Source organism: Medicago sativa, chromosome 4, assembly GCF_051527215.1.
Source record: "Medicago sativa cultivar Bolivia chromosome 4, Bolivia_mono, whole genome shotgun sequence".
Classification (NCBI taxonomy): domain Eukaryota; kingdom Viridiplantae; phylum Streptophyta; class Magnoliopsida; order Fabales; family Fabaceae; genus Medicago; species Medicago sativa.
In genome coordinates, this window is record NC_140752.1 from 50237131 (window position 1) to 50309219 (window position 72089).

At 32.2% G+C, this 72089-nt stretch overlaps 3 protein-coding genes, 1 long non-coding RNA gene and 1 pseudogene across 5 annotated transcripts; 2 read left to right on the forward strand and 3 right to left on the reverse strand.

Moving 5' to 3' along the window:
- The first annotated feature begins 1666 nt into the window (after nt 1-1666).
- LOC146929609 (uncharacterized) lies at nt 1667-3245 on the forward strand. The gene is made up of 4 exons (XM_085708242.1): nt 1667-2443; nt 2554-2702; nt 2814-3057; nt 3135-3245. The coding sequence occupies exons 1-4, from the start codon at nt 2269-2271 to the stop codon at nt 3227-3229; spliced, it is 663 nt and encodes a 220-aa protein (XP_085564368.1). The 5' UTR covers nt 1667-2268; the 3' UTR covers nt 3230-3245.
- A 16690-nt stretch (nt 3246-19935) lies between these two features.
- Nucleotides 19936-22980, reverse strand: LOC146929610 (G-type lectin S-receptor-like serine/threonine-protein kinase At2g19130 pseudogene; annotated as a pseudogene). The gene has a single exon (XR_015006091.1). The product of XR_015006091.1 is annotated as a G-type lectin S-receptor-like serine/threonine-protein kinase At2g19130 pseudogene (transcript).
- Nucleotides 22981-24876: 1896 nt separating this feature from the next.
- LOC146929611 (uncharacterized) lies at nt 24877-27843 on the reverse strand. Its single transcript, XM_085701436.1, has 4 exons — nt 27474-27843; nt 27053-27267; nt 26401-26508; nt 24877-26154 (listed from the first exon to the last, which is right to left on the reverse strand). The coding sequence occupies exons 1-4, from the start codon at nt 27763-27765 to the stop codon at nt 25114-25116; spliced, it is 1656 nt and encodes a 551-aa protein (XP_085557562.1). The 5' UTR covers nt 27766-27843; the 3' UTR covers nt 24877-25113.
- Nucleotides 27844-51153: 23310 nt separating this feature from the next.
- LOC146929612 (uncharacterized) lies at nt 51154-53049 on the reverse strand. Its single transcript, XR_015006092.1, has 2 exons — nt 52722-53049; nt 51154-52625 (listed from the first exon to the last, which is right to left on the reverse strand). It is a non-coding gene; the product is annotated as an uncharacterized LOC146929612 (long non-coding RNA).
- Nucleotides 53050-56696: 3647 nt separating this feature from the next.
- LOC146929613 (G-type lectin S-receptor-like serine/threonine-protein kinase At4g03230) lies at nt 56697-60756 on the forward strand. Its single transcript, XM_085701437.1, has 8 exons — nt 56697-58031; nt 58147-58614; nt 58727-58888; nt 58992-59200; nt 59282-59489; nt 59584-59821; nt 60027-60177; nt 60256-60756. The coding sequence occupies exons 1-8, from the start codon at nt 56723-56725 to the stop codon at nt 60538-60540; spliced, it is 3030 nt and encodes a 1009-aa protein (XP_085557563.1). The 5' UTR covers nt 56697-56722; the 3' UTR covers nt 60541-60756.
- The last annotated feature ends 11333 nt before the right edge of the window (nt 60757-72089 follow it).

A 72089-nucleotide genomic window follows, 5' to 3' on the forward strand; every position in this document is an offset into this window, starting at 1 on the left:
TTTTTTAAGGAGGTTCCATTTAATTTTATTATCTTTTTATCACTTATATATTTAATTTCAATATCGTTTAATCATCACAACCTTACAAATATTTTTATTCACGTTGTCATTTAATGATACCAAATATTTTTATTTCCTTTCTTCAACCTCACAAATATACACACACACATTAATGTTTAGTGTAATATTTTATGTCCGTCTGTCTGTTTTTTTTGTTACGCTAATGCATATAATTTTTTTTAGTGTTGCTTGGTTGAGTGCTACCTCACCCATTTTTTTTAACTATTTTACAATTTTTATATTTTTAAAAACTTTTAACCATTTTCCAATTTTTTTATTTTTAACTCTTTTCCAATTTTTTCTCCCAAATTCAGTTGCTTCTACACTGCCGTTGTGAGAGATTAAGATACCATTTGACCCGGGTTTTTTTTTCAACTTCTCTACATTTTTAAGGAGAAGTTAGGCCAAATACAATATCAATTAAGTACTTACTAAAAAAGGTACTTTTTTTAATGCATAAAATTGAATGAAAGAGCTTTGGCCAAAAGTTGGGGAATGCTACTTCAAAAAACTACTTCTCGGCGATTTATTTCACAAGCATCTCTTTTTAATTCACATTGGGAACCTTTTCTTTTATTTTTTAATATTATATTACAATATGTGTGTTTCTTCCATTTAATTTTTTTTTTGAACCGTTCCATTTAATTTTTTTTAAGGAGGTTCCATTTAATTTTATTACCTTTTTATCACTTATATATTTAATTTCAATATAGTTTAATCATCACAACCTCACAAATATTTTTATTCACGCTGTCGTTTAATGATACCAAATATTTTTATTTTCTTTTTTCAACCTCGCAAATATACACACACATTAGTGTTTAGAGTAATATTTTATGTGTGTCTGTTTTTTTTTGTTACGCTAATGCGTATAATTTTTTTTGGTGTTGCATAATACGTATGGTTACTTTTATAAAATTTTGATTTTAATTAAAAGTAAAATTGTAGATGTCTTTTCTTCAAAAAATGTCTAGATGCCTAAAAAAAATTATACTTATATATATATATATATATATATATATATATATATATTTGCACCTTTATATTGTAATTAACAAACTATGCATATCTTTTTCTTATTCAAAAAAACTAAACATATATGTTTCCATGACACCAACAATGTAACAAATATAATATCATACAATATAAATTCTTATCTTTTTGAAAGACACCAAAAATATGGTATTCTTATAACGAAATTAGTTATAGAGTATAATTGAAATTGAAAAAACCAACTATTTTGATATTATTTATGTTATAATTTCAGACTCCTATTCAAATATTTAACAAGTGTCCTCGTGAGCTTGGCTCAGTTGATAGGGACAATGCATAATATATACAAGGTCTGGGGTTCAAACTCCGGCCACCACAAAAAAAAAAAATTTAACACGTCATTTATATGATGATACAGATTTGTATTCATGTTACACAAAATAAACGTTATTGCGTAAATATAGTATTTGTAAAAAAAATATCTTTTATTTTTTAACATTTTTAGCCTTCACAAAATATTTTAAACATTTTTTATTTATTATGTTAATTCATAATAAATTCAAAGTTTTGTCCTCGTAAGTTTAGCTCAGATGATAGGAACAATTCATAAATATATGCCAAGTCTGGGGTTCGAACCCCGGACACCATAAATAAAAAAATTCAAAGTTTTTCCAATATTTTGCCAAACAACATTTAACTTAAAAATAGCTTTAAAACTAAAAAAACAAAGAAAACAAACAACTTTAGCTTCTTTCTTAAAGGCCTTTATTTTAACTTTGTTTTGGAGTAACTTTTAAACCGTAAAAAACCTTGGCCAAACGGTATCTAAGTTCAGTTGGGAACACTGTTTCACTTTCTTCTTCATAAGAGGTCATTTTCTTCCTTTTTTCATGGTTCTGAGACCATGCATGACTTGAGTTGACTGATTTTTATGGCTTGAGGGGTTCATTTTTCGACATTGTTTTAATTTTTGCTTCATCATAGGTGGTTTTCTTCCCTTTTTCACGATTCTGCATTTTAAGAGTTTTTTTTTTGTTTTTTTTCAATTGTTAGTGAATTATGTACCAGAAATTATTATGTTGCATGATTGTAGAAAAATCTTCCTTTGTTATGTGGAGTATAATAGAGGTCATGATGATTGAATTTTAGCTCATGGTAAGGTTTTGAAACAATTGTTATTTTAGGTTCTGGTACTGTAGTTGATTTTTTTTATGCATGTGGGTTATTTTAGTTTTTGTGAGAAATCCTAAAGCTGTAACAGTTTTTATATTTGGTTTATTCTTTCCTATATCATTGAGCCGTACGAAAGTTGATTGGTGTAAATTTGTTTTGGTCATATCAGTGAGGTCCAGAAAGTTGATGATACCGAAATTTGTGCATTTAAGATCAGGTTGATTTGATGATACAAAATTGATCACATAGAAATATGTTAGATTCTTTTGATATCAGAATGAACAAAGGAAATAAAATGAAATGATGTATTATTGTATTTCTATATAGGACTTTCAATGTCAAGGGATTATGACTACATTAAGGATCTCAAAAATGATTTGGACATTTGGAAAATAGGATTTGGAGTGCTGGATTCTTGGATTGTGACTGGTAGTAATGAGAATCAACATATGAAGCTCATTATTTGTGATGCAAAGGTTAGATGAGTTAGTTAGGATTTGTTGTAATTTCTTTTATGATTTATCAATGTTACTTATTAGTGTACATTTTGATTTATTTATATTTTTTGGTTTCTTTCTCGGATTTAGGGTGGTCGAGTTCATGTAATAACTCGATATAGAGAATTGGAGCATTGGAAGGCTTTGATCGAGGAAAACAAGACTTATAGTTTGTATAATTGTCATATGTTTGATAATGACATTGCATTTAATCCCTTTAAGATTGTTTTTGGTTCTGGTACAAAGGTGCAGAAGTATGACAAGTTAACTAAATTTCGCTTTAAGTCATTTAAGGAAATTCAAGATGGAAAATTCAAAACTGCCGTTTTATATGGTATAGTTACGTGCTTTAATTTATTTCTGTGTTTTCTCCGATTATAATGTTCTTATAGATGTAATTTTTTTTTTAAGGAATCATCGGACTTCTTCATGAGATTGTCAAGACAACGCCAATTGGGACTGGAAAGAAACTGTGTACAAACATTGTGTTGAAAGATAAAAGGTAATATTTTCTAATTTTTCAGCATCAGATGATAGGATTTTATATAAGTTTGATAATGATCTGAAAGATGTCTTTCCTTATGTAGTGGGAATATAATTGATGTAACGGGAAAAATACTCCGTAGCTTTATCATTTACCATCTATTTACCTTGAGTTCTTTGCTACCATTTTGTAGTCAATGGCAACCCAAATATATGTAACAATTGGTCAGGTTCGAGGCTGCTCATCAACCTACATTATCCGGTTGTTGAGAAGTTTAAGACTTATTAAATTTGCATTATGATTTCACAATACAGTGTTAGAGTAACTTATTATTTCACAATCTGATTTGATTGTTTTTTGACCATGTTTCTTGAATTATTGTCGTGACCTTAACACTTCTCAAGCTCAGAGTCAAAGCTTCAGTCAGAACTTAAGTCAGAGTTCGGCTTCTTCTCAACGTACTTCGTACAACGATTTTTCCGATCTGTCTCAGGTTAGGCCAATTGCTGAATTTATAAACTTAGTCAAGGTCTGCTTTTTTTTTTATGTACAAACATGCTTTGCGTTTTTTTACGCACAAATTAAAAATACGTATTGCATTATTCTTTATTTCATGTGCATAATTTGTGTTAGGATACATTCTGCATCACTATTTGGAAAACAACTAAATTCAATCCTAACCAGTTTGGATGGTATTATGAGAGTTGCACCAAATGTTTGAAGACATCAATGTCAAATGGTGCTAGCTATAGATGCACATGCGGGAGTGATGCTTAATTTCCATTTGTTTCAACAATGTTAATTGGTCAACGGGGTACATATAATGCACATGCATGCATTTATCTAGACTTTATATGAAGATAATAGGAAGATAAATTAGAAGTCATGGTACATTTTCTTTAGCTTAAAATCAGTTATGCTACCTTTATTTTATAAATTATATGTAACTATATTCGCATACATCTTATTCATGTTAATATGCATTAGACTAATATTGCAGTTATTTCTCTGTTTAGCATTTCCCAAATGAGGTGTCAAGAACAATTCTGAAAGGAAAACATAAAACAATCACTCTCATTGATGACCAGACACAGAGAAAGTATAAATGTCGCCTCATTACCGCCAAAAGAGCAAGCTATGAAAAATACTTGGGTGGGCAATGGTTCAATTTCTGCAGTGAACGTGTGATGGAAGAAGGTGATAAGCTCATCTTTGATCTCGAAAAGTCACTGAAGAACTTGCACGTTCGAGTTGTTCCAAAGTAGATCTATGCTGCTGAACTATTTGAACTTCTACTATTTTGACGTATCGCTTTGAACTGTAATCGTAAACTATCTTGACTTTGGGATGCCATTTGTTCTTTTCATTTTGTCTGATGTAAATATTGGCAAAAAATCCCTTTTTGGTTAGTCTATGACACTTGCAGTCTCTTTTATAAACCTAACTATTATGTAACGTTAATCTGCACATTGTTGGTTCCTTCATTGGTTCCAATTAGTATCATGTTAATTATAATGTTGTTTTCCTAACCTCTTGAACAAAATAGAACATGCTCTTTTCCTACAGCAAATCTTTATAATGCTTTGGTAAATGTTTTAGAAATGTACATATATATAACATCTAATTAACACTGTAATTTGTTTTGTACGTAGCACTTTCCAAATGAGATATCAACGACATTTCTAAAAGGAACACGGAAAACAATCACACTCATCGACAAACAAGCTCAAAAAAGGTATAAGTGTCGGCAAAGAGAGCAAGTTACGAAAAATACTTAGGCGGCCAATGGTTCAACTTTTGCTGAGAACATATATTAGAGGTAGGTGATAAGCTAATTTTTGACCTAGAGAAGCCACCTAAAAATATGCACGTTCAAGTCGTTCCCAAATAAAGATTTGGTGTTCATGATCCGCACTTTCAACATATCATCTTAACTCTAATCCTATACTAGATTATCTTCACTCACTGATGCTACTTCTTTGCTTGATTTCATCTGTTTTAAATATGGGTATCAATCCTTTTTTTGGTAACTCTATAACAACAACACACTTTTTTTATAATTTTGGATATTATGTAATCATAATTCACACATCATTGTTTCCTCTATTGGTTCCAATTGTTTTCATCCTAAATATTATGTCAATTCCTAATCTCATAAACTGATTATATGCTCTCTTAATCAGCCCATACATATTTTATGATGAATCACAATGTTCCGCCGTTTTAACATCTCTTCTTTCAAAGAATTTTTTTTATCGAATACATTATTGAAGTCGTGCGAAGCACGGGTTTGTAACTAGTTCTAATGAAATTCAAGCCGCCTTTTTGTTATTCTCTTTCTCTCTAAATCTCAATATCATTAACCATTTCAAGTGTGTTCACAAGTTTAAATTATTACTCTCTATTTTGAAATGGGTCTTGATTAAGATATTAGCATACAAATTAAAAAATACAATAAAGTTGTCAAAATACATAGCACTTTTGCGAAACTAATCTTATTAACTTTCCAACAAATATGTGAGTACATAAGAATTTGAAGTTTGACATTTAAATTATGAATATATACAAGGATAAGGAGATTCTTTTCATTATTCTTTCTGGTTAAGATACCGGTGGTATCCTCTTTTTGGGAAAGATTAATGTTGTCTCTTATGTTGCAGGTGGCTTTATAAAGATCTAAAAAGAATAATTTAACATATTTGTCTTATGAATATCATTGTTTTCATGTCTTTATTAATTGTTTTTGCTTTTCTCTTATGATTTTGCTTTTAAAAAGTCCCGATAATTTTTTAGAAAAAAAGTTGCTTTCAATAAGCTTAAGCGGAAATGAAGACACTTGTCCTGTTTCCCAAGTCTGTGAACAAAAATTGCCGAGCTTGGTAACGCAAGTTTATGATCTAAGTAGAGGCATTAAGATGTTGGAAGGTGTCTGACGTGTGCCAAAAAAAAAGTCTGTGAACAAAAAGACTAACTGCGTTTGTAGAGAAAAATAAAAATACACAAAGTGGTCGTGCATATAGTACTTCAACTTAAAGTTCCATTGAGCAATTATAGAAGCAACAAGCCATCCGATTTTATTTTATTTTCTTATATCTTTTGTGAAACTGAATCATGCCGTCCATTCCAAACAACCTTTAATTAAGTTACATTCAGGATTTATTTTGTAGAGAGAATTGAGAAGGGACAAGTGAATTGTGAAAGAGAGGGAAAGTGTTAAATTTTGTGTGTATGCAGCAACTCTATACTTCTGTACTCTATTATTTGACTTCAATCATATATATACAACAGTATGATGGGCTTTCTATATCATACGTAGGTCGAATACTATCTAAGAAACTCATATGATTAGTTACTTGCATAACACGTCACTAATGCAATACTAACTAACAAACAACCTTGTTTTTAATTTAATTTTTATTTAAAGTATCTACATTATAATACCTATATCAATATCAATAGTATCATCATCATTGTCCACGTGAGCTTAACTCAGTTGGTTGGGACAATGTATAAAATATGTAAGGTCAGGGGTTCAAACCCCGGCCACTACCAAAAAAAATAGTATCATCATCAACAAATAGTATCAATATCAATAGTATAATAAAAGTAAGGTTTTTTATGTCACGTGTCACTACCACATTCATTTTCAATATATATTTTTTTTAAAATCAATTTTTTATTTGGCATAAATATCTCAACAAATTTTTGATCTTATCCTTCTGTAAACCTCCGATAATAACCTTCAATCCCAAGAAAACTTCTGATCTCAAAAATAGACTTCGGCGATTCCCACTGTAACACTACATCAACCTTCGACAGATCCACCGCAATACCACCCTTCGAAATCACATGACCAAGAAAACTCACTTCCCGCAACCAAAACTCACACTTTGACAGCTTAGCAAACAACTTCTTCTCCTTCAAGACACACAACACAATCCTCAGATGCTCAGCATGCTCCTCCTCTGACATTGAATACACCAAAATATCGTCTATAAATACTACCACAAAACGGTCCAGAAAAGGATGGAATATCTTATTCATATATTTTATGAAGACACCTGGCGCATTATTCACACAGAATGGTATCATAGAATACTCATAGTGTCTATACCTTGTTCGGAACGTGGATTTGGATATATCTTCCATATTCACGCTAATCTGGTGATATCCCGATCTTAAATCAATCTTACTAAACACTTCCGCACCAACCAACTGATCCATCAAATCATCAATCCTCGGAAGTGGATACCGATTCTAAATCGTCACTTTGTTCAACTGCCGATAATCCACGCACAACCTCATGGTGTCATCCTTTTCTTAACTAACAACACTGGAGCACCCCACGGTGAAACACTTGGCCTGATAAACTGTTTCTCGAGCAATTCTTCCAACTGCTTCTTCAATATCACCATCATTTACATGTAATAATTCAACAACATAATCCAATACATCCAATCATCAACATTTAGCATGTATAAATTCAACACAACAAACATCGACTCACCCTTACTTCATTATACTTTAATCATATATACATGATTACAAGACATTCCTAAAGTTATCATACTATTAGGACACAATCCGATAATTGTGAATACCCATGGCATAAACCAACAACAACAACATCTCACAACAACAACAACAACATCACTTTACACCAATTTGAGAAAAAATCAACAAAGTTTCATATAACCACAATTCAAACATGCAAATTGAAAACCAACAACATTTTTAGCATTAAATTCACATATATAAACTTAGTATCAAAATAGGTACACGAAATTCATCTTTTGAAATTCACAAAAACACAATTTTACAAAATAAGCACTTATTGTATTAAGTTGAAAAAGTGATTAAAACATAAGTTGTGAATGTACACTATCCCCCTTACCTCAATTGAGCACAATCTTTAACATAGGCTTCACTTTTGCTCAACCCTCTTGAATCTCTACCCTTTTTCTTTTTCTCCCAAGTTTCTTCTCTCTAACCCCTGTTCTTGCTCTTTCTCTCTCTACCTCTCTCAAAAGTTTGTGAAATGTGTAAATGACCTAATTCCTCTAAAGACTAGAGTTTATATATGCTCTACATAAATGGGCTCAAGTGTCAATTGTCTTAATGGGATAAAAGTTCACATTAACTGATTCACAAGTTTCTACTCAATAAACGGATAAAAATAATGAATAGTTACCGGCTCTTAATTATTTACACCTCTTTACTAGTAACTTAGTAAAAATAATTTCTGCCACTAAAAACTACAAATAATCCTCACAGTGAAATTACTAATTTACCCTTGCTCACAAAATGACCAAAATACCCTTCTAACGCCAAAATCCCCTAATCCCTACCAAAATACACACAGAGGCAATTAATCACATACAAGCACATATAAACACACATAATAAACAAATAGAATAAATCTAGCAAAAATTGGGCTGCTACAGTTCCCTACCTATTTAGGAAACTCCCAACGGCCTCATAACTTGTATAGTCTACTTAAGATAAATAAACGCGACATTTGTACTACTTATTATCCAACAACGAATATACAGAGGGGATTTGAAGAATCCTAACCGCTACTTACTTTTCAGCAACCAAAAACAGGTAAACTCGTTCGGTTGCAAACAGATAAAAATTGCAACTTAACGTTTATATCGTTAAACTTACAAAAATAAGTAACGAGAATTGTTTGGAAGAAAGAGCAATCCATGTGGATATGATACTCTACTTATCACTTTATTACTTGATGAAAACGACTGGTACACTTGCCATTTTGCAATTACGCTAATCCGATAGACATCAGCATGGATGTATTGAAAAATGTCGATGTTGATTGTTGATGACTTGTTGTGAAACATATGTATTGATTGAGTCATATTTTCATGCATTCATAATGTTGGTGTCGGATTGTATATCCATATTGGCAACGGCCTGATATTTATATTCATATTGGTGACTACGAATACTTTGTATTCATATTGGCGACAACTATGATACAATAGTATCTAAGGTGACGACCTTGAGGTGACTGAAACCACATGCATATAGAGTCGTGTCTAGGCGCATTGCATAACTTGACAGGTGTCATAATTGCTTATGTGGTCGGTGAATATTCGCATGGTTGATTTGTATACTTGTTGAATTGTATACTTGGTGAAATTTGGTGAACTTGTTAATATGTGAAAGTGTGTAGCATATATCTGTATTCATATACTTGTTAAATATTAATGATGTTGAGTTGCCTAATCATTTGAAATTAATTATGTCATTTACTTTCATTTGATGATGTTTAATTGTTTTTTTGAAGAGACTAAAATGAAATATATTACCACCGCATAGGCCTTCCCAGCACAAGATGAGCCAAGGAAGAAAACCTAAAAGTTAATACAATGAATATACAATAATTACAAAACAAGAGCCTTCACCACAAAGCACCTTAAGAACAACTAACAAAAATTAGCCTATGCCTAATAAAGTAAACGGACTAAGCCACCAGCCATGATAGTTAAAAGGAAGAGATGGAAACTTCACCTTCAACCACTTGAAAGTTAGTAACTTAATCCTGTCTACCACCTACATAATTGGGCTATCTATTGAGTTAAAAATTTTGTTGTTCCTTTCCTTCCAAATTTCCCAAACAAGCGCATACCAAATAACCTGTAAAATAGATTGCCTCGACTTTATGAATTAATCCTCAGTGGTCGTTTGGTTGACCACCTACCTTATTCGTATGGATGGGTAGACGGCATGCATGACTAGTTGCTTTGCTTTGCTTTGGTGAGTTGCTTGAGGATAGCTTGGATGCTACCTCGTTATCGCTTTTGGTGTCTTTGACTTTAGGGCTCTAATTAGGGGTCGGTCTTTATTGTTTTCTTTATTATGTTTGTTGGAGATTTTTGAGACTAAGTATTGGTGATGACTTGAGTTGTATGATTACATGGCTACTTGGTGACTTTTTTTTATTATGGATGACAGTTGAGAGAATTTTATTAAATGTTGATGTGCTTACGTTGTATTCCGATGCGATGTTTTAAGAAAATTATAATGCATGTTTGGTGAATTATTAGCGACGTAACATCTAAATTCTTTATATGATTGTATCATTAGCGTAATTTATTGCTTTAAGAGTTTAGGGTGTTACATTGGACCCCAATCAAACTCCTCATAACGAATGATAATCGGTAAATGATCTGAGACGTCTCTATGAAGACCACAAAGGTGACCAATTTCCCACTCGGCTTTCCAATTATGAGAAACCAACATATGATCCAAGAGACTCATACATTTTCCATTAAGTAAAACCAAAGTAATCCTTGATGAATATTTGGCAAGTGTACCAAAAACTATCGAAGTAATAAAATTAATAAGTATCCACAAATACTGTTTCAATTTCTACTCGGCAAAGGTGTTAAAATTAAGGATGTGTTAAAATGGGGGGTTACACATGGAAAATAGTTGGTATAACAATCATAAAATAAATAGCGAAAATGTAAATAAGTGGTGAAGAATTCAGGAGAAAAATGATAAGATCTTTTGAATCATATGTTCCTCACTGATTACTAATTGCACCTATTCTCTAAAATTGTTCATTTAGTCTTACAATGAGTTAACAAATTAGTTTTGGTCAATCTCTTGAGCCAAAACACTTTCCTAAAATTAAAATCCCTTAATCTCTTAAGCGAGTCCGTAATCGTTGGAGATAATTTCCTTGTCCGTTAATTCTTATATCATAAATCAACAATTATTTATCTCTAGCTTCTTTCAAAAAAAAAATTATTTATCTCTAGCTTAATGTGTTAAGTTAATCAAATTTCCTATGTTTGATTTAACAGATATGGCTAGTAGTCAATTAAATTCCAAGATCAATTCATATAATTAAGTTAAGGCTAGTAGTTATACACAATCATCTAAAAAGCATTAGAATCAAGTAAAACTGAATAAAACTAGGATTCCAGTTATATTGAATATAGTTTATACAATTTACATAGATCAAACAGCTTAAAACAAAATCATCTCAAACCTAATCACAAGGAAATTAGCTACATATGATCAAAGAAATAAACAACATAATAAAGAAATTAAACTAATAGAGTTCCGTCTTATCAGCATTGCTCCTTAATTTCCTTTCGATTGGTGTTGTTCTCGTTTTTCTGTTCCCATGTGCCAGTACTGTTCCTCTCTCCAAACCGTGATGCATTCTTCTCCAAAACATGATATATCCTTCTCCAAACCGTGATATATTTTCTTCCTGTGCGTGATCCCTTTTGAATATATGCTTCCCTGAACTTCTTGATGGTTGCTTTTCTGACATCCAGTATGTCCTAGAAACACAAGTAAACGACTAAAAAACCCCAGCGGTAGTTAACTACCGCTGGGAGGATTTTAGTATTTTACTTGTGTTTTTCGAAAGTTTTTGTTGTTAAAAAAACAATTTTCGAACTTCTTTGCATGTCTCTTAGTCAACCCATTGGATCAAAGGCACACTTGTATTTTGTTAATTCTTTTATTCACACCACCAAATGACCACTTAATCAAATGACTACTAATCATGATAATAATGCACTATTTGACTCAATAAGCTAAAACCAATAATTTATTCAAAATCACTCTAAAAATAGTGTATGACCGACTGTCATCAATCCTCCTTCCAAAAAGAGGTAAGCCGGTTAAAAGCCCTAGCATTTGAATAAAAAGATTAAAAAGTCGCAACTTCACTACACCACTCAACCTTGACAAGACCGCCCCATACACCTTTCTTTCACCAATCTAATTGCATTAAAATCATCAACACAACACAGCAAGTCTTTCGAAAGTCTACATTTTTCCATCAAAATATACAGCATTGTTGCTTTTTTCAATTAAAATACATGGTTCACAACCATTAAGGACAATGCACCTCACTCTTTTCACTCCCCCCTCGAGGAAAACGCCAAGGAAACCTTGACCTTGGAACGAAGAAATGAAATTGCCCTTATTTTTATCCCACATTGTAAACAAACAACCACTTATACAAACCGAAGAAACAAAAGCCCACTCCACTTCTGAACCTTCCCCAAAGCTTAACACAAAAATTAGCATCACCAACTTTAGTTTTGTTTCTTGTAAAGCCAAAACCTCACCCTCTCCCTCCTAACAACCTCCAACACCTTCCGCCTCTTCACTCTACTCCCAAACCCTCTTATATTAAAAGAACACACTATCATCTATCCACATCAACATCCCCCATTGCGACATTCTCTGCCGCTTCTTGTTCCTCCAAATCTATGAGTCTATCAATCATCACAATTATCTCATCATCATTACTTGTTACACCCAAATTTGCACCGATGTTAAAAAGATGCTCCGCCTCAATACGATAATTCTCATCTTCGTCTAAAGAAAAAGATCCTCTTTTATGATAAAACCGCTCCCCAACAGTTTTCGGTCTTCCAACAATGGTCGCTACTAAAAAAATAAAAATTAGTGAGGGAAATTTAGGGAGGAAAAACATGATATTCCGTCACTAAATTCCAAGACCAAGAAATTTATGAGGGATTTGCAAGGAATTTTATTTTTTTTCCGTCACTAATTTCCCTCCTTAATTTTGCTTTTCCTAGTAGTGGGTTTTTATCCAACAATGTTATACCCCTGGTCCATGGTTTCATGGCTCAAAATGAATGTTTGAAACTTCCGGATAGGTCCCACATATTGGTTTGGTAAAACCAAACTTCTTTTGTGATATATGGGGAAAACGTGAAACACTTGTTTTTACTAAACGAAAAAGTAAAAACACATGGACAATCAAAATTAAAACGGGGGCCTTGCAATCACTTAAATAATATGTATTTTATGAAAAGGATACAGAGGAAATCTTGTATGCCTAGTGGAATATCCTTTTCTTTTTAGCATAACCACTTGATGAAGTTACTACTTCTAGTGGAGGCTCCAATACCTTAACTTGCTTAGTATTAATGTTAAAAACAACTGGTTTTTTTTTTTAGAAAAAAAGTCGTTGTTCTTTTTTTATATAGATTCCTCCACTAAAGGTAATCTCATTTGAGACGACACTAAATATGAATTTTTCCGATCGATATCTGAACATTTATTGGTTATATTATACGAGTTTAGCAACTTCTGCTAGACATATATCGTGTTAGAAGAAAAGATATTTGTATGCTAGAACATGTTTGTTACAGCTTATTTTGTAAAAACAAATATAATAATTGTTGAAGTATTCATACATTTGTTACACGTTCTAAATAAACATTATCTAAAAACTACTTCAAATAATTTTCTATAACAAAAAAAATAGGAACCTTTTGTCTCACATTAGTTCTTCTGTTTGGTTGTATCTCTTTATTGGTTTGGTTCTTCTCTATGAAGGTTCACCTTTTTAATTATTGATTGTTTCCTCTTTGGTTGTACGTCTCTATGTGGCTTATCCTCTCGATGATGTTTACTTACTTTGGTTAGTCCTCTTAGTCGGTTATGCTATAAGCAGGGCCGGACCTTGGGGTGTGCAAAAAGCTCAATGGAACCGAGCCTCCCCAAGGTATGGGCCTAAAAAAAAAAATTATAGCCTAGTAGTACTACTAAGTACTACCCCATTTAAAAAAATCCTTATTCTCTTTCTCTCTTAGTGTTCCATCACTATCACTCCATCGGACTTTCCTTTTCTTCTTCCCTGATTTGATTTCCTTTTCCTTTTCTGTTGTCTTGTTTTAGGCCTATTAGAATTGAGTCATCTTACTTTTGGTGTTAGGTGGATGTTTTTCTGGGAGGGTGGTTTGAGGTTCCCCATGTATACGGTAGTGATTTTCACCTTTGGATGTATCGCATATATATGACATCTTGTATTTATCTTTTAAAAATCGCATATATATGACATCTTGTATTTATCTTTTAAAAATTTTAAATAAAACATTTTTCTTTAAAAAAAATACGTTTTTATTATATGACGGGCCTCTTTTCAGTTACAGAACCGAGTCTCCGGATTCGTAGGAACGGCCCTCGTTATAAGTTAGTTAGGTTTATTTTCAGAGTTAACTTTGAAACAAATTTAAAGCTTGGTATACATTAGCTTGAGGGGTAGGGTTATGAGTTTATATTATTGAGTATTTATTTTTGTTTGACAAACTCATAAGTTTGAGGGGGATGTGTAAGATAATAAAATTATTGACTTTAAGTTATAGGGATTTTTATGTTTGTAGTCTTGTTCACTAGAAAATGTTATATATTCTCTTGTAATTTTTTTGAAAAATTATGTTGCTATCATTCTAATGAAATTCAAGCCGCCTTTTTGTTATTCTCTTTCTCTCTAAATCTCAATATCATTAACCATTTCAAGTGTCTTCACAAGTTTAAATTATTACTCTCTATTTTGAAATGGGTTAAGATATTAGCATACAAATTAAAAAATACAATAAAGTTGTCAAAATGCATAGCACTTTTGCGAAACTAATCTTATTAACTTTCCAACAAATATGTGAGTACATAAGAATTTGAAGTTTGACATTTAAATTATGAATATATACAAGAATAAGGAGATTCTTTTCATTATTCTTTCTGGTTAAGATACCGGTGGTATCCTCTTTTTGGGAAAGATTAATGTTGTCTCTTATGTTGCAGGTGGCTTTATAAAGATCTTAAAAGAATAATTTAACATATTTGTCTTATGAATATCATTGTTTTCATGTCTTTATTAATTGCTTTTGCTTTTCTCTTATGATTTGCTTTTAAAAAGTCCCGATAATTTTTTGGAAAAAAAGTTGCTTTCAATAAGCTTAAGCGGAAATGAAGACACTTGTCCTATTTCCCAAGTCTGTGAACAAAAATTGCCGAGCTTGGTAACGCAAGTTTATGATCTAAGTAGGGGCATTAAGATGTTGAAAGGTGTCTGACATGTGCCAAAAAAAAAAATCTGTGAACAAAAAGACTAACTGCGTATGTAGAAAAAAATAAAAATACACAAAGTGGGCGTGCATATAGTTCCATTGAGCAATTATAGAAGCAACAAAGCCATCCGATTTTATTTTATTTTCTTATATCTTTCGTGAAACTGAATCGTGTCGTCCATTCCAAACAACCTTTAATTGAGTTACATTTAGGATTTATCTTGTTAGGGTTTTTAGAGAGAATTGAGAAGGGATAAGTGAATTGTGAAAGAAAGGGAAAGTCTTAAAATTTTTGTGAATGCAGCAACTCTACTGTACATTATTCCTTGACTTCAATCAGATATATACAACATTATGATGGGCTTTCTATATCGAACATAGGTCGAATACTATCTAACAAACTCATATGATTAGTTACTTGCATAGCACGTCACTAATGCAATACTAACTAAGAACCTTGTTTTTATTTAAAGTATCTGATCTGTCCGATGAGGATGGATGAGTGGCAACAGTGGCGGAAAATGTTCCAGTGTGACGGTGAAGGTTTCCGGTACGGTGGTGAGGAATCCTTGCGGTGGAATGAAAAGTATATGCAGGCACGTTAGGACTCTGACGCTCAAGTCAGTAATGAAACTTAGAAAGAGTGTATAGTAAGTGTTGTGAAAAGTGAATCATACCTTGAGGGTGAAGTAAGTTCATCCTTATATAGGCGCGCGTTGAACATAATCATTTCTAGGTTATGCGGCGTGTGATTAAGGACTGTTAGAGGACATGTGTAGGGTGATCCTCGCACGGGGTGCGCTTCTGTGTGGCACGGTGCACTTGAGCTGGCGTGTTCCCTCAGACGCGGAGACTTAAGACGATGTAAGTTATGTCACGTGTTGACGTGTGATTGGTCTTCTGACAAGTCCAGGACAGTATCTACATTATAATACCTATATATTATATTAATGTGCTAGCACATCTTCTAAACCTCCAAATTTGAATTACAGTTCAATACTCCATCTTAATTCAAATTCTCTGGACTTAATACATTGAGTAACTTCCTCGTCTCTCTGAACTTCTTAATCTTCAATGGCTTAGTTAGTATATTTGTTTCTTGATAACCTGTCTTGTAGTAAGTGAGAATGATCTTGCTCTTGTTTACTTGATCACAAAGAAAGTGATATTTGTTCTCTATGTGCTTGCTCATCCCACGAGCTATGGGATTCCTTGCAAGGTTGATAGCAGATTTGTTGTCCACCAAAAGCTCAATTTGTTCTTCTACACTTATCTTCGTTTCAAGTAGCAATGATTGTAACCACAATCCTTGACATGCTGGATTGCAAGTTGATATGTATTCAACTTCACAAGTTAACAATACTACAACTGTTTTTTTTTTTACTTTAGAAGATTGGAGAATTGAAAATTTTGAACATGTATCTCATTGTGCTCCTTCTTTCAACTCTATCTTCACATCAGTCTGAGTCATAATAGCCTATTAGCTTCTTTCCTTCGGCCATTGGCTTAAGATATAGCACACCATAATCACTTGTTCATCTAAGATACCTAATGATCATTTTTACTGCTTCCATATGTGACAACTTTGGTTTTTGAATGAATCTGCTCACTACTCCTACACTGTGACATATATCAGGTCTTGAATTGCAAGAATATATGAGACTTCCAACCATTAGCTTGTAAAGAGTGTAGTTCACTTCTTTACCTTCATTATTGTCCTGAGCCAGACCTCATGACTCAACGGTCCAATAGTGACCCAACAAACGCCCCACAACGGCGCACCTATTCAAGACCTGCAAACGGGCACAACGCCTTTTGAAGGTACTCGCACAATACAATGTAGACTCGTCACATCACGAAACGAGGATCGATTATTATCAAAAGATAAAAAAAATTGCAAGGTCCGTGCTTTATTATACAAAACTATATGTCATTTTAGAAAAAATATTTCTGTTTTTTTTTTATATAGATTTATTTGTGTTTTATCATATATCATTTTAGAATACAAATGCAATATTAATTAATTTTTTCCTATCATACTCTATATCATTTATTATTATCTCTTCTTTTATTCTTTTAATCGATTTTTCTCATGTTATTGGTAAGGGATAATTTTGTAATTGGTTAAATATGTTTTTGACCCCTTAAAATATTTCAACTTTTCGGTTTAGTCCTTCTAAAAATTTTCTCTGACTTTTAGTTCACAAATGTTTTCCATCACCACTTTTGGTCTCTGTTTTTAAGACAACTCACATGTATCATTCAAAATTTTGATTTTTTTTCTTCACAATCATGTTAAATATGAAGGTGAGAAAAACACAAGAAGGGGTGGTTGAATTGTGTTAGCTTTTTCTTCTCTTAAAACTGAGTTCACTGATCAGAATCTGATAGAATTCAGAGTCTGATGCAATGTTCAGAATCTAAATGCAACGGTTAAGTAGAGAGAGAGAGAGAGAGAGAGAGAGAGAGAGAGAGAGAGAGAGAGAGAGAGAGAGAGAGAGAGAGAGAGAGAGCAATTATATAGGTTCCTTCCACAATCCGGAAGTAGTCATGTCTCCCTTGCACTTCCAAGGAGAGTTCACTAAAATCAATATCTGATTACAATTGCTTAAGCACAAAAGCAAGAGACTTCAGACTAACTCAAGCACAAAAGCAAGAGGTTTCCTATGCTCAAGCACAACTGCAACAGACTTCATATGCTCAAGCACAAAAGCAAGAGACTTCTAATCAAAACCTCTAAGTCAAAGAAACTTGAGTTTGTCTTCATAAGTTCTACAAATCAAGCACAAAAGCAAGAGACTTCTAATCAAAACCTCTAAGTCAAAGAAACTTGAGTTTCCTTAAAGGTTGTCCTCCACACTTTTCTTGAAGCTTCCGACAAAGAAACTTGAGTTTGTCTTCATAAGTTCTACAAATGAAGTCAAAACCTCTAAGTCCTGACTGTGCACATTCGCTTATGTGGCACGCTGAGTCATCTTTTTCTGACGACGTGGCTTCTAACTGTATAATTAATTTGGCTTTTAATTTTTTTATTGGTACACGTGGCATTTGTACCTTTTTTTAAAAAAAAATAACATTCAATTATATTAATTTAGAAATAAAAAAATTTGAATATTATTTTTAAAAAATTTATAAAAATAAGAAAAAAATTCATATTTTTTTCTAAAATAAGAAGTTTTATTTTATATAAAAAATGAAAAATTCTGGAACTTAATATACTTCAAAAAAAATTTAATTTAATTAGAAAATTAGAAAAAAAATTGAAAATAAAAAAATTTAAGATTTTTCATTTGAAATTAAAAAGTTTTTTTTATTTTTTATACAAAAAATAAAAAATTTGGAAAACATTAAATAATATTTTTTGAAAATAAAAATAAATAAAGTTTAGATAATATTTTTCAAGAATTGAAAATTCTGAAAATTGAAAACATTTTACCTGAATTTTTTTAAAATAAAAAATTGAAAATATTTTTCCAGAATTTAGATAATATTTTTTGAGAACTTAAAAAAAAATAGATAATCATTTACTAGAATTCAGATTTTTTTTCGAAAATTTTATTCCAGAATTTTTATAAAATACTTTTCAAAATTAAAAAAAATAAGAAAACAATCATATTTTTTTTACGAAATCATTAAGATTTAAAAAAATAAAAAAAATCTGGAAATTAATTTTCAAAATCAAAAAAATAGATAATATTATGATTTTGAACTTTTATATAATTTTAATTTAATTCGAATTTTTGTTATAATTTTTTATAAAATTTTGAAATATGTTAAGTTCTGGAATATTTTAAAAAAATTTCTTAATTAAAAAGAGTCAATTTTTTTTGATTTTTTAATTTTAGAAAATTAATTTTTTTATTTTTTATTTCTAAATTAATATAATTGAATTATATTGATTTTAAAAAAAAACACAAATGCCATGTGTACTCATAAATAAAATGAAAACCAAAATTAATTATACCGTCAACGCGCCACATAATCAGAAAAAGTTGACTTAGCGTCCCACATCAGCAAATATGCACAATCAAATAGCTTAGGGAGTATTTTGAAACAAATTTTTTTTACAAGGACGAAATCAAAAAAAAAAAACAATTACAGAGGACAAACTCAAAAATGACTTATATTACAGGAGTGAAACGATGTTAACTTTTTTTAATATGCGTACAAATGTCAAATCGAGTTATAATAAAACAAGGATGGAGCATACAAGTAGAATAAACCTGTTAAATTGTGTGGCTCATGTCCACTTCTACTGAATACCATGGTCATGCCTTCATTGGCTCTACCTGTAATTCGGCTTTCAAAAAAAATTCCCTTATTTTTAACCGCAACCCACCTTCTATTTTTAAAAGCTTTGAAGATATTCTTTAATATCCTTTGCTTTTCCCTCCACATCTTTGATAAGAACATCTCAAACCACATTAACCCACAGAACTTAGCACGAATTTCTCCCTTTACCATTTTCCTAATTAGTTGAAACCTTCCTTTATTGGACTCACTTCAATTTGGTTGAACTCAATACATAAAGTTAAAAACTGAAACTATCACTTTACCACTAAAACTTTTTTCCAAATGTATTTGGCCCCCTCAAATACTTCTGTCAAGCTCCACCCCCGACCACGTAAACTCTAAAATTGGTCATTTGTTGCGCTTTTAGCTACCAACTACTCATTGATAGAAGTTAACAATAGAAAATTTAATTATATGATGTTATATTAACAACCAACGATTGTCGAGATCAACAGCAGAACGAGTCTATAACGTGGTAAATCAGTGTTCAAATTTCTATTAAAGAAAACACTCAGAATTAGTGTTCAACACCTTCTCAAACAGGAAGAGAAAAAAATGTGGATTCAACATAAAAAAGTTTATATATTAACAAATTATTGCTTAATGCACCTAACATAGGTGTTTTGTCTGATACAATAATGCAGTGAAGTGAAGCACTAGCACGCAAATACAAGGCAATCTTGGCAATAGTTACCCTAAAGAAACCATAAAAATTACAATTAAATACCTCAAAATAAAAACTATGGCACAACTTATTGTAACACAAGCAATTGAGAGAAACCACTAAAACATGTCCGGCAAATTTTGTCTCAAGGACTAGGTGCTAGTAGACGAGACGTTGTTTTTCGCTTGAGAGGAGGCTGTTGAGACATTGCTCTTCACCTGTGAGCTATGAGTGGAGCTTGAATCAGTGAAGAAAACAATGTCCTCGTGGTCATCAACAAAAGCTTGAAGGGATCTAGGAATTGGAGGCAAAGAAACATCGAGAACACCTTCAAGTATTTGAACTACTTGACCCATGGATGGCCTATGAGTTTCATCGTCTTGAACACACCAAGAAGCAATTTTGATGACTTTAGTGATCTCTTCAGCATCAGCATCTCCCTCCAACCTAGAGTCTAATAGGCTAATCACATTCCCACCTTGGTGTACTAGGTTTGCAGCCACGGTAGGAAAGAATCTAACATGACCATCTTCAGAAGGATCGGAGTTTCTTCTACCTGACACTAGCTCGAAAAGCATCATTCCATAGCTGTAAACATCTGCTTTAGCCGTAATGGCCACTCCTGAAATCCACTCTGGAGCTAGATAACCTCTTGTTCCTCTCATGGTAGTGAGGACCCGGCTGAAGTCCCTTCCGACAAGCTTTGCAAGGCCGAAGTCTGCAACTTTTGGACAAAAATCAGAATCTATGAGAATGTTTTCTGGCTTCACGTCGCAGTGAATGATACAGTCTCTACACTTTTCATGAAGATATGTCAATCCCCTAGCTATTCCAAGAGCAATTTGGTATCTTACTTTCCAGTCCAATACCTTGGAGTTCTGAAACAGATGTGCATCCAAAGACCCATTTGGCATGTAATCATAAACCAGAAGCCTTTTGTCACCTTCGGAACAGAAACCACGAAGCCTAACAAGGTTGACATGTTGGACAGTCCCAATAGTACTAACTTCTGTTCGAAACTGCTTCTCGCCTTGGCTAATGCTCTCGAGTTTCTTCACTGCTATGACACTTGAATCAGGTAATGTTCCTTTGAAGACAGAACCAAAACCTCCTCCTCCGAGTCTATCTGAGAAATTCTTTGTGGCATTTTGCAAATCTCTGTATGCAAATGCTATCAATGAGCCCTCCACAGAAGTTCTTGCTCCAGCTAGTCTCTTTCGCCTAATCACAACAATTAGAACAAGAGCAAGGAGAACCGCTATACCACCAACAGCACCAGCAACAATACCAATAGTTGTTCCTTTATTGCTTTTAGAATCATGAAACTCGGATGCTGCAAGTTTGAGAAACAATGTTTGTCCATTACTATCATCCTGAGAAAGCTGTTGCAGATTCAAGAGTTCTCCGCTCCAAATGAAACAACCACTATTGTTATAAGCATATGCAGTGCAAGAACAGTTGTTCAGACATTTTGACTCACATTCCTCACTTACACCAGCTTCCACAACAGGTTGCGCTTGCGCATGTTCCGGCAAAGCCACACTGAGTTCGGTTAAGAACCTATCCTTGTCACCAGTAGAAGGATTTGAAGATACCTCACATTGAAACTTGTTTGTTTTCACACACCCATGTGAGTAATCTCCAAGATCCCAATCAGATTGTGACTTTGGTTCATAACCATACAAACAATTGCAGTATGGCTTTGAGTTCTGATTACAACTACCAAATGCACCACAGAAAGCATAAACCTCACACTGTCCTCTTGGTTGTGACCAAAACAAATTCCACTGCTGAGTACTTTCCAGCCAGGTAAGTTGCTTGATCTGCCCCGAGATATCCATCACGAAACGAGATATAGTAGATTTTTGTTTCACAGAATATGTGAAGTAGCTCTCATTCACATTCGTCACGAAACTGAAATCATAGGCAAAGTTTGACCTCATTTCAGGAACCAAACTGAATATTTGTCCATTCCAAGGACCACTTGTCCAATACTGTTTAGTTTTATTCCAAAGAATCAAATATGAATTGGTTCCATCAGGGTCTAGTTCAAGAGAGAATAAACCGGTTGCTGGATCTTCACTGTTCTTCCATGCAGTAAGATATTGAGGCTTCTTTGTTATATGATCAAGTTTAATTTTTCCACCAGGAAGCCATGTATCTGTTGGAAAATCAAAACTCTGCCAAAGAGCATCTGATACCGACGCATTAGGCCTATTACTTAATATAAGATTACCACCATCTAAAAGAACAGCAACTACAGAATTTGAACTAGGAGAACTCAAATTTGTTGACCAAACTAGATTTTGAGACTGATCCAAGAGAACTAAATTACCATCAGATATAGTAAACTTGGAAGAGTTTTTATCAGAAACTGGATCATCTCTATTTGCTACCCAAACATATGTCTTTTGTGATATCTTTTTGTACCACATGCCTATGTAGTATTTAGAGGAATTACCTGTATTGAAGAAACCCAATTCAAAGTTTCCATCATTGGAGACAAGAGTTTGATCACCAGAAAGAGATTGGTTTGATGAGATGCTGGTCAAAGCAGAAAGTGAAGGGTAGGTGTGTAAATAGAATAAGATGATGAGAAGACAAAGGGAGAATAGTGGTTTTTTCTTCATGTTGTTAATGTTGTTAATGGTTTGGTTTCAAGATTCAATTGTTAGAGAAGGTAGATATTAGTATGTGATTGATGGGTGAGGAGTGAGAAAAGAAGGGATTGGAGAATGAGTCTAACAAGGACTTGGTCATGTTAGAGTAAAGAAAATAGTATCTTCCATTTTGTTCTTATTGTTGAAGTCAACATAGACGGTTGAAACTTGAAAATGACTGTTGGGATGTAACTGGATTTGGCCGTAATGTATAGGGCATTTATGTTGTTTCTTTTTTGTTAATAGATGTGACCAAGTCATGCCCCATGGTTCACTCACGCTTGCTTTTGGTATTAGGACTTCATTGGTGGGAAATTTATAAGAATTTCTCTCGACCTCTCTGAGTTTAGACCGAGATCCAGAGAGGGCGAGAGAAGTTCTCTTTGAGTCTCAGTTGTGGACGGTAGAATTGACCCGAGTTATTTTGACCTTTAAACCGGATATCAAATTTTTTTTAAAAATCGACACAATCAATAATATCCCACACTCCCATTTCATACGAATGACTGCATTGCAGTTTGACCTTAAATGGTAATTTTTTATGAAAGTTTGTGTAATTAGTGCATTGGAAATTGAAAATATTGACATTTAAAAAAAAATTACTTAATTCGGTATGCTTAAAGAGTGCTCCATGAACACTCGTTAAGAAGACCCTTCTTTATTTTTTCTTTATTTTATGCTCTCCCTCCTCAGTCATAGTAATTGCCCTTTTATTTTTGACACAAGTCATATTAAATGCTTGGTCTCAGCTTTTTTATGGTTTTATTACGAGTTGATATTTTGGACTTCTTTGACAAGTATGCATCCACACCATGATAATCGTATGCATAACGCATCACAGAAGTCAACACCTAAGAGACGGAAAATAAGACAAAAATCAAAGTGATATCATCATAAAATATTTAATCCTTTAAATTGGTTCACATGTGGGCTTTACCCCTCAAATATTTTAAAACCAGCCAGCTTATTTTCGAGAATATTAAATAAATGATTCCAGGAGTGATTTTTGTTACGTATAAAACATTGGAGTTTATTATAGTATTTTTGGTGATATTAGATATGAAATGATTTCAAAAGCTTACATCTATAGTGAAAATTTAATACTATTCAAGAATTTGATAAGATATATATAAGATCAGGATTAGAAGTGGAAAAATATTTTGAATTGTGTTCACATAAAAATAAAAAGAGAAATGATATTTTGACAACCACTTTTTGACAACTTTTGGACAACTTTCTATCTCATACTCACATGATGTTGTTATCCTCTCTCTTCCTTTTTCTCTCTCCATTGTTTTTGACCAATAAGAAGTGAGAAAAACAAGGTTGTCAACAAAGTTGTCATCAAATGGATGTCAAAATATCATTACTCAAATAAAAATTTGATGTTTAAATGAGCAAACTTAAAATAGAATAATATTTAAAGAATAATGCTAGTAGCTTAACATTTATAACATTTTTATCCAATTTGTAAAAAAAAAATATAAAATATTTTTTTATCACTTTCTCTCCTATTGATTAAATAAAATTCATGAGACCCAACCACCAATTATGTATTACTCCATAAAGTCTTGACAAAATAGTCTTTGGAAATGATATGTTAAGAGAGTGGGAAGGCAGAACATATTCTAAAAAATATGATTATTTTAATTTGTAAAATTTTCAGTTGAAAAGGAAAACTTTAGAGCACTAAGCATAAGAAATAAGATGGAAAAACTTAATTGCAACAGAAAATAAACGAGTAAATAGTTTTCTTTCAAAAAAAAATGGTATTGCCAATGATCAAACATTATTTATTATAGAAACACTAAAGATTATACTGAAATAGAGAAAATTAGATATAGAAATAATAACATTCATAATTTTTCTGTAAAAAATATCACAAAACTAATAAGTATCATTAACTTGAAAAAATATATAAATACTAAATAAAATCGTAGGCACATACCTTATAGAATTTAGAGTACAAAAAATAAAGATGTCTAGTGCACCTATGTTATGAAAGTCCAAAAACCATTATTAAGCACAGTTCATACGAATCCGAAATAGTAAGTGGGGGATTCACATGATTTAATAGGTTTTATATTAATTTCAAAAATGATAAGAATGTTTTGAAAATATTAAATTCTGGACTCTCATACCATTTTTCAACTTCTGAGCTGTTAACATGCAAGCAACATTTAAAAATGAGAAAGACTTTCATTTTTCCTACAAAAGTGAATCAGACCATACTGAGTTATCAACAAAATGTGTACCACAAATTCATGTTACAATTCTTCTGTCACAAGCAGATTTTAGTGTTTAAAATGCACATTCTTTCCAATAGAGGTACAAAAGATCATCCAATAACTTCTTGGTACATTGAGTTAGGTGAATAGTAGATCATACCTTGCAACATGGACTTCAAAAGCAGTGATCATACGAAAACTTGGTCTGAAAATTCTTCTTCAGCATACGAAATTTGTTTTTCAAAATGGTCTGAAATTTTAGCTCTGCGCTGTTTTCTTAACCTTCTCATACGAAAACCTAATAACTTAACCTTCAAAACCTTCATTCTGTTCCTCCCTAGCTCAACGTTATCATCTCTAACTGAAGTTTTGGGACTGACATTTACTACGATTTTACCATTTTCTTTCATTTCAAACATGTTCTTGCTTCTGTTTCTATATAACTCAACATTACCATCTTCACATGAAGTTTCATCTAACTCAACATTATCATGTTCAAATGAAGTTTCATCGTCTGACTCAACATTATCATCTTCAAATGAAGTTTCATCGTCTGACTCAACATAATCATCTTCAAACGAAGTTTCAGGGCTGATTGTTACTACCCTTTTGCCAACGTCATTCATTTTATAACTTTCCTTGCTTATGTTTCTATCTAACTCATCATCATCCTCTTCAACATTACAACTTTCTATCAGTTTAGACCTGTTATGCAACTGCTGTACTGGTTGGTTACCGGTACAAAGTCGGCCAAAATAGTACATGGGTTCAATATAGCAAGTAGAGGAAGAAACAATACCCTTCAGACTGTTTGGCTTGACAAACTTGATGAAATCCTCTAGCTCTGCATAGTTTGAATGATCAGAGTAGGGAACTGAAAATACATACTTGTCCAACATTTTGGGAGATCCTGTTTTTGCAATTTGTTTATCCATCTGGACCTGAGTACTATCTGTGTCACATCTGCTTCTCTTATAACGTGATGTCAAAAAAGAACCAGAGAGAAACTCGTTCTTTTTAAGGGATTTCTTTACCCATGGAAGACCTGATGGCAAAATTCCTATAGTTGGGCATTTTCTTGGGCGGTATGAATTTAAATCCTCCAATGTATTCACGCTAAAGCTATACATTGGAACAGCTCTGACTCTAGTAGCAGTTGTATCTGTTGTGAATACATCAGGGAGACCAAGAAGATGCATAGTCTGTAACCGCTGTGGCCACACCCAAATCTTCAATTGAAAAATAAGCAAATCAGTGAAAAATCAATAGGTAAAAGAGGAAGAATCAAGTAAAATAGAATGCTGAATCCAAATTAACTAAACCAACAAAATGACAAGATGCAAAGTTTTGTACTGTGAGATAAACATGATGATTTACATATGTATCATAGCCAGGGTAACTGGAGTTAATGGCATAAGTATTTGTTTACCATTCTCCTTAAATGCAACATACTAACATGAAGAGAAATTGAATACCTCTATATCAAGGGCACTAGAAATCTGAAGCAAGAGATCTTCTTTCCCATAATTATTGATTCCGATAATAACATCATGGTCAGGATGCGACGAAATTATATCAATTGCCTGAAATCAGACATCAACCAAGTCAAAATAAAACGTCCGTAAAAAGTAAGGGGGATATGTGTCCTTAGTGTAAACTAGTCTTGTAACAACAACGCTATGAGAATCAAGTAATTGACAGTTACTAGTAAAATTCAGTTTTAAAATGGTCTTTGTGACAATACAATGAACTTTCATTGGATGTCTGTGTCAAATAGTTTTACACAGACAGTGTATAGTGCAGCTTTGTTAAACTCATTCGTGAAATTAATAGCCTGAAATCAGACAATCAACCAAGCCAAAAGAAAACATTTTCATGAATGTGCTAACCATTTGGTTTCATTTGGTTTATTAAACACAGATATGAACAATAGTAATGAAAATTGCAGATAAATTTTCTTAAAACATGCATGAATTTCACGAGGAATCGAAAATCCACAGTCCTTTTTCGATATTCAATAATCCCAATTTCTGAACCCTAACACAATTATCACAGCATTTCTATCCCAAATCCATAACTCAGCGAATTTTTCAAATTGGGGCAAGGAATGATAGAATTGCAATGTACCTGCTGAGCCGCAACGCTACGAGTAGGAAAATCATAAGTAGGATTAGCATAAGTATTATCAAGGTAAACAACATCAACATCACCATCATGTTCCTTGAGAGCAACACCAAGCATTTCTTTAGCAATCCTCGCCTTCTCACAACCAGCTTCCCAACGAAAATCACCAGTATAAAGCACACAACCGAAATCTCCGCGAAATAGCAACATAATCGAACCTATTCCAAAAACTCACAACAAATAACAAATTAAATGACATAACTCAAATCATAGTTGTAAAACAGTCATCATTAATACTACTTTAGTTAATAATCATTTTTAAGCACTAACACAGACACCAGACACAACACTGACACAAACTCATCGACACTAGTAAAATCAGTGTGGGACACCAGACACATAACTTAGGGTTAGGGATACGTACCAGGACAGTGACAGGCATCGATGGCGGTGACAATGACGGTGGTGGGATCAGAGGAAGAAGGTGAACGGAGGGAGAGAATGTGAGAAGTGCCAGTATGAAGAATGCGAAGAAGAGAGAGATTGAAATTGGGGAATTTGATGGGAAGTAGTCTGGCAGTGATTGGAGAGCAGAAGAGTGGGCCATGGGACCATTTAGAAGAGAGACCTTTAGTGTGATCGGAATGAAGATGTGTTAAGAAGTACGCTTCACTTCCTCTTGCCCAACGATCTACTGATATTAAACCGTCCTCCATTTTTGGTGATGTTAAAAAAGTGTGAACCTCTTTCTTTGAAGCGTAAGTGATGGTGAGAATGAGAAATTTTGTTTTATATTTGTGTTTGGGGAATGCTTAGGAGGGAATTTTTCTACCATTTTTGTTCTGGCGGGAAAATTGAGAAAATTGGGTAATGAGTAATGATCCTTACTTCTTTGCGTGAGGTAACTGAACTGGTTTGGTTTGATTGGTTCTAGTTCTAGAGGACTGACAGTCAATCTATAAAAAAAAGTCATTTAAAATTTTTTTTAGGGGAAAATTCATTTTGAATTTTATAAATAATGTATATTTTCTTTTAATAGTTACTAATGTAATTCTCCGACGTTGGGGGTAAGATATATATACGATTATTGTTCGTGTTGTATAAAATAATTACTAATAAATGAATATCTCTCAAAAATAATTACTAAAAAATGAATATCTCTCAAAAATAATTATTACTAAAATAATTACTATTTATTTGATATTATATTTTAATTTTGGTTTATAATAATAAAGTTTTTTTTGAAAGGAATAATAAAGTTAAATATGTGAGAAAAAAATGTGGACTTATATACCTAAATTATAGAAAAAATGATAAATTAATAATTTAAATAAAACTAAAAAATTAATATAATAATAGTAACATAAAATATTATTCATATTTACTAGGCCAAATACCCATGGGGGCTTTTTAAGTTTGATAAAAATACTAGGTTAGTTCTTTTAAGTTTTTTAAGTTTTAAATAGGTCATTTGAGGTGTTCTAGGAATAGAGAAGTTATGTTTAAATGTCATATTCATCACAAAAGCTTTCAAATTTGTGGTTAACAAGTTCACCACCATGGTTACTTCTAAGTTTTCAAATTTGTGGAGCAAGTTTACCACCACGATCACTTCTTAACGATACAATTTTCAAAGAATTTTGGTTTTGGATAACTTTGGCAAATCTAGCAAAAGTATCAAAGGTGTCATCCTTACTAGATTAGAACAATGTCCATGTAAATCTCAAGTAGTCATCGACAATGAGAAATCCATAATAGTTGTCTCCTAGGCTTTTTGTCCTTGAGGAGCCAAAATGATCTAGGTGGAGAAGCTCTTGGTCTTGTACGTATAGACCACAATATTTAGTTTAAAAGAGACTCTAGGTTGCTTCCTTCTTTTGACAATGATCACATAATTTGTCTTTTACAAACTTTATTTTGGACATAACTCTATTTGGTAAGTCAAAATGAACGTGACCAAGATGTTTATGCCATAACCCAGAGTCTTCACTCTTGGCAACGAAACACTTAACACTACTTAATGACACATCATATAGATCAAACATACATACATTTTATACTCTTAAGCACTTAATCACAACTTTCTTATTTGTATCATGCTCAATAATACAACCTTGGATATTGAAAGTTATAGTGTACCCATTGTCGCAAAATTGACTTATACTTAAGTGGTAATGCTTCAGCTCTTTAACAAGTATTACATCTTTGATAGTTGTTGTAAAGGGATTTCCCACTACTCCTTTACCTTGATTATTGTCGTCATAAGAGGCAAATCCACGCTCCTTTCGTTTGAAGTCGATGGACATAGATGCATTTCCAATCATGTACCTTGAACAACATCTGTCTAGATACCATTTTCTCTTCGCGGTTGTAAGGTGCTCCTACAAAATTGGGATTAGTAGCACAATTAGAATGTTTGGCACCCACATCATTACCCTTTTAGGAACAACAACTTTTGTAATATGGAAGTTAGGTGTGGTGTGACTAACTCTTTCACAATAGTGACACCTAATTTTGTGCCCATAAAAGTTTCTATTTTTACTTCTTTCTTGAAATTTTCTCCTGAAAGATCCTTTCAATCTCTTCATGTAATTTAAGACAAGATTCACAACTATCAAGATCCATGCAAGTAGGAACCTTAGGTAGATCAACTTTAGGTGTCTCGATGGGAGGACTTACAATATGTTCATTTACAAGAGATGCGTGCTCACTTTTCAACGTTTCAAAATCATTTTTAACTTTTAAGATTTTGGCTTGCAATGTGAGAATGACCCTCTTTTTGGTCCCTATTTTGTTAAAGACATTCAAAGCATCACCATGCATTTCTATAAGAAAATTTTGTAATTCATTGTAAGAAGGATTAAAGTAGGAATCAGAGTCGGAGTATGTTAACTCATTGTGCTTTTTCTTATGCCTCATGAGACACAAGTGTGAAACTTCATCTTTTTCTGAGTCATTTAGTGTGGATGGCATATCATCATCCTCCCATGCAATGTAATATCTCCTCCCTCATGACCTTACATAGGAGTTGGATTTGCGTTTTTGCTTTGGTTAGTTTCAGACATTCATTCCTCAAGTTACCAGCCTGTCTACAAGACTACAACCATAGAAATTTACAACTTTCACCTCCTTTGCAAGCTCTTCTCACTTGAGTGAAGCCTTCCTAAAGTTGATCAAGTTTTTGTCACTATTCTTTAGATCATTCCTTTGAACATAGTGGTTGTACCGTCTTACAAACAATCGCATCCCCTCTTCACTAGGAGAATCTTTATTAGAGTCATTATTCTCTTGAACCAAAGAGGTTGCCTTTGACGAAGAGGCATTTAACGCAATGAATTTCTTCTATGTCTTCTAAATATTTTTCTCATTATCTTTCAATATTGTGATTTCATGCTCGTGCTTCTTGATCTTTCCAAATAGGGTGGTAATGTAATGAATACGTAGTTGTTGTTTGTTTGGTACGCCCCACCCTGCGAAGAAATTAACATTGCATACAAAACGAATTCATTTCTAAAGGTAATAACATGAATCCCTAACAATTAATTAGTCGAATTCCTACTCAAAATCAATATAAAACATTCTTAGTAAATGATTGATGTCACTACTAAGGAAACCCTAACAATTTTAAAACCCCAATTTTAAAAACCTAAAACAATCAATTGGAGAATGAGGGGGGAAATTGCTTACCTTAGAGTGAGAGGTGAGAGTTGAGAAGTAGGAGAAATTTGAAATTGAGAGAGATGGAGAGCTGAGATTGAGAGAGATTGCAATTTAAGAGAGAAAGGGGCGTGTTTTATTACGGTACAGGAAGGAAATTGGAATAGAAAATGAAAGAGAGAGTGAGAGTGAGACACACAGTTGTCTTTTGTTTAATATACCCTCCGGTCATTATTATAAGCAAAAGTTTGCATTTTAGATTCATTTATTGAATGATGTATGTGACCTACAACAAAGACCATATATATCATTAATTGTTGAATGAACCTAAAGTGTAAACTTTTGCTTATAATAGTGACCGAATGGTGTATTTAAAAAAAAAAATGGGGGAAAAGCATGTGGAGCTATAGTCCCACATTGCTCCTACATGCATCCGCCCCTGTAATGTATATGACACAAAGATTTTGGTACTCCTTACTGGTCATCAACTTTGGTTGCCACTCCCTATTCATACACCTCAAAATCTTATTAGTCTTGGTTCAAGATTGTTTTACCAAAATTTTGTAGCTTATTAACTATATGAGTAAATCTCATTTACAAGGAAGAGATGTTTTCATCCTCTTCCAGGTGAAATAAATCATATTGTTAAGTAAGTGTATTAATCGTTGTTTGCTTAACATCTTCGGTACCCTCGTGAAGAGTCTCCAAAGTGTACAATATTGCTTTAACTGTTTTACAATGTAAAACTGAGTGATACTCATTTACGCGTATGGCAGAGTTGAGTATGTTCCTCGCCTTCAAGTCATATTGGACATTCATAGTTTCATCAGCTATCCAAAACGTCCATGTCAACTTATTGGATATGCACGGTCATGCATTTCTTCCAATTGTTGTTGTCAAAAACAGGAGCAGTATTATACGCCCCTTTAAGATCCTTCCTCGTCGTATCAACTCTTTCGATGGTTGAACTGTGGCCAAAGGAATTAGGGTATGATGCCAGTTTTTGGTTGATATGACAAAAACAAAGTGAATCTATAAGGTGTGGGGGAGGGGGGGTGAATAGATCCCCTTTCAGAAACTTTGAGCAAGAACGTAGTTTAAAAAACTTTTCATGAAATCAAATTTCACTATTGGAAATTATACAATTGCTTCAATGTAACTATATAAACAATGAAATTATTATTATTCAATCAATCTCAAACTAAACCTAAGCATATGAAAATAGACACTAGCACAAGGAAGAGTATGATTTGACATATAATGAATCAATTGAAATTTCAAATTAGGTTTACAAAGTATTGTTCCAAAGTTAAGTTTCAAACTGTTCAATCACTTAGCATATATAAAATAATCTAATCAACAATTATCATATATAAACTTATAGATTGCAAGAAATAAAGAGAAGGTCCTTAAATCTCTACGGTCTTCCACTAGTATGTTGAAAATTACAGAGTCAATTATAAAGATTCCTTCAATTTATGAATACAACAAATCCTAAATCTTCTATTCTAAGTAATCACTCTAAAGCGTTAAATCCTCAAGATCTCTTGAAATTGGATGATCCTAAGGTCTTCAAATCTCAAGCTAGCATGCAATCTTTCGATCTTCTTGTCAAAAAATATTCTCTGCTATGATTCTAGCTTCAATCCCTTTGAACCATGATTACTTGAGAAACAACCCCCACAATTACCTTTGGAGGTGAAAAACACCTACTTTTGGTTTAGATCATTGATGTTCCACCAAGATCCTTGAAAGAAATTAGTTCATACGATATCCTATAACACTCTATGATACAATATGACCATCTCTACCTTGTTGAAATGATGGTTATGTAGGTGTGATGAGTGTAACATCAGGATCCTCACTAGGGACAACATGTATTGCATGAGAGATAACCAGTACTACATTAGAATTAGGAGACACTTCAAATGGTTTCGAAGACTCAATCCCATATGGATTATGTTTTTCCACATATTTTTTAGTAGCATGTTTTAGGATAACAATAGCTCTTTTTACCGCGGTCAACTTTTTCAACAACCTAATTTGGGTGTAGCCAATGGCAAGCCGTAACATCATGTCCAATCATTTGACAATATGAACAATAGCTTAGTTGCCAATTATAAAAAGTTTACGAGTATAAATAGTCTTGCATGCTTCAATATATTCGTTCCTTCTTCGCTTCTCATTCATTCTTACATTTTCTTTCTCATTTTTCAGTTAGGGGTGTTTAATGAATTATGATATCATGGTCGCTGCCGACTATTCATATGATCCCTGAAATTGCTTTGTAGTTTTTTTGGGGATCGTATGACGGTCAACAAATACTTTTGATATCAACCACAACACATTTTCTTGGTTTTACTACTTTGTGGATTTCACAATCTGAAAATACCTACAACATGGTTTGAATTACAAAATTTGAACAAAGGGTATTTTTGGAAGAAGAAAAAAATAGGGTGTGCGAGAAAGTAATAGGTTGAAAGCAATAGTAAAAAAATTGCTAAGAATACAGCCCAAACGAAAACAGTACAATTCATTTAAAAATTAGGGTTTCACAATTCATCTCAGACTATTACTTTTTCCACCCTATGTCATTCTCGCGCGTCCTGTGCTTTTTCCAAAAATGAGCCTGTGCAATTCGGATTTTAAAATCCGAATTGGTGAAAAACTCATTTTTCACCCTAAACACCATATTTCAAAGGAAAAAAATAGTTACGATTATATAATCCGAACTCAGTTAGGAATATATAATCCGAACTGTATCAACACAAATTTTGAACATGTTTGTAACATGGATAGTCATTTATGGGACAATATTAATCTTGCTAACTCTCATGGATAGTCATTTTAGGTCATTGTTAGTTGTTCTTAGTCATTTTAACTCTCATGAATCGCACGCTTAATTCATTGTCAATAGATACTAACTACTCAGTTGACCCATTCAATGTTTACTTAGGCTTTGTTTGGGAGTTTGCAGGGGAGGGGAAGGAAAAGGCTTTGGGGGAGAGAAATATAGGAGAAAATCGATAAATCTTTCACATTTTTTGATAGAGTATTTTTTTAGAGAGTGATAAATTAATTCTTATGATTAATATATTTTTTTTATTTTCCTAATTTTATGGCCAATGCCAGGTTTCGAAGTAATCTGATCAAGTAATCCGAAAACTGAATTTTTGACTAAGAACGGCTAACAATGACATAAAATGACTGTCCATGAAAGTTAGGAAGATTAATATTGTTCTTAAAATGACTATCCATGTAACAATCATGTTCAAAATTTGTGCTGATACAGTTTGGATTACATAATCCTAACTGAGTTCGGATTATATAATCCTAACTTTTTTTCCCTTGAAAAAGAGTGTTTAGGGGGTGTTTGGATTCTATAATCCAAAAAATTCAAGTAATACGCCCTATTTTTTGAAGTTTTTGGATTATATATTCCGAATTGGTGAAAAACTCTTTTTTTTCATCCCATAACAAAGGAAAAACTCAGTTCGAATTTTAAAATCCGAAAATCTGAAGGGCATTTTCGAAAAAAAATAGGGCACGCAAGAAATAGAAATGGTGGGAAAAGTAATAGTCTTCATCTCAAACCCCCCGTCCTCATTCATTCTCTCTCTCTCTCTCTCTCTCTCTCTCTCTCTCTCTCTCTCTCTCTCTCTCTCTCTCTCTCTCTCTCTCTCTCTCTCTCTCTCTCTCTCTCTCTCTCTCTCTCTCTCTCTCTCTCTCTCTCTCTCTCTCTCTCTCTCTCTCTCTCTCTCTCTCTCTCTCTCTCTCTCTCTCTCTCTCTCTCTCTCTCTCTCTCGTTGTAATAACTTGTACCAAGTTCTTTTTTGAAGTTATAGCTTGTTATTTTTTAAATGACAAATGTTAATATAGGTTAATTGTTATGTATGTTTTTTCTCTTGTCAATCTCAAACATCTTAACCCTTAACTCAAACTAGTTGAGCTATCAACCCATTTGAAGTAATAACTTGTTTTTCCATTTGAAGTAATAACTTATAGAGTTTTTCTAGTTTATTAATCAACATTCATTTTCTTTTGGCTTAAATATGCAATCTGTCCCTGTAATTTGGACGCGTTTTGATTTTCGTCCTTGTAAAAAAAAAATTTAAAAACATCCCTGCAAAATTTTCTCTGTTTTAAAAAGGTCCCTGGCCCCACTTTTTTGCTGACATGGGATGGCTTTGGCCACGTTGCAGTTGCTGACTGTGCAACTTTTGCCACGTGGCCCTGACGTGGATGTCCACGTCATTAAAAATTTTATTTTTTTTAAAAAAAAATCTTAAAATAATTTTTTAAAATTAAAAAAGCTGAAGATAAATTAAAAAATATTAAAAAATCATAAAAAGATTCCAATTTTTTTTTGAAATATGAAGAAAAAAATTGGAAATTAGTGTTTTTTAAATCTAGAAATATATTTTTGAAAAATAAAATTAAAAATTATATAATCTCAAAATTTATAACTTTTGAAGATATAATTTTTAGTATTTTCGAAAAAAATGTAATATATAATTTTCAAAATTAAAACGAAAATGAATTTTCGAAAATTTAATTTTCAGTTTTTTTTTCCGACTTTTTTATATTTTTAAATTTATTTCCAGATTTTTTTAATTTAAAAAAAATCAGAATTTTGAAGAAAATTTTTTAATTAAAAATCAAAAATTTAATTTTCAGTTTTTTTTCCGATTTTTTAATTTTTTTATGATTTTTAAATTTATTTTCGGATTTTTTAATTTAAAAAATGAATATTTAGAATTTTGAAAAAAATAAACAAAAATTAATTATGTGGCATGCCACGTTGCAAAAGTTGCACAGTCAGCAACTGCCACGTGGCCAAAACCATGCCACTTCAACTGAATAGTGGGGTCAGGACCTTTTTAAAACAAAATTTTTTTTACAAGATGTTTTTAAATTTTTTTTTTTTACAAGGACGAAAATCAAAACGCGCCCAAATTAGAGGGACGAATTGCATATTTAAGCCTTTTCTTTTATAAGATTTCTAGTTTTTCCAATCAGTTGAAAATTGACCCTTTTAATCCGAACCTGAGAAATCATGTTAGGTGTTCTTGGTAACTTTCGATTTGGATGCTTGGTGACAAGTGTGTTAATGCCTGAATCTTCCACTTAATTTATTAATGATAGGTTGTTGACAGATTCTAAAGTCACTTTCAATAGAAAAAGAGAAGAGAAAGAGGGATTTAGATTCATGACTGTCAAAAACAACCTGCAGTCACTGCAGTCAACTAATCTCTACTGTTTGATGAATCCAACGTTCAAGATTATTTCAAAAGTTTTCTACGTAGATTATATACAGTATTTCTCCTACTAATCATAGAAGCAAATTGCATCAATTTTGCACTACAAAGCTCCATTCTTTGACATGAAAGTTTTCTGATTGAATGATCCACAAAACAAATTAACCAGGAACCAAATTCTGCACACAGAGAACCAAATCTTTGTCCTAGCCTCTTCTAATAGGGACCAATACATTACAGAGCCTCAAATTCTGCACACACAGGAAACCAAATCACCTAATACATATCCAAGATAATGAACAAGTTTATGCAATTGGAGAATCTCTTGGTATTTATTCCTAATGCATAAGATTCACCATATGCAAAATAGATGGAAGTGAGTCATCCAAAAATCATTTTACTGATATTAAAATGAACAATAACAAAACCAACGGTTGTCCTATGCAGTCCAGACGAGACTTCTACGGCAGCAGGTCGCAGAATCAGAGGCGGGAAAAAGGAGGACCGACTATAACACAACCTCAATTTTAAAACAACAATAGGCTGAATACGGTGCCGCCGTGATTAAGATCGACGACGGCCGGCGCCGCCATAGTTAAGATTGGTGTTGACGTTGCAACCACCACCTCCACCGCAATCGTTAAGCATCTCCATCACTCAATGTTTTGCGATTTTGATTTAGCAGTTAGCAATTCTTTTGTTTTGGGGGAAATAATCTTGAACGTTGGATTCATCAAACAGTGGAGATTAGTTGACTGCAGTGACTGCAGGTTGTTTTTGACAGTCGTGAATCTAAATCCGAGAAAGAGAAAGAGAGGAATCAAAGAAAGACATTGAATATTTCAAAGAAAACCGGCGTGAGTTAACTCACGTTGGAGTTCAGTGACTTAAGTCATGCAGCGTGAGTTAACTCACGTTGTGTTAACATCTGCGTGAGTTAACTCACGCGGGGTATTTTCAGAAATTTGGTTGGGAGCGAGCAAAACGTGATGGGAGAAGAGCATTTTTCACAAATATATAGTTATCATCAGGGGCGGTTTTAAGGCCCGGCGAACCTGGACAGTTGCTCGGACTCCAGCCCAAATTTTTTCAATTTCTTATGTAAATCCCTCTGAATTTGTTATATAAACTCCTATAAATTGGACAATTTCTTTAGATTTTTTGATTATTTGCTTCCAATTTTTTATATAAACCTCCGTAAATATGTTGCAAATTTTTTTTGCCCAAACTTTATAATAATCATGGCATCCGTTGGTTTGGTTAGATGAGCCTGAACCTGAACCGATGTCAAACCATAAATTATAACTGTAAAAGATTTGTGCAATAGTGGTCCCAACAGTCGCCTATATATTAGAAGTCAAGATGCCTAACTCATATACTAGTATGTTATATACAGCCAAAAAGGCTAGGCAGACTGAATAGACAAAATTGGAAGAAAGCATATATACATCCAAAAAAGAAAAGTGGAAGGAAGTAGTGGTGGATGTGGAGCTTAACGAAAAGAAAAATTAGTGGATATTAACAAACAAAGACTTTGGCCCGAATTGACTTTAAATTCACAACAAAAATAAGTATTTACTTTTCAACTTAATATCTTTTTGGGTTAATAATGTTTTACCCCTCTGTAATATAGGTCATTTCTGGTTTTACCTTCTGTAAAATATTTTTTTTGGATTTCATCCTTGTAATTTGAAGGTTTTCGGGTTTGGACCTTCATGAATTTTGACTGTACAAAATCGAAGATATGACAGGGGGTAAACCGAAATTTGCTCAAATTAATAGGGGGTAAACCGAAATTTGCTCAAATTACAAGGGGGTAAACCTAAATTTGCTCAAATTACAAGGAGTGAAATTTTCCATGAAGGTCCAAAACCAAAAAATCTTCATATATGAAATTCCAAAAAAATATTTTACAGAGGGAAAACCGGAAATGATCTATATTACAGGAGGTAAAACACTATTAACCCTATCTTTTTTATGTTTACTTTGTTATACCAGGTGAACTATTGATCTCTCGAAAATTTTCCTAGCAACTAATATATCTTAGGTCTGATTATATAACCAAACTAGTGCTGTACCCGTGCATACGCACGGGTTGCGCCGTTGGCGCATGTTTTTTTGCCAATGTTTATAATTTAATTTGGGAGTTTTTTAAAAAAAGCAAAAATTTTTAAATATATTTTTCTTTGGCAGTAATTCTATTTTGTTTTGGAATAAGTAAGATTTGGATAACGTATAATTATCATAAATTCATATAAATGGTAGCTTGATGAGGAAGTAATAGGAAGCAATGTTCCCATCGTAAGTTTTGACAAAGTAAATGGGAGGTATTATAAAATATATTTCCGAGTCAACATGGTAATTAGCAATAAGCAAGATTAGTAGTATTGATAGATTTATGGTAACACAGAGTAAAATGCAGCTTCATTAATGAACATATTCAAATGTGCATTACACCACTTGCGGACGCATGGGTTGTACCGTTAGCGCATTTTTTTCATCATTGTATAAATTAGATTAATGGAATAATAATTTGGGTAAATAAGAATGTATAAGGACTTTGGACTATCACCTTAAAAAAAGGGACTTTGGACTATCTGTTTAATTTTTATTATAGATTAAGAACATAGAAGATGAACTTTTTGGAAATTGAGTATATAAATGTAGGACATGAATCCTCTTAAAAGCATGGATCCTACAACTATATCCATTGTTGAAAATTTAAAGCGAATATCTTATTTTTTATATATATCAACGAAAGAAGATACTCTACATGCATTTTAGTTAAAGAGGGTTTAATATTTGTCTAATATTAAACATTGATATAGTAATATCATTATTATTTAATATATTGATGACAAATATTACTTTATCAATGACTTCTCAACAAAAAATTTTAAACATTGTTAAAGTTTTTTTGATGACAACTTATCTCATGCATTTGAGTTATTTCTAAAATATTGATGTCTTGTCTTATGTATTTGTCCCCCCAAAAAAAACTTGTTTTCTGTATTAGATTTAATTTAATCAGTAACAACTTCTCCCAGGTATTTTAATTCTTTTTCAAATTTTAGTCAATGTCGACTTCTTTTGTGCTTTGTAGCAAAAGAGAGCTTAAGATCAATGACTCTTTTGTGGAAAATAATTTTATCAATGACCACTCAACAAAATTATTTTATCAGCGACAACTTGTCTCTTTTATCAAAGTTAATTTCATTTGTGACAACTTATATTTGAGTTATTTCTAAGATTTTATAGGTGACAACTTGTTTAACGTATTTGCTCCTAAAATAAACTTGTCTTCTGTATGCAATTTAACTTTATTAGTGACAACTTATCACTTTTTTCATGCATTTTAGTTAAAGAGAGTTTAATATCATTGTATAATAAAATTTTATGAGAGTTCATTTTATTTGTGACAACTTATCCCGTACATTTGAGTTATTTCTACGATTTTATAAGTGATAACTTGTCTTTTTTATCATAGTTAATTTCATTTGTGACAACTTATATTATACATTTGAGTTATTTATAAGATTTTATAAGTGACAACTCGTTTACTGTATTTGCTCCTAAAAATAACTTGTCTACTGTATGAAATTTAACTTTATTAGTGAAAATATATCACTTTTTTTATGCTTGTAAGTTAAAAAGAGTTTGATATACTTGTATAATAAAAGTTTATTAGAGTTAATTTCATTTGTCAAAACTTATCCCGTACATTTGAGTTATTTCGAAGATTTTATAAGTGACAATCTGTCTTTTTTAACAGAGTTAATTCCATTTGTGACAACTGATCCCGTACATTTGAGTTATTTCTAAGATTTTATAAGTGACAACTCGCTTAGCGTATTTGCTCTTAAAAAAAACTTGTCTGCCGTATGATGTTTAACTTTATTAGTGACAACTTATCACTTTTTTCATGCATTTAGTTAAAGAGAGTTTAATATTTTTGTATGATAAAAATTATAGTACAAATAATACGAATATAGTTATAGTGATATCATGTTTATTTTTTTATACATCATTGAAAGAAGATACTTTACGTTGAATCTTATTTAATTATGGTATAAAATGTCTCTAAAAAAAATGAATCTTATTTAATATGTCAATAAAAATAACGTACTTATCAATGACCACTCAACAAAAATTATTTTATTAGTGAAGCTTGTCTCTTTTATCAAAGTTAATTCCATTTGTGAAAACTTATCGCGTATATTTGAGTTATTTCTAAGATTTTATAAGTGACAACTTGAATAGCGTATTTGCGCTTAAAATAAACTTGTTTTCTGTATGAAATTTAACTTTATTAGTGACAACATATCACTTTTTTCATGCATTTTAGTTAAAGAGAATTTAATATCGTTGTATGATAAAAGTTTATCAGAGATAATTTCATTTGTAAAAACTTATCCCGTACATTTGAGTTATTTCTAATATTTTATTAGATCCAAATTGTCTTTTTTATTAGAGTTAATTCCATTTGCGACAACTGATCCCGTACATTTGAGTTATTTCTAAGATTTTATAAGTTACAACTCGTTTAGCGTATTTGCTCCTAAAAAAAAACTTGTCTGCGGTATGAAGTTTAACTTTATTAGTGACAACTTATCACTTTTTTCATGCATTTTAGTTAAAGAGTGTTTATTATCGTGTTGTATAATAAACGTTCTGGTATAAATAATCAGCAAAAGAAGATACTTTACATTGAATCTTATTTAATATATCGATAAAAATTATTATTTTATCAATGACAACTCAAAAAAAATTATGTTATCAGTGACATCTTGTCTCTTTTATTAGAGTTAATTCCATTTGTGACAATTATCCCGTACATTTGAGTTAATTTCTAAGATTTTATAAGTGACAACTTGTTTAGCGTATTTGCTCCTAAAAAAAAGTTCTAATCTTATGAAATTTAATTTTAGTAATGATAACCTATCACTTTTTACTTGCATTTTAGTAAAAGAGAGTTTAATATCGTTGTATAAGAAAAGTTTAGGAGAGTTAATTTTATTTGTGACAACTTATCCCGTACATTTGAGCTATTTCTATGATTTTATAAGTGACAACTTATCTTAGGTGATATCAAAGTTAATTCCTTTTGTGACAACTTATCCCGTGCATTTGAGTTATTTCTTAGATTTTATAAGTGACAGCTCGCTTAGCGTATTTGCTCCTAAAAAAAACTTGTATGTTGTATGATGTTTAAATTTATTATTGACAACTTATCACTTTTTTCATGCATTTTAGTTAAAGAGTGTTTATTATCGTGTTGTATAATAAACGTTCTGGTATAAATAATCAGCGAAAGAAGATACTTTACATTGAATCTTATTTAATATATCGATAAAAATTATTATTTTATCAATGACAACTCAAAAAAAATTATGATATCAGTGACATCTTGTCTCTTTTATTAGAGTTAATTCCATTTGTGACAATTATCCCGTCCATTTGAGTTATTTATAAGGTTTTATAAGTGACAACTTGTTTAGCGTATTTGCTCCTAAAAAAAAGTTCTAATCTTATGAAATTTAATTTTAGTGATGATAACCTATCACTTTTTACCTGCATTTTAGTTAAAGAGAGTTTAATATCGTTGTATAATCAAAATTTATTAGAGTTAATTTTATTTGTGACAAATTATCCCGTACCTTTGAGCTATTTCTAAGATTTTATAAGTGACAACTTATCTTTTTATCAAAGTTAATTCCTTTTGTGACAACTTATCCCGTGCATTTGAGTTATTTTTTAGATTTTATAAGTGACAACTCGTTTAGCGTATTTGCTCCTAAAAAAAACTTGTCTGTCGTATGAAGTTTAACTTTATTAGTAAGAGTATAGAAAGAGAGTTTAATATCGTTGTATAAGAAAAGTTTATGAGAGTTAATTTTATTTGTGACAACTTATCCCGTACATTTGAGCTATTTCTATGATTTTATAAGTGACAACTTATCTTAGGTGATATCAAAGTTAATTCCTTTTGTGACAACTTATCCCGTGCATTTGAGTTATTTCTTAGATTTTATAAGTGACAGCTCGCTTAGCGTATTTGCTCCTAAAAAAAACTTGTATGTTGTATGATGTTTAAATTTATTATTGACAACTTATCACTTTTTTCATGCATTTAGTTAAAGAGAGTTTAATATCTTTGTATGATAAAAATTATGATATAAATAATACGAATATAGTTATAGTGATATCATGTTTATTTTTGTATACATCATTGAAATAAGATATCCTACATTGAATCTTATTTAATATGTCGATAAAAAATAACGTCTTTATCAATGACCACTCAACAAAAATGATTTTATCTGCGAAGCTTGTCTCTTTTATCAAAGTTATTTCTAAGATTTTATAAGTGACAACGTGTCTAGCGTATTTGTTCCTCACAAAAATTTGTTTTATGTATCAAATTTAACTTTATTAGTGACTTCTTTCACTTTTTTCATGTATTTTATTTAAAGAGAGTTTAATATCGTTATATAATAAAGTAATGGTCTAAATCATAGGAACATCGTTATAGTGATGTGTTTTTTTATATATCAGTGAAAAACGATACTATACATTGACTATTATTTAATATATCGATGAAAAATAATATTTTATCAATGATCACTCAACAAATGTTATTTTATCAATGATAGTTTGTCTCTTTTATTGGAGTTTAATATCATTGTAAAATAAAAGTTATGGTCTAAATCATAGGAACATCGTTATAGTGATGTGTTTTTTTATATATCAGTGAAAAAAGATACTATGCATTGACTATTATTTAATATATCGATGAAAAATAATATTTTATCAATGATCACTCAAAAAATATTATTTTATCAATGACCACTCAACAAAAATTATTTTATCAATGACAGCTTTTCTCTTTTATCTGAGTTAATATCATTTGTGACAACTTATCCCGTGTATTTGAGTTATTTCTAAGATTTTATAAGTGGCAACTTGTGTAGCGTATTTGTTACTAAAATAAACTTGTCTTTTATATCAAATTTAACTTTATTAGCGATTTCTTATCATTTTTTTCATGCATTTTAGTTAAAGAGAATTTAATATCGTTGTAGGATAAAAGTTTATCAGAGATAATTTCATTTGTGAAAACTTATCCCGTACATTTGAGTTATTTCTAATTTTTTTTTTTAGATCCAAATTGTCTTTTTTATTAGAGTTAATTTCATTTGTGACAACTAATCCCGTACATTTGAGTTATTTCTAAGATTTTATAAGTTACAACTCGTTTAGCGTATTTGCTCCAAAAAAAAACTTGTCTGTCGTATGAAGTTTAACTTTATTAGTGACAATTTATCACTTTTTTCATGCATTTTAGTTAAAGAGTGTTTAATATCGTGTTGTATAATAAACGTTTTGGTATAAATAATCAGTGAAAGAAGATACTCTACATTGAATCTTATTTAATATATCGATAAAAAATATTTTTTTTTTTGGTTACTTAATAAAAAATATTATTTTATCCATGACAACATAACAAAAATTATGTTATCAATGACAGCTTGTCTCTTTTATTAGAGTTAATTCCATTTGTGACAATTATCCCGTCCATTTGAGTTATTTATAAGGTTTTATAAGTGACAACTTGTTTAGCGTATTTGCTCCTAAAAAAAAGTTCTAATCTTATGAAATTTAATTTTAGTGATGATAACCTATCACTTTTTACCTGCATTTTAGTTAAAGAGAGTTTAATATCGTTGTATAATCAAAATTGATTAGAGTTAATTTTATTTGTGACAAATTATCCCGTACCTTTGAGCTATTTCTAAGATTTTATAAGTGACAACTTATCTTTTTATCAAAGTTAATTCCTTTTGTGACAACTTATCCCGTGCATTTGAGTTATTTTTTAGATTTTATAAGTGACAACTCGTTTAGCGTATTTGCTCCTAAAAAAAACTTGTCTGTCGTATGAAGTTTAACTTTATTAGTGACAACTTATCATTTATTTTTTCATGCATTTTAGTAAAAGAGAGTTTAATATAGTTATATAATAAAAGTTTATGTGAGTTAATTTTATTTGTGACAACTTATCCAGTACATTTGAGTTATTTCAAAGATTTTATAAGTGACAACTTGTCTTTTTTATCACAGTTAATTTCATTTGTGACAACTTATATTATACATTAGAGATATTTATAAGATTTTATAAGTGACAACTTGTTTAGTGTATTTGCTCCTAAAAAAAACTTGTCTACTGTATGAAATTTAACTTTATTAATGAAAACTTATCACTTTTTTCATGCATTTAAGTTAAAAAGAGTTTTATATTGTTATATAATAAAAGTTTATTAGAGTTAATTTCATTTGTGAAAACTTTTTTTCTTTTGAACAATTCATTTGTGAAAACTTATCCCGTACATTTAAGTTATTTCGAAAATTTTATAAGTGACAACCTGTCTTTTTTATCAGAGTTAATTCCATTTGTGACAACTGATCTCGTACATTTGAGTTATTTCTAAGATTTTATAAGTGACAAATCGCTTAGCGTATTTTCTACTAAAAAAAACTTGTCTGCCGTATGATGTTTAACTTTATTAGTGACAACTTATCACTTTTTTCATGCATTTAGTTAAAGAGAGTTTAATATCTTTGTATGATAAAAATTATGGTTAAAATAATACGAATATAGTTATAGTGATATCATGTTTATTTTTTTATACATCATTGAAAGAAGATACTCTACATTGAATCTTATTTAATATGTCGATAAAAAATAACGTCCTTATCAATGACCACTCAACAAAAATTATTTTATCAGCGAAACTTGTCTCTTTTATCAAAGTTATGTCCATTTGTAACAACTTATCGCGTCTATTTGAGTTATTTCTAAGATTTTATAAGTGACAACTTGTATAGTGTATTTGCTCCTAAACTAAACTTGTTTTAGGTATAAAACTTAACTTTATCAGTGACAACTTATCAATTTTTCATGCATGTTAGTTAAAGAGAATTTAACATCGTTGTATAATAAAAGTTTATCAGAGATAATTTCATTTGTGAAAACTTATCCCGTACATTTGAGTTATTTCTAAGATTTTATAAGATCCAAATTGTCTTTTTTATCAGAGTTAAATTTATTTGTGAAAAATTATCCCGAGCATTTGATTTATTTCTAAGATTTTATAAGTGACGACTTGTGTATCGTATTTGCTCCTAAAAATAACTTGTATTATGTATGAAATTTATATTTATTAGTGACAACTGACAACTTATCACCTTTTTAATGCATTTTAGTTAAACAGAGCTTAATATCGTTGTATAATAAAATTATGGTATAAATAATAGGAACTTTGTTATAGTGATATCACATTTTTTTATATATCAATAAAAGAAGATACTCTACATTGAATATTATATAATATATCGATAAAAAATATTATTTAATCAATGACCACTCAACATAAATTATTTTATCAGTGACAACTTGTCTTTTTAACAGAGTTAATTTCATTTGTGACAACTTATCCCGTTCATTTGAGTTATTTATTTTATAAGTGACAATTTGTTTACCGTATTTGCTCCTAAAAAAAACTTAACTTCTTTATGAAATTTAACTTTATTAGTGACAATTTATCAGTTTTGTCATGCATAAATTACAAAGAGAGTTTAATATCGTTGTATAAAAAAATTTATGGTCTAAATAATACAAACATTGTTATAGTGATATAATTTTTTTATTATATATCAGTGAAAGAAGATACTCTACATTGAATATTATATAATATATCTATGAAAAATAAGATTTTATCAATGACCACTCAACAAAAATTATTTTATCCGTGAAAACTTGTCTATTTTATCGGATTTAATTTAATTTATGCCGACTTATCCCGTGCATTTGAGTTATTTATAAATTTTTATTAATGACAACTTGTCTAGCGTATTTGCTCAGAAAAAAAACTTGTCTTATGTATGAAATTTAACTTTATTAGTGACAACTTATCACTTTTTTCATGCACAAATTATAAAGAGAGTTTAATATCATTGTATAATAAAAGTTATTGTCTAAATATTAGGAACATTGTTGTACTGATATAATTTTTTTTATATAAACATATGTGCGACCACTTGTCTCTTTTGTCAGAGTTAAATTTATTTGTGAAAACTTATCCCGGGCATTTGATTTATTTCTAAGATTTTATAAGTGACCTCTTGTCTAGCGTATTTGCTCCTAAAAGTAACTTGTCTTATGTATGAAATTTATATTTATTAGTGACAACCAACAACTTATCACTTTTTTTAATGCATTTTAGTTAAAGAGAGCTTAATATCGGTGTATAATAAAATTATGGTATAAATAACAGGAACTTCGTTATAGTGATATCACATTTTTTTATATATCAATAAAAGTACATTGAATATTTTATTATATATCGATAAAAAAGATTATTTAATCAATGACCACTCAACATAGATTATTTTATCAGTGACAACTTGTCTTTTTAACATAGTTAATTTCATTTGTGACAACTTATCCCTTTCATTTGATTTATTTATTTTATAAGTGACAATTTGTTTAGCGTATTTGCTCCTTAAAAAGACTTATCTTCTTTATGAAATTTAACTTTATTAGTGACAACTTATCATTTTTTTCATGCATAAATTACAAAGAGAGTTCAATATCGTTGTATAAAAAAAGTTATGGTCTAAATAGTAGGAACATTGTTATAGTGATATAATTTTTTTTATATATCAGTGAAAGAAGATACTCTACATTGAATATTATGTAATATATCTATGAAAAATAAGATTTTATCAATGACCACTCAACAAAAATTATTTTATCCGTGAAAAGTTGTCTATTTTATCGGAGTTAATTTCATTTGTGACAACTTATCCTGTGCATTTGAGTTATTTATAAATTTTTATTAATGACAACTTGTCTAACGTATTTGCTCCTTAAAAAAACTTGTCTTATGTATGCAATTTAACTTTATTATTGACAACTTATCACTTTTTTCATGCATTTTAGTTAAAGAGAGTTTAATATCGTGGTACAAAAAAAGTGATGGTATAAATAATAGGAACATCATTATAGCGATATCATGTTTTTTATATATTAGCGAAAGAAGATACTCTACATTGAATCTTATTGAATGTATCAATGAAGAATATTATTTTATCAATGACCACTCAACAAAAATTATTTTATCAGTGACAACTTGTCTTTTTTGTCAGAGTTATTTTCATTTGTGACAACTTATCCCATGCATTTGAGTTATTTCTAAGATTTTATAAGTGACAATTTGTTTAGGGTATTTGCTCCTCGAAAAAACTTGTCTTTTGTATGAAATTTAACTTTTTTTGTGACAACTTATCATTTTTTCATGAATAAATGATAAAGAGAGTTTAATATCGTTGTATAAAAAAAGTGATGGTATAAATAATAGGAGCTTCGTTTTAGTGTATCACTTTTTTATATATCAATAAAAGAAGATACTCTATATTGAATATTATATAATATATCGATGAAAAATATTTTTATCAATGACCACTCAACAAAAATTATTTTATCAGTGACAACTTGTCTATTTTATCGCAGTTAATTTTATTTGTGAAAACTTATCCCGTGCATTTGTGTTATTAGTAAGATTTTATAACTGACAACTTGTCTAGCGTATTTCTCCTTAAAAAAACTTGTTTTATGTATGAAATTTAACTTTATTATTGATAACTAATTACTTTTTTCATGTATTTTAGTTAAAGAGAGTTTAATATCGTTGTATAATAGAATTTATGGTATAAATAATAGAAACATCATTATAGTGATTTCATGTTTTTTTTATATATCAGTAAAGAAGATACGTTACATTAAATATTATTTAATATAGGGTTAATTAAGTTTTTAGTCCCTATAAATATTCACAGTTTTGTTTTTAGTCCCTATAAAATAAAATCACATTTTTTAGTCCCTGTGACTTTTTTCTTAAGCATTTTAGGGACTAAAAATGCTGATGGAAAAATTTTATAGGGACTAAACATGCGGATGGAAAATTTTATAGGGACTAAAAATGTTGATGGAAAATTTTATAGGGACTAAAAAGTGTGATTTTATTTTGTAGGGACTAAAAACAAAATTCTGAATATTTATAAGGACCATTTACTTAATTAACCCTTTAATATATCGATAAAAAAATATTGTTTTATCAATGAACATTCAACAAAAATAATTTAATCAATAACAGCTTGTCTCTTTTATTAGAGTTAATTAATTTGTGACAACTTATCCCATGCATTTTAGTTATTTCTAGAATTTTATAAGTAACAACTTATCTAGCGTATTTGCTCTGAAAATAAACTTGTCTTCTGAATGAAATTTAACTTTATTAGTGACAATTTATCACTTTTTTCATGTATTTTAGTTAAAGAGTTTAATATCGTTGTACCATAAAAGTTATTGTGTAAATAATAGGAACTTCGTGTTAGTGATATCATCTTATATATATATATATATATATATATATATATATATATATATATATATATATATATATATATATATATCAGTTAAAGAGGATACTCTATGTTGAATATTATATAATGTATCGATTAAAAACTTTATTTTTTTATTGATCACTCAACAAAAATTATTTTATCAACGACAGTTTGTCTCTTTTATCAGAGTTAATTTCATTTGTGACGACTTATCCCAAGTATTTAAGTGATTTTTAAAATTTTATAAGTGACAACCTGTCTAGCGTATTTGCTCCTCAAATAAGAGGTTTACTAAATTTGGGAGTAAATTTCTTAGTTGAAGTATCTCTACTAATGTTAGATGTACCACCAATTTTTTTCTCTTCTAATACTTGTTTTCTTTTGTCTCTTAATCTTAATATGTTGTTGAGTAAGCTGAAGGTGATCCATTAGATTGGTTGATGGCAGAATTTGTGTGTTTATAACAGTGTGTTGTTTTGAGTTTCTAACACCATTTGTTTGTAATCGAAATTTAGTTGAGACAAATAATTTTCATTGGTTCCCAAAAAATGGTACTCATTACTATTCTAGATTAGGTAGTATATGATAGACTTTGATTAGACAGAACTATTCAAAGTTGGTCAATTGATAATGCTATTTTTATTAATATAATTGTTACAGGTACTGTTTCTTACATTGTCCAATGTCATGATTTGTCTAACACATGTTTTGACTTGCATTTGAATACATAGTTACAACCCAGTTGACATAGTTAATTTCCTTAGTTAACAGCCCATGGTTTCTTAAGGGTAGTGAGTTGGTCTATTAGTTTTTATGTTGGTCACACGCTTCTGCTCATGAGTTGCTCTATTGGCATTTCTCCAACTTAAATGAGTAGTTTCCAACGTACATAAATTTGATATTCATTAATAAATTGCCTTTAATGTATTAATCAATAATTGGAGAGTTATATGAAATTCTGCCTTGTGTTACATAAATTTTCTTGTGACGATTACATCTACTTCATAAAATCCATTTTTGCTTGTTAAAAAAAACAAAAAAACAAAGATTCTCTGCTTAAATATAATTTAATATATCGGTGACAAATATTATTTTATCAATGTTCTCCTAAAAATATTATTTTATCAATGACAACTTATCTCGTGAATTAGAGTGAATTTCCTAATTAAAGAGTTTAATATCACTTTTTTCATGTATTTTAGTTAAAGAGTTTAATATCGTTGTCTAGTAAGATTTTATAATTTTTATCAGTGACAACTTCTTTCGTGCTTAATAGTTCAATTAATCAATGTAAACTTCTTCCATCCATTTTTAATTATTTTTTAAATTTTAATCAATGTCAATTTCTTTCATACATTTTAGTTAACGATGGTTTAATGACATTGTGTAATCAAAGTTATGGTATAAAAATAGGAACACCATTATAGTGATATCATATTTTTATACATATCAGTGAAATATATCAAAGATAAATATTATTTTATCAATGGCCTCTCAATAAAAATTATTTTATCAATGAGAACTTGTCTCATTTATCAGAATTGATTTCATTAGTGACGAATTGTATTAGTGAAAACATGCAAGTTCATGATAGTTTAATTGTATAAATCTCAAATAATGACACCCATTGCAAATAATTTTTTTAATAAATTGATTAAGGATCCACATTTTTTAGAGTTGGATCGGTTAAAAATATACAATTAATTTTTGAAATACATCTCCCTTTTTAATTTTGACTAAGTGATCACAACCATTGATTTTTTTTTTTGGCTAAGCAAGTAGAGAGGACACGCATCAAGAGGAAACACAGACATCACAACCATTGATTAAGAGTACCAATAATATTTAAAGTTTAATGGTAATGAGTTGACGGTCGAAAAATAATTTTACACGTACAACCAATTAAAACATTTTTTTAAGAGAACCAATTAAGTAACTTAGAGCATGATTATCGGTGCTTTTGCACCGTGGTATAACTGCCACAAATGAAATTGTGTCAGGAAACCTCTGTTATTTGGCAAAAAAGCAAGTAGTAAAACCAACCATGGTGGCAATGCATTACCACCGTTCCATTCCAGAATTTGTCAGAACTTTTGTATTGCTTTTGAGTTCTTTTTATTTTAATTACTTATTTTAATGTAAAATATAATTTAAAGTATATTGTAGGTGTAAGATAAGTGGGACCCATTTTAGAGTTTTAGAGGAGTGGTATGGATATTTAGAAAATATAGTTGAGTGGTTTAAATAATTGAAAAGTGTAAAGTAATATAATATATTATGTGGGTCCCATTTATACCACTCATTTGGGTGGCATGGATGTGGATGCTCTTACATCTAATTGTAAATACTCATATCAATTTTTTCACATTTTTTTCTCAAAGATCAGCCATTTAATTTTAGAATTTAATAACAATTGAATGTATTGTACAACAATTGAATGTATTGTACAACATAGGCTACCAGTTTTCATTTTTTTTTTCTTTTCGGTAATCCAACTTTTAAGTTTTATAATTTATCTCTCCCACCCTTTATTATTATTATTATTTTTAGACAAATGCTCATTTGTTAATTTTATTCTCTCTCTTCATCAAAGGAATTTGAGAAGCTCTCCTCTTCTAACAAACCCTAGCCGCCGGATTACTGTTCACAACCTCCATGATTAATTTCCGGCTGCCTTTGGCTGAACCACACTCATAATCTTGCCCTATTCTTTATCATCTATCATTCAGATCAAATAGATTTGTAAACTTCTCAACTACCACCTTCTTGGCTAGATCTCGGCCAACATAGACAACCTTTTGAAAAATCAATACCATAAAAAGACTCTCCTCCAACTCCTCTACAAAACCCACAAAAAAGATCATAATTTGAAACACTTTCCCCGTCGACCTCCACACCAGAAATTGCGACCTCCGCGCCTGAAATTGCAACCGCCGCTGTTATGGTATGAAACTGGGTTGGTGTCTTCATCAAGGTCAAGTTCTTTACATCTTATGTTTCCATTACATGCAACAACAACAACAGTTAAAAGATGAAATTGGATCTGATTCTCTTGTATTTTGAAAAGATGTAAGAATTTCTTATGTAGATCAAATAATCTTTTTCTATTGATGTTTTTTGACAATCCTTCTACTGGATTTTGATAAAAAAAATATATTTTTTCTGAAAATCCCAAATTTCGTTTCCAGCAAAAATGAAGACTTTTTTTTTCTTCCATAATATCAATAGAAAAACCATTTTTTCTGCAAATTTTGTTTTTTTTGACGTTGTTACAGAATGATGTAAACAGAAGAATTCTCTTTCTTTCTCTCTGTTTTTTTTTTTCTAAGTCTAAATGAGGACTGTTCTTTTTAGAATATATAAAGAATTTTCTCTTTCACAGTTGAATAATAAAAAAAACTCACATGTTGAATAATAAAAAATCACAGATCTGTGTATTTTAATAGCTTAATAGCAACAGGTTGTAAAAACAAATTAATGGAAGTGAAAATTGTAGACACAATTTACATCAGACAAAATTGTTGTCTATTTTGATGTTTGTACTCATCTTTATTTTCTTTTTCTTGTTCTTAATCCTTCATGGTTGTTTTTCATTTTTATTTATAAGCTATTTTTTTCTTATACAAAATAGTATAAACTTTATTTTTACTCAATTTTTTTTCTTTCAAAAATAATAATAAACTAAAGGAAGATTATGTAAGTTTAGAAGTATTTGAAAAAGATTGAACAAACACCATTGATACAAAATAGTATAAACTTTATTTTTACTCAATTTTTTTTCTTTCAAAAATAATAATAAACTAAAGGAAGATTATGCAAGTTTATAAGTATTTGAAAAAGATTGAACAAACACCATTGAATCATTGATACATTCGTTTTAGGTGATACATCCATTGAATCACCTTTCCTATCCATACTTACACATTTAAGTTTGTTGTTCTCCATCTTTGTTTTCTTTTTTCCCTTTTTTCTCTTTTCTTTGTTTGTAGTTTGATAAAGAGAAATGAACTCCATTCAACTTTCCTGCAACATTTCTAGATCAAAAAATTGTAGTTGAATGTAAATACAAATATTGAAAAGGTACATGTTAGATAAAGAAAAGAGAAAAGAGTAAATTTTAGACACTTTAAACATCAAATGAACTTGTAGATCTGAAAAGTTGTTCATAATATTTTTTTTGCAACACTTCAAGTTTCCTGCAAAATCCAATTGAAGAGAAGGTAAAGATTAGAAAGTTTGGAAAGAAAAGGACATCAAGAAGAAGAAGAAAGAAGAGTTGTTGTTGTTGTTACCTTACATTTCGTTTCATTTCCTGCAAAATAAGAAATAGATTATTAAACATTAAACATAGATAAGAAAAAGTGAGAGAGAAGAAAAATGAAAGAAGATATCTAATGAAAGAAGAGATCCGTAGAAGTATTAACTTTTATAGAAAAGGGTATTGAAATTTGAAATTCAAATGTAAGAATTTGCCCCCCAAAATGACCTTTCTCTTCATAAAGCAAATTTGAAAATACCAGATGCCATATGTCAAGCAGAAGAGCTGTCCACTTGTCAAGCAAAGCCGCTGCCAAATGGCACTCACACACGCTGCCAGAGGTCAAGCTGTGGTTGAGCGTGCACTACTTTCTTATATTATAGTAGAAGCCAATAGTATTCATAACCTAGATTTGATTCAAAGTCAATGGAAATTGAAATTAACTAAGAAGAGGATAAGGCTAAATATTAAGTTTCGTCCTTTTAGTTTTATAAAATTTTCAAGTTAATCCTTTAAGTTTCGAAAGTTTTAATTAAGTCCTTTTAGTTTGACAGAATTCTCAAGTTAGTCTTTAAGTTTCAAAAATTTTAAATAGGTCCTTTAAGTTAATAAACTATTTCACCGTTACCCCGGCTGTCAGTTAATAATTAGCTGATGCTGATGTAGCCGTTAAGTTGTTGACTTGGATCAAAATGCAGCCTTTTAAAAACTCCAGGGTGTCTAAACTTTACGTTTAATCATCACAAATGATCATTCTAACACTATAAATGTTATTTAATAATGTTGTTTAATGATCATTCTGTCACCGTGCTTTTGATGTACCTGATAGAATAGACATGAACCCACAGGTACATTTTCTTGAGTCCATTGCTTCATTCTTCACTTCCTTCTTGGGTGCTTCGTAATAACCACTCCTTTCACAAGCCAATTGTAACCTTGGTACAAAGTCTCTTTAAATTGGATCTTACTATAACAATAATATTGCAAAAATTAATTATCAATAAACATTGGGCTCCTCGGCAATTAATTCCACCCTATTTACTTGTTGACGAACCAAATTAATCATATTATCTTTGACTTTCCAAGTATCTGTGGTTGAAAAGAAAGGTGTCGTGTCAACTTCATTGTAACCAAGTTGGGACACACCGGAATCAATATGTGAAGTTTCAACATGAACGGAAGCTTCATCAAGATTTGGTTTTGCATCAACCGAAGCTTCAACCTTAAACAATTTCAACTCGATGGAACAATCGACAAATCTTGGTTTTGACTCAACCAAATCATCTTCGGCATTTCCAACTATAATTATCAATAAACAACATAATATTGCAAAAAAAAATGTTATTAATTAATTCAAGCATTAAATGGAACATGGAAAAAAGGCAACAAAAAAAAACGATATTGCTTTAAAAAAAAAGATATTGGACACCAACGACAGTAAAGTACCGCTGGAGCCAGCTGCAGTTAATTGTCGTTGTCATTACGACTTTGTCAGACCAGTTTACAAAAATATGACAGAAAAATCAAACAATGTAAACAGGTTAAAAGATGCATTACCTATATGACAGAAAAATCAAACAATGTAAACAGGTTAAAAGATGCATTACCTATTTATTGACGTAAATGTGTGTAGGAACCTTTTAACAATCATTATTCAATGATTAGACAAAGATTGAGAAATAAAGTTGTACTTCAGGGGTTTTTGATGGAAGATGAAAAAAGATGGTAGAGGAATAATGAGGTAGGAGTAAGCTTAGCTGGTTTTAGCATCTTTTAAGAACGGTAGTTAACTACCGTTAGGGGTATTTAGATAATTTTATGGTGTGGAGACCAATTTCTAAAGTGTAAAGAGCAATTAACTAGTGGGAGTTTTGTGTGTAGGGCTTGGTGTTTTAGGGCTTTTTTTTAAGCAAAAAAAGGGAATGCAGAGGGGTTTCCTACTGCAGAACCCTAATCATATATAAAAAGAGCGAGATACAAAGAGTGAGGGGGGACAAAACCAATACCCTCAATAAAATTAAAAGCAAAAACAGGAAAAGAAAAAACAAAGAGGAAAACCCCAAAAAACAAGATATAAGAGACCCGTTAAAGAGTTAGCGAGGCGAACGGCTAGAAGTGCCCACCTTGAAACCTTTGCTCGTGTCAGACTGCTGCTTCTTGCTTTTCTTCTTTCTTGGGACCACCAGTTGAAATGGTTGGCCTGTGTCTCTTGTCAAATCAGCAGTATCTTCTTTCTGACCCATGTTAGCCCAGGAGTCACTCAAAAAAATTCATAGTTTGTTGGGTCACAGAAGGAACAAGTCCTAAAACTTGCATATCATGAATAACATTTGCACTAAAATTTGACAAGTTAGAGTTTGTCCCAATTACAGAATTATTTGTTCCCAATTCCTGCTCAAAGTCATCAAGTGTATGATCATTGCAGTAATCCATATCAGTCACTGCATCACACCAAGGGCCAGTGATACGCATATCAGCTAAAGAGTTGCTTTGTTGGTTCCCATTATGTATCTTAGCCAAAGCTAAGGTGTCTTCCACCTGCACAACTTGCACAGAAAGAGTTTCAACGGTTTCAACAGAAATAGAAGATGTCTCTTCCACAAACTTAATAGCATCTCCTACTTGCATTGTAGTTGCCATCTCTCTAGACCGTATAATATCAATAATAAGTGGATCCTCATCTACAACAATTTTGTTGCAACCTGATTGTTGCACAATAACATTAGATAGTTCAACCTCATGCTGTCTAGCCTGCTGAGGAATGGGGTGCTTCATAGTATCAGATGTCTAACCCTTGTGAGCATTCTCTTTTTGTTTCATAGCAATCTCCTTGGAAAGGTTATAATTGTTATGTAACCACTTACATTGACCGATGGAATGACCGATTGTAGCACAATTGTTACAATATTCAGGAAGCCGTTCATATTGAATTTCAACATAAAAGGAAAACCCTTCACGTTCAACCATAATCTTATTAAAAATTCTTTTGGAAAGGTCAAGATCAACCAAGATCCTTGCAAAATGGCCAAAAGTGCGATTCTTAGTCGCATCATCTAAAGTTATAGGGGTTCCCACCCCATTAGCAATTTCAAACAAAGTTGTATGTCTCCAATACTCTTAAGGGAGATCTATCAATCTAATCCAGACTTGCACATGAGATTGTTTATAATTGTGAATGCTAAATTCTGGAGACCACTTAGAGAGACGGAGAATACCTGGCTTGAGATTCCAAGAACCCGATGCCCAAATTTTCTTCAAATCTTCCATCGAAGAAAACTCAAAATCAAAAAAACCTTTCCCAAAGGAATGATCTTCCATTTTCCGGTCGGCTTCCATAACGCAAGTAATTTCTCATGAAGGTTACCGACAGAAATTGGTCTATCGCCTTTGCTCAAAAACAGTCTTCCACGAAGATTATGCTGACAATCTTCAAAGCCATTCTCATATTCGACCTGTGAAATTTTGATACAAAGAGTGTCCCCTTTGATTATCACATGTACCCGCGAGGACTCTACAATTTAAACTTCATAGGTTAAAATTACAAAGTCAAACTTTAACCACATTTAATAAATTGAACTAGTGTTTTTATCTTGGAGAGTTAAGTATGAGAAGATAAGGGTTTCATTTCTTGTGAAATTTAGTATTTAATATTTAAGTTTACATTGGTATTTTTTTTAATAGAGATTTGAATTTATATTTTAGTATCACATTTATATTGTCATTGTCATTCAACGTTTCTAATTATTTAATTAAGTTAAGCTTTTTTAAATTAAAATAAAAACCTCAATTTTTATAGGGAATAAAACAAATAATATCTTAAAATTTAGGATCTTATAATATGACATATCATTGACACTTCAATGCAATAATGAAAATTGATTATTAAGTACCTTTTTGGTTTGAAATGTATTATCCTTATGAAGACCAATTAATTTGTTCTATGGTAGAAGATGCATGTAGGGTCATGGCCAAGAATGACACATTAACCCTGAGTGCAAGGCCTAAAACCAAAGTGTTCTAATCTGATAGAGTTTCATGTCCATTAACATGGGAACTGTTTTTCTCTTTTTCAATCTTTATACTTCTTGGTTGCTAATATGCTCTTCTCAGCTGTGTTTAGCAGGAGATACTATGAACACTAGCCAGAAGATATCAAGCAATGAACCCTTCACCAACCTTGTTTCAGCTGGAAAAATATTTGAACTTGGCTTCTTTACTCCAAGCACCAATGTTGGCTCACAAAGATACTTGGGTATATGGTATCACATGCAAGAAGAGGGGTCACAGCAACCTCAAAAACAAACAGTTGTCTGGGTTGCAAACAGAGACAGCCCTGTAGCTGTTGGTTCCATTGGAGTTTTCCAAATAGCATTGGATGGGAGTCTTGAAGTTGTAGACACATCAGCTAATAAATACTGGTCATCTAATTCCAAAAAACAGTTTCTTAGTTTTTCACCTAAAAACAGGACGGTGAAACTCATGGATTCTGGTAACCTTGTGTTATATGATGAACACATGGTAACCTTGTGGGAGAGCTTTGAACATCCAACCGACACATTCTTACCAGGAATGAAGATGGATAGGAATTTGAGTCTGACTAGTTGGAGAAAGGCTGATGACCCAGGAAGTGGGGATTTCAGTTTTATGATGGAACAAACAGGAGAAAATCGTTTCGTCATCTTAAACAGAAGCCAAATTTATTGGGAGAGCGAAATGTTGAATTCCTGGAGACCAAAGTTTGATCAATCGGATGACATTAGCTCAGATGTTTATTACTTGTTGACCAAGACCAGCATCAGCTCGCCTATCCAGAACAATAGAAGGTTGCGCCTCGATTCAAAAGGTGTGGCAAATTTGTTGGAAAGTGATACGTCAGTTATATGGATGCAGCCAAAAACCGATTGTTTGAAATATAACGTATGTGGCAATTTTGCTAGCTGCAACGATATTGATAAGGTATGCAAATGTTTACCTGGATTCGACGAAGATTACTCGGGAGGGGGAGATTCTTTTGGACAAAAGTTAAACTGTACGAGGAGAAAACCTGCATCGTGTAATAGAAATTACACGGATTTCTTGAACTTAACCATGATTAAAACAGGAAGACCGGATAAAAAGGCAACCGTGGAACATGAAGAAAATTGCACATCTAAGTGCTTTGATATGTGTCCACATCCAAAGTGTCAGGCTTACTCATATGCTCCGCTTCCTACTGATTACACGCGCAACGTTGATCCTTTAAACTGTTGGATCTGGACAAGCAGTTTAACTACTCTTAAAGAAGAGTATACTGATTGGGGTGATGATCGTAGACTCATTGTCATAGTTGATAAATCAGACATAGGTATGCATATGATGATTATATAGAGACATATTTCTCTGTTTTTTTTTTTTTTTTTTTGCAATAAAATTAAAAACAAATTCATGATTCTGAAGATTCCTTTTATTCATTTTTGTAGAACCAACTCCAAGAACTTGTGAGCCCTGTGGTACAAACACAGTCCCTTATCCTCTCAGTACTGGAGCCAACTGTGGAGACCCCACATACTTCAACTTTAGATGCAATGCCTCAACGGGCCAAGGTCAACTTAGCTTCATGGCCGCAAACAACGCTAGTTACAGAGTTATTCGTGTTGATCAAAGTAGAAGAAAGTTTACCCTTCATAATGAGGGTTATTCCTTTACTAGTTATTGTGATGAAGAATCTAACCGCAAAGGAAGTCTGAAGGTTTCTTTACCGTTTCGCATGACCAGTGACAATACGTGCTCTGAACAACTGGTAGTTAGTTGGGAACCACCTTCCGAACCCATCTGTAATAACTCTGTTGATTGCCATGGCTGGAAACATTCTGCTTGTAGTAAAGAAAAGAGGTGTGTTTGCAATACAAACTATAACTGGAGTGGCGAATCTTTAAGTTGTATCGAAAGTAAGTATTAATAATCATGTAACATGAGAATATTACGAATTTGATAAACTTGGACTATAACTGAAGTTAAAATGGTAAACAAGTGCAATGATGTTCTTTGCATCTTTTTCAGCACCTAGATCCTCTCCTACTACTACAACAAAGTCAAGAGAGAAGTCTAAAAGATCGTTCTATTTGATTCTTGGCTTAATTCTTACTGGTGTGGTTACTCTAGCATGCATCATTATTTTTGCTTATGCATGCAGACGAAGAATAGCTAACATGATTAAGCAAGGTGTTAATTCTTTATTTTTCCATTCTTAACTGATGTTATGTAATTTAAGAATATTTGTTAGTTTATCCTTGATTATGCTTATATAACTATTTAATGAGTTTAGATAAGGATAGCGTACGAAGAAATATTAGAGGGCGATTTTACGACAGTGAAAGACATGTGAAGGATTTGATAGACATGGAGGGATTGGAAGAGAATGACAATGAAGGGATAGAGGTTCCGTATTTCGATTTTGAGAGCATACTAGTGGCCACAAATGACTTTTCGGATGCAAACAAACTTGGAAAAGGTGGTTTTGGGCCAGTTTACAAGGTAATTAATTTTCCTTCTACTTATCTTCCAGGTCAAACTAGATTTTAAATCAAGTAATGACATGTTGAGATTACTTTTTAGGGTAACCTTGGTGGTCAAGAAATTGCAGTGAAGAGACTTTCAAATGTTTCATCACAAGGCTTACAGGAATTTAAGAATGAGGTTGTTTTGATTGCTAAACTTCAACATCGTAACCTTGTTAAATTACGAGGCTACTGCGTAAAAGGAGAGGAAAAAATTCTGCTTTATGAGTATATGCCTAACAAGAGCTTGGACTTATTGATATTCGGTTGGTCTCTAACTTTATCTATCATTTGTGGTGTTTTATGTGTTTGGAGTGCATTGAATAATTATTTTTCTCCCTTAAATTAAAACATTCACAGATTCGACAAAAAGCGCAATTTTGGATTGGCCAATGCGGTTTGAAATAATTCTCGGAATTGCTCGTGGACTTCTCTATCTTCATCAAGACTCAAGACTTAGAGTTATTCACCGAGATTTGAAAACTAGCAACATTCTTCTAGACGAGGAGATGCAACCGAAAATCTCAGATTTTGGACTAGCAAGAATAGTTGGAAGCAAAGAAACTGAGGCAAGCACAGAGAGGGTTGTTGGTACATAGTAAGTTCAATTCTTAGTCCTTTTACTCCTATTTTGCTTTTCCATGCATTCCTTCTTAGTCCTTAGATTTTTTTCTAAATATATTCCTGCTTTTTTATGACCATACAAGATGTTATAAAACATTATTATTACGAATCTCTTAAACTTCTTTATTGAGATATCTAGTCGATTCAACATGCATGTGATAGTTAATTTCTGTTAACAGCGGATACATGTCTCCTGAGTATGCCTTGGATGGATATTTCTCAACAAAGTCAGATGTTTTCAGTTTTGGCGTTGTCTTGCTTGAGATCATCAGCGGAAAAAAAAACACTGGATTCTATCGGTCTAAAGAAATTTCAAGCCTTTTGGGTTATGTATGTTCCATCCTTTCCATTCAATTTTTTTTTTTTACTATTTTTTTTTTAATTCAAAGATTTATGTCTTATCACCAGGCTTGGAGACTATGGAGGGAGGATAAATTGCAAGATTTAATGGACCCAACTCTAAGTGATACTTACAATGCTAACCAATTTATTAGGTGTTCACAAATTGGACTCTTATGCGTACAAGATGAACCAGATGATCGTCCACACATGTCAAATGTGGTGACCATGCTAGACAATGAAACTACAACTCTCTTAACCCCTAAGCAACCAACCTTTTTTACACGTAAAGACCTCTCTAGCACAGCTTCTTCAAGTTTGCAGCTTGATAGTATCATTGAAGAAGGACGATGAGAGATAAAACATTGCTCCAATTGGACACTTTTGGAACAAAAATTGGTTCAAGCCATCATTAGTTTGTTTTGTTGTCTTACTTTTCAGTTATACTAGTAGTTCAAATTCATGTAATTTTTGAGCACAATTGTATATTGGCAATGTACCAATCATAACTTCACAAAAAAAAAAATGTACCAATCATAACAATAATTGCTGGAAATCATTTTTTTTTTTGTCTTAGATGAAGTGATAATCCACTGAAATTAAACTCACACACAACATTGAGGTCCCGTATTTGAACCCGGGTCACGACGTCCGGCCTTGCAGTTTAAGCATTTGCCAGTTGAGTTATGACTTCTACACTGCTGAAATAAATTTATTTCTCGTTATGTTGAGGATTTGCATTTTTACGGAATATCTTATATTTTACTTGGGTAAGTACATGCATATTATAAAATAGTTAGAAATTTATACATATTGTACCTTAGTGACATAATAGTATATAGTTTAAATGAAGAATTTGCTTAGTTGGATCTCTATCCAACTTAATGATTATTCTTAATGATTATTCTTTGCAATTGTACGAAGATTACACTGGGTTGACAAAAAAAAAGTATATGCTTTGGACATTAGTATATTATTAGTTGAAGAATAGATGAACCAAAAGGAAAATTAGCTGCCTGAACTTGTAGAAAAACAGGACAGCCAACCCGTTAGTAAAAGAAAACTCCATGGTATTTATGTAATTTGGAAGAACTTGTTTACATCTGTTCCAAACTCAACTGATGTAAAAACGTTAGCTACATTAGCTTTTAAATCACCGCATTTCGTTCCCCGGCAAGTCAAGAACATAGGGCTAAATTGTCTTGCTAGGATTAGAAATATGAATTTTTTTTTATAACGCAAGAACATAGGGCTAAATTGTCTTGCTAGGATTAGAAATATGAATTTTTTTTATAACGTACTAGCGAAAAGACGGGCACGGAGTGCCCGTCTTTCCGCTCTTTTTATTGCGCTAACGTTTGAAAATTATGAACGGTATTTTTTTTTTATGAAATTTTGGTTTTGATTAAAAATAAAAATACAAATGTGTGTTGCTTTTTTTAATGACACAAACAATAATCTTTGTTATAAAAGAAATTGTTTAAGAGTATAATTGGAATAATGAAAAAGTAAGTATAAATATACTCATCTAATTTGTTATATTTTTTAAATAATAAAGGAAAAAAAACAAATAAACATATATTCATATCGTGTTTGTTACATTTGTTTTAATATTTAAATTTATTTTTATCTATTTGTTACATGTGTTACTTGTATTTAAAATTAAGGGTATTTTTGGAAAGAAAATTCCAACCCAAAAATGTGCTGAAAGGGGTAGTTTCCTTTATATATAGTATAGATATACACGGATAGAGAGATCTTTGTGTAGATAAATTGGAAAATTTAGGTGTATCTTTTAATGATTTTACTTGGTGGATTTCTTCCCGTTAATATTTGGGATGACTTAGCAAAAAATAGGCTAAGACATCATTTTTTTCATAAATTTTGTTAAGTTCCTTTGAGGATTTGGTTTGCTACCCCTCATTTTTGTATAATATAACACCCTAAACTCTAAAAGCGATATATTACGCTAATGATACAATCATATAAAAAATTTAGATGTTACTTCACCAAAAATTTACCAAACATGCATAAATAATTTTTCTCAAGCATCGCAGTGGAATAATAATATCATTACATCGACATCTAAATAAAACATCTCAACAGTCATCCATAATAAAATAAGTCAGAAAGTAGCCATGTCATCACATAACATCATCAATACATAGTCTCAAAATCTCCAACAGTCATAATATAAGCAAATGGTAAAGACTGGCCCCTAATCAGGGCCCTAAAGTCTAAAACACCAAAATGCAGTAAACGAGGTAGCATCCAAGCTATCCTCAAGCCACTCACCAAAACAAAGCAAACTATTTCAAAGTGTAGGCAAAGCAATCATCATTATCAAAGGAATCACCAAATCATATATATATTATTCTCACCTCATTACTATTACCAAACTAATTATCATCAAACAGATTCACCAAGTGTATAAGCATCACCAATAATAACAAACATTATCATGTGCACATTTCTACACAATTCACATTATTCACCGATCACATAAATCACCAAATTCAAATAATTCACCAATCACAATTCACATAATTCACCAAGTTTCACCAATGCACATAATCACCAAGTCACATAGTGAAGTATGACATAATTTCAACAAATATCAAATGACTGCAATGTTCTAGACTCTTCTAGATGTATGTGGTACCAAAGGATTCCAGAGATAATTTTACCGTTAATGAATCCACACCCGCGTAAAAGTACACCTCCTTCTACGTATTTCACCTATGTAAAAGTACATCTCCTTTTACATTTCTCATATGACTCGATATGAATATGATGCATGGATGTCACGTAGGACTCGACAATGTGCCTAACACCAACTATTTAATGACCAAACAATGTAAAAGTACACCTCCAATTACATTTTCTTCGTAATCAACACCATAGGCATTATCAAGTTTTACAATCCACACAATCAACAAGTCACAATTCAAACAAGAGTCATCACCAAATTAACAAATCAAAATCACCAAAGTAATTATCATCATAATCAACATCTTTCACCTCAAAAGAAACATTATCGTTTCAAGTGCATATTTCAAAACAAAGACAAACAACTAAGCACACCATAATAACCATCACCTTAGACACCCAATCTACATTAATTCACCCTTATCCTACTTTATAAGCATGAATCCAAAGTCTTCTAAAAGTTATCCGACCATAAAATATCAATTTGACATTATTCGTCTATGTTTATGAAAACTAATATTTTCCTATTATTCCGCCAAAATCAAAGTAAACATACATCTCCAACAGATCACAAAACAACATGCATACATATAACTCTTCAAGACGTCGCAGCGGATATAAAACATATATCTCCAAAGTATACATGTCATAAACTCATACATACATCACCAAATAAAATCTCCAAATCCCGACATATGGGTAAAATCTCAACAACATACTCAATCCAAGATAACATAAAGACTGGCATCCTAATCAGAGCCTAATCTAAGACTTTGAACATGTAAACAGAGGAAGCTCCCGCTTTCCTCAAGCAACTCACCAAGCAAGCTAAAAGATCACTCCTGCACGCCGTCTACCCATTCATACAAATAGGTAGGCAGTCAAAGACCACTGGGGGTTAGCTTCACATCAATCATAATCGAATAATAACAATTGAAAATATATTCATCAAATTTAAAATTTTCGTGATTAAGCAAAAGAGCATTCCATGACAACATTAATCATCAACACAAATAAGTTCCAATCATCACAAGTATGCAATTCGTCAATCACATCTATCACCAAGCACATCAACACGGAGTACAAAAGCAGTTAGGACTCATGCCAAAACATAATGTGCACCTAGACACGACTCTTATATGCATGAGGTACCGACACCAACAACGTCTAGGCCGTCACCCCATGATGCCAACAGAACATCAAAATCACCTCAACTAGATATAAACATCCCACAACTCATGAATGCATGAACATATGACACACTATGCACATGTTCAACAACAACTCACCAACATCTTCAACATTATTTAACATATATGCATTCACCAACAATATCCTCATCGTTACAATTCGACAACTCCATACAATTTCTCACAATCCAAGTAAAGGAGAAAATCCACCATACTATGATAAACATTATGTTCAACACCTATTAAATCATTCACACATCTTTATATAATCATATCAAACTATTCACAAAAAGATTTACAAGATATTAAGCCTTAAAGGTCATTTTCGACAAACTTCATCTATCATTTCACATCTTTAAAACAATTGAATCAAAACTAAGTAAACAAATTCTAATGCCTCAACTATGTATACTCTTAAATCACATATGAGTGCAGTTGAGTATACATGTGCGTTTCACCGGGTAGATACGACTCAAACAAATCACAAGGTTCGTCTCTCTTTAACATTTTTCACAAGAATGTCATTTTCAAAGCAAAACAAGTTAAAACTCATTGAAATCATTCATAACCATTTTTAGAAATCATGTATTGAATAAACAATCTTAACTCTACCCCTTTCCTTTGAGAAAAACGAGTTTCGGGAAAATCAACGTTCTTAGACACTTTTCAAAAGTTTGAGGTATGATTCATCAAACCAAGTTCAAATCAATTCAATTGATGTTTGTAGGGGTTTAAAAAACATTCCAAGAGACAAAAATAATGTATCTAAACAACACTTTTCAAGATCAACCTATACATGCATGGGGTTAAGGCAAACAATGATGTGTGTTTGAAGCTTGAAGGGAGTTGGGGTTTAGGATCTGTGATTCGCGATGAAGATGGAAATGTTATGGCATCCGCAACCTAGATCAACGAGGACAACTTGATCCAATTATAGCAGAAGCTTTTGCCCTTTATAGATCGATGGAGCTGGCTCGGGATTGTTTTCTGCATTGGGTGGTTTTTGAAAGCAATAGTGAAAAGGTTTTCAAACTGGTTAATGGAGTTTTAAATCTACCTAGAACTTACATGGGAAATTTGATTGAGGGTATTAGAAAGATGAAAGGTTCCTTCACAGATTGTTTGTTTTTATTTTGTTAGGAGAGAAGGTAATTGGGAGGCTTATTTTCTTGCCCAATTTGCCCTCCAGGAGCCGAACAAAGTTTGGATTGAGGAGTACCCTTCTCATGCCTATCTTTGTACATCTTATTTGAGTTAATAATATTCTTTTTTGTTTCAAAAGCCATGGTTGCAAGAAAAGAAATCATATATTTGAGCATGAACAACCATGGAATTTTGAGGAAATTTAAGATTTTTCTATGTTTATTATGGTTTTGGGTTGTTGGATTATGAATTTTGAATTGATGATGAAGAAGAAGATAAAGGGGTAGATCAATTTTGAATATGATTATTTCTGGACAGAGGTGTTAGTGAGCATGAGTTCATGAGTAGTGTTGAAGAAGATGAAGGAATTGAGGGCATTGAAGAAGATGAAGGCAAAAACATAATTGTGGTCATTTTGGTCCCTCGCCTATGTGGACGTCCAATGGTTTAGTCCCTTGCTAGCATGGAAGGCCAACACAACAGCTGAAGTGGCAAGTATAACGGACACATCAGCACCATTAACACCAAGTTAACGTTTTGAATGCATTTGACTAACAGAACAGATTTTTGGGAAGTTTTTGGTTCGTTTAATTGATCCAGGGACGTGGCTGATAGCGAGGTGCACTTTCAGGATCACAAATGAGGGTTTACACAAGAATGAATGATTGAAGTGACTGGGATTGGATTGAAGATTGAAGGAAGAAAATTGGATTGAAAATTGTTTTTAATGGGAACCCTAACATTTTCCCCCCTTTTGTATCGTCTTATTTTTTTATTAAAAAATAATTATTGTTTTTTAAATTATCCAAAATAATATTGTTTAAGAAAAAAAAGTAAGTTTTGCGATTGACCACAAAGTGAGATTCCATCTATTTACGATTCCATCTATTTGCGATTCTGTGTTTGCAATTGACAAAATAGTTATCGACTACAAAACTGATTTTGTCGATTAACTATGGCGAGTTTTCTTTCAGAAAGTGCTCAACCACAACCCTTTGTGTTTGCTTCTCCCGGCGCCAATAACGGCGGTAAGGGAAGCGAACCTCCTGATAATGGTGTAGGCAAACAGAATAATGTCGAAACAACAACAAAAAGAGTTTCTTTCAGAGACATGGTCACAAGGGAAAAAGCTACGGTTTCAACACCAAGGAATAAGAAGGATCTCATCAAAGATAAGTTGGCTCACATCGAGTATGCAGACAATAATCCTTGCTTACCTATGGTTCACTTTGATGAATCAATTTGGTAGGGATTAAGTGAACCTTGGAAAGATGTGCTGGTTATCAAACTGTTAGGGAAATCAGTAGGTTACAACACCATGAGGGACCGATTTCACAAACTTTGGAAACTCTCCGCCGGTTTTCAAATCATGGATAACGGGAATGGTTACTACATGGTTAAATTTGACCATGCAGCAGACGAGAGAAGGTGATGGATGGAGGACCTTGGATGATGTTTGATTACTATTTAACTGTTCAAGAGTGGTCAGAAGAATTTGCCTCTCCGACCGCTAAAGTAGAGAACACAATGGTTTGGATTCGTTTTTCCGGTCTCAATCTTTTTTATTATGACGAAAGTGTGTTAATGGCTATGGCCTCTGCAGTGGGACGTCCTATTAAGGTGGATACCAATACGTTCGACGTAACAAGAGGATGGTATGCTCGTATTTGTGTTGAAGTGAATCAGAATAAGCTAGCTGTGGGTAAAGTGTGGATGAGAAATCATTGGTACAAGGTTGAATATGAAGGTTTGCATAGGATATGTACTTTATGTGGTTGTTACGGTCATTTGTCCAGGGGGTGCAACAACGATACGCAGAAGCAAGAAGTTTCCAAAGGTCCTTATAATATACCCTCATCGTCGTTGAAGGTTTTTGCGCAAATGCAGCATAGCATCTCTAATCATCCCGTAAACAAAGATCAGCCCCCAATTGACTTGTTACATCCAGAAATTGGTTCAACACCGCTGCCAAAGGGTCACTCAGAACCCTTGCATCAAGAACGTACAGAAACAGTAAAAGACGATAACACAATTAATGATGCAAAAAATCATGAAGGAGCGCATGGTGATTGGATGATGGTGAAAAGGAAATCATGTAATGCAAGGGTAACAAATCATGCAAAAAGTAAGGTATCTTTGGATAGGAATCCTCATATTAATTCAAAAGGGACGAGTGAGATAACAAAGTCCATGAATTTAGCACAAGTGGTTTCCAAAAGCTTTAACCAATCACCACTTCATAGTGCTTATGTGGCAAAAGAAATAAAATCGTCCATTGGTAAGGTCCACCAAAAAAGACAAAGACCTGAAAATGGGAAGCATACCGTCTCTGTTGCAAACTCACAGGATGCTACTACAAAAATGACAAACACACCTCCTTCCGTCAAAACGGTCATGATAGGAGGAAAAAAGATTTTTGATCTTGGTAATGGTGTCAAAACAGCGGTAAAGATGAAGGATGTAACACCCTATTTCTATTAAAGCGATAAAACACGCGAATATAACAAATATTCAAGAAATAAACGCTACATCATCAAATAACAACAGTCAAGCATATATATATATATAATGTCTAATTTGTCACAGCAGATATAATCATACATCTCCAAATCAAAAACAATACATCTGCCATGGTCAATAATCAACACCAACATAAAATCCTCCAAAGTCTCAACCAAGAGTACATCTCAACATAAATAAAATCCAACAATAAGGGACACCGACTCGACCTAATCAGAACCCCAAACTAAACTCCAAAATGATAGTGGAGATAGCTCCCGCTATCCAAACATCCACAAGCAACTCACCAAGCGACTACTCATCCATACAGACAGGTAGGCGGTCAAAACCACTGGAGGTTAGCATTACATTAATCATAATCAACATAAACAACTAGGCATGATGTAAATCAATTCAGTTTCCAATAATTTACATAAACAGTTAACCTCCACATAGTCAATCGCACCACAATCACAAATACCGCAAATATATGTATTCACCATACAATCATCACCAACATACTTCATACAACGGTGATAAGCAAGACTTCATGATAACATGTTATGCACTTAAACTCAACACATACATGCATGTGGTATCAAACTCCTCCAAGGTCGTCACCTTATGATGCAACAAAAACATCATTATCAACGGCTATAGTCAACGACAATATGGATATAACATCTGAAACGACATATGATGCATGAACATATGACTCAATCCACTATGCATATGTTCACAACAATTCAACGGCTATATTCAACGGCTATAAACAACATTTAACTTTATCATAAAGTTCCACAACTTCATTCCAATACAACACATGATAACAAACATCATATCTTTCATCTAATAATCATTCAAACATCTTCTCACCATCATATTAAACTATCCATAAAGGATTCATAAAGCATCCGGCTCTTAAAACCATTTTCATCAAAGTTCATCTCTAATTTCACCATTTCAAAATAATTGAAGCAATTAAACCAAAACCAAGTAAACAAGATTCAATGCCTCAACTAAGTATACCTCTAGGCTACTTATAAGTACAGTAGAGGATACAATTACGTTTCACCGGCCAAATGCGACGAAATCATGAAAATCACAAAATTCGTCTCACTTTATCACTTGTCAAGAAATTTCCATTTTCAAATCAAAACAAGTTAGATCCATCACACGATCAGTTGAATACTCTAAAACACCTTAATTGAACTTAGAGAACATAAGTTTGAAGTTAAGAAACATTCCATAAAGTTTGGGTTGACTTAGAAATAGTTATGCGGAATTTTCGTAAAATTTCCCTAAGACCTCCTTGGAGTATTTTCCTCATAACTCTCAAACCAAAAATCATTTTCAAGTCAAACCAAAGCCTCTGGAAAGCTAACAAAATTATCTACAACTTTCATGTTTACGTCAAAAGCCATATCAAAACAGAAACATGCAAAAAAGACGCAAGAACGCAAAACAGGGCGTGCTGTCTGAACAGTAGCTTCTGAACAGGATCAACTCCTGAACAGGATCAGCTCCTGATCAGTAGCGCTCCTGAACAGTAGTGCTGTTCAGAAATTAAACCTTCGGGTTCAACCCATTTTCACCCAAAAATCCCAATTTTGATCATTCCAAACCCCAAAACTTAATCCCAAAGATGTTTATAGGTCTTATAACATTCAAAACACTTAATCATACGCAAGTTTTGAGATTAAAACATCAACACAACAAAATTCATCAAATCACCAACTTCAACAACTTTCAACAACAACAACAATTCTCATCATCAATTCATCAATTCATGATACCCAATGCATCAATTCATCAACAACACATGTTAAAACAACAACAACAACATTTGAACATGAATTCATCAACAATTCAACAACCACAACTTCATTCATCATCAATTTCATACAAAAACGTATCATGTTCATATCTATCCATTTTGACATACAAATTCAACAACAACAACACAATTAACATTCAATTCATGCACATAATCATGTCAACAAAAAGGATAGAATTATGCAACCAAAATCAAATTAAGCACTTAACTACAATTATGCAAAGAGTTAGGATAGAATTAAACTAAAGGATTATGATTAAAGCCTAATCCCCTTACCTCAATTCTTCACAATCAACACTAAGGCTTCACTTTAGCTCCAATCCTAGCTCCAATCCTTGAAGCTTGACCTCCCTCTAGCCTTCTCTAGATCTCCTCTTCAAACCCTTGTCTTCTCTCTATCTCTATCTCTATCTCTTCTCAATTGAAAATGAAAATGTTGGCAAAAACCCTATTTCCTCTACCAACTAGAGCTTATATAGGTTCCATCTAATTGGGCTCAACTCACAACACCTTAATGGACCTAACCCATTTCTATTCTAACCCAAAAATGTTAATACTCACTTAACGGTAAAATGTAATACTAACGGTCACCTACCGGTAATAAAATAATTACTACACTCTCTCTAGCACTTAGTAAAATAACAACTCTCACTAAGCACTAAAAATAATTCTCAACGCAATTACTAAATTACACCTGCTCTCAAGATGACCAAAATACCCGTAAGTCCAAAATGACTAAAATACCCTTCTAACACCGAATTCTACAATTCACGACCAAAAGTACACATAGAGGCAAATAATCACGTAAGAGCACATATATCACACAATAATAAATTAAATAAATCATAAAATAAATCTAGCGAAAAATCGGACTGTTACAACTCTCCCCCACTAAAAGAATTTTCGCCCTCGAAAATTACCTGAAGGAAGCAAATTTGGATACGAAACCCTCATCCTACTCTCCAATTCCCAAGTGGCACCCTCACCAGTTGGTCCAATCCAAATCACTTTAACCAAAACGATCTCCTTGCCACGCAAACGCTTCACTTCCCGATCCTCAATCCTAACTGGCGAAAGTCTCAACGGTCAAATTGTCTCTTACTTCCAAATTATCCACTTGAATCACATGAGACGCATCATACACATACTTCTGCAACTGAGACACATGAAACACATCATGAAGATTCGACAAAGATGGTGGTAACGTTATCGGATACGCTACAACCCCAACCTTCTCAATAATCTCAAACGGTCCAACAAAACGATGAGTCAACTTCCGGCACTTCAAAGCACGACCAACACCGGTTACAGGATTCACTCTCAAAAACACATGATCACCAACCTGAAACTCAATGTCCTTTCTCCTCTTATCATGGTAACTTTTCTGCCTACTCTGAGATGCTCTCATCTTCTCTTGAATCATCTTAACCTTTTCCGTAGTCTCTTGCACAACTTCCGGTCCTAACAAAGCACTTTCACCTGACTCATACCAACACAACGGAGACCTACGCCTCCGACCATATAAAGCCTCAAACGGTGTCATTCCGATGCTAGAATGAAAACTGTTGTTGTAAGTAAACTCAATCAATGGTAAACATTCAACCCAACTGACACCTTTTTCCAAAACACAAGCCCTCAACAAATCTTCCAAACTCTGAATAGTCCTCTCCGTCTGACCATCAGTCTGGGGATGATAAGCAGAACTCAACCTCAACTTAGTTCCCAAAGCAACTTGCAATCTCTCCCAAAACTTAGAAGTAAACCTCGGATCCCGATCCGACACAATACTAGAAGGAATACCATGCAATCTAACAACCTGTTCAATGTAGATCTCAGCCAACTTCGCCACAGACATACCGTTCTTAATAGGAACAAAATGTGCCAACTTCGTCAACCGATCAACAATCACCCAAATCGAATCAAAACCCTTAACAGTCGTCGGCAAAACTCCAACAAAATCCATAGAGATATTGTCCCACTTCCATTCTGGCACAAACAACGGTTGCATCAAACCCGACAGTTTCTGATGTTCAATCTTAGACTTTTGACAAACCAAATAAGCATACACAAATTTCGTGATCTCTTTCTTCATCCCAGGCCACCAAAACAACCTCTTCAAACACGATCACGAAACATCAAAACACCGTTCTCATCCAATCTAAAGTCTCCACCCTTACCTTGATTAACCAACACCACATGATCTACAAGTTCCAAATCTTCCTTCTGACCATTCTTAATCTCTTCCAAAATATTATTTGTCAGCTTCAACATCCCTAACCTCACACCCTCAGGTGTCAACTCACAAACCAAACTCAAATCTCGAAACTGCTCAATCAAATCCAACTCTTTAACCATCAAAGCAGACATATGTGACGACTTCCTACTCAAAGCATCAGCAACAACATTCGCCTTCCCAGGGTGATAACTTAACTGAAAGTCGAAATCCTTAAGATACTCCAACCATCTTCTCTGCCTCATATTCAATTCCTTCTAGTCAAACAAGTACTTCAAACTCTTTTGATCAC

What these genes read in the sequence shown, in the direction of transcription:
- LOC146929609 (XM_085708242.1), top strand. Translation starts at nt 2,269, where the DNA reads ATGTGGGTTATTTTAGTTTTTGTGAGAAATCCTAAAGCTGTAACAGTT. An exon ending in ATTTGTGCATTTAAGATCAG is followed by an intron (nt 2,444 to 2,553) that starts GTTGATTTGATG and finishes ATTTCTATATAG; the next exon opens with GACTTTCAATGTCAAGGGAT. An exon ending in TCATTATTTGTGATGCAAAG is followed by an intron (nt 2,703 to 2,813) that starts GTTAGATGAGTT and finishes TCTCGGATTTAG; the next exon opens with GGTGGTCGAGTTCATGTAAT.
- LOC146929611 (XM_085701436.1), bottom strand. Translation starts at nt 27,765, where the DNA reads ATGGAGGACGGTTTAATATCAGTAGATCGTTGGGCAAGAGGAAGTGAA. An exon ending in CGATGCCTGTCACTGTCCTG is followed by an intron (nt 27,268 to 27,473) that starts GTACGTATCCCT and finishes TTTTTGGAATAG; the next exon opens with GTTCGATTATGTTGCTATTT. An exon ending in GTAGCGTTGCGGCTCAGCAG is followed by an intron (nt 26,509 to 27,052) that starts GTACATTGCAAT and finishes GTCTGATTTCAG; the next exon opens with GCAATTGATATAATTTCGTC.
- LOC146929613 (XM_085701437.1), top strand. Translation starts at nt 56,723, where the DNA reads ATGTCCATTAACATGGGAACTGTTTTTCTCTTTTTCAATCTTTATACT. An exon ending in AGTTGATAAATCAGACATAG is followed by an intron (nt 58,032 to 58,146) that starts GTATGCATATGA and finishes TCATTTTTGTAG; the next exon opens with AACCAACTCCAAGAACTTGT. An exon ending in AGCTAACATGATTAAGCAAG is followed by an intron (nt 58,889 to 58,991) that starts GTGTTAATTCTT and finishes TAATGAGTTTAG; the next exon opens with ATAAGGATAGCGTACGAAGA.